The sequence below is a fragment of the Camelina sativa genome, chromosome 9, assembly GCF_030686135.1.
Source record: "Camelina sativa cultivar CO46 ecotype springtype chromosome 9, ASM3068613v1".
NCBI lineage: Eukaryota > Viridiplantae > Streptophyta > Magnoliopsida > Brassicales > Brassicaceae > Camelina > Camelina sativa.
Genome location: NC_141888.1, coordinates 11,495,413 through 11,565,954, shown reverse-complemented (window position 1 = coordinate 11,565,954; position 70,542 = coordinate 11,495,413). Strand labels below are relative to the sequence as shown.

The window sequence follows — 70,542 nt, the reverse complement described above, 5'->3', positions numbered from 1 at the left end:
TTTATTTTCCATTTGCAAGATCACACCAAACACTTTAATGAATGTGAGAGAGATGTTCAATAGGATTGCAAGTCTTTACCAATAGATAGAAGGTGAACTAAAGTGGTGCATTGTGATAAGTTTAGAAAAATATTTGTAAGCACTTTGATTGATCTTAGCACCATTGAATTACATTTAAGGACTGTGGTTTGAATCCTTCGTTGATACTTTTTGGTTTTGAATCCCTTTTTCAAACCTCTCTCTCTCACTTTTTGTTTGGTTCTTGCTTGAGGACTAGCAAGAGATAAGTTTGGGGGAGTTGATATCTTGTGTTTTTGTTGGGTTTTAAGCCTTGTTTTTGCATAGTTTTGTTGCATAATCTTGTCTTTCTAGGTTGTTTTAGGAGCATATACATCTAGTGTGTTATCTCTCAGGTTCTTGGAGTAATCTCATCACATTTGGAGCATTTGGACTTGTTTTGGAGCAAAGAAGCAAAGAATTGTGAAGTTGGAGAAGTGACAAGGAATCAGGAGATATGAGCGGCCAGACCAATCGACCAAACCATGGCCGTGTGATTTCAATCGGCCACCCCCCATCGGCCAAGTGACAACCGATGGAACTAGATATGCACACGATCAGGAGCCATCATCGGCCACCCCAATCGGCCAAGAGCTGCCTGGTTCGCTCGATCGGATGAAGGATCATGAGCCATCATCGGCCATCCCCATCGGCCAAAAGGTGACTGATTGACACCATCAGCCATGTCAATTGGTCAAGCCATCCCCGTAGCCGCCTAAGTCCACACTTGTTTTAGTCTAGATCCGGGTTTGACCCAGTTTGTTTTGGGTTGACCCGGGTTCCCTTCTATTTTCCTATAAATACTCTAACCCTATTAAGGGGAGACTTATCTTTTGTTTAGCAGCTTTTTAGGGTTCTTAAATTTGTTTACTCTTGGTTTGTTGAATGATTGAGTAATTTTAAGTTTTTAATAGCAATTTCTTCTTCAAATCTCTTAATCTATAATCTCTTATTATGATTCCACAAAGATCAAACTCTTATCTTTGTGTGATCATGATGATGGGTGAGTAGATCAATAGAACTTTGGGCTAGGTAGATTAGGGAGATAGATGATTGATCTTTGATGTCTAAGGCTTTATTTATGTGTTTCCTATCTTGTTTAGTGTTAATAATGCTAGATAGCCTTGATCAAGCTTGGATCTAGACATTAGGATTTCCATGCCCAAAAGGTGTTTGATGAAATTCTTGAACCAAACTATTCAAGAGCTTTGCATTCCTAGCAAATGGAAATTGATGATTAGGGTGTTTAGTGGTATATAGACTTGTTTATAATGCATGCTTACCTTGTGATTGCCTTTGGAAAATGTTGATTATCACTTGATTAACATAGGATCTCTATCATGGAAATGGATTGATTTGCATAAGTGTTCTTAGCCATATGATTGTTCTTGATTGTTGCTTAGACATCTAGGATTGGTTAGCTATCTCCCAAGTTAATTACCTTGCCCAAGGTTCACTTGTTTAATCTTGATTTAAAATCTGTTTTTAGTTGTGTCTGAAGATGTATTGAATGGCTGAAGTAGTGTCTGTGTGATTCAAGACGTGATACAAGATTGTTGGTGTTTTATGTGTGTGAGAAGTTTCTAGAAGGTTTGAGAAGACAATATTGAAGGACGGTTTGAGGATATATTGAAGAGGAAAACTAGTATATCTTTGGTTGAGTAAATTGGAGTTTTACAAGGAAAAGTAAAATAGCAAAAAGGAAAAAGTCTTTTTCTTATGAGATTTGGAAATCTTCTCCTATGGTGATTAGGAAGTATTGATGGGTATATAAGGAGGTATTAGGCACGTCCTAGAGAAGGAAGAGAGCTGAAGCATAAAGGTTAGAACCCTAGAGAGCTTTCTGTTGGTGTGTGGCTTAGTTTTTCTGTTTGGTGCTTGTGTTGTTCAAGCGTCTTTGTTCGTCAGTGTGACGTGTGTGTGAAGGTTGCTCAAGAGAGTTGAAGATCTGAAGTCTAGGCTCAGGGGGAGTTTAGCCCAAGGTTAGGTTATCTTCGTTTGAATCTAGGCTTGGTGTTAGTCTAGTTAAGGGTAGAGAATTATCCTTAAGATTTCATGTTATAGAACAGAGCGGTGAATTAAGAGGGTTGTGCTTGATTTACGCGTTTGCGAATCGGTTGTATTGCTTTCTTGTTCTAGTGGAATCAAAATCTAGATGTGGTTCCGGGGAGTAGGAAAAACCGAACCTCGTTAACAAAGTTCTTGTGTTCTTTACTTTCTGCACTTTATTATTGCCTCATCTGCATTTACAGTGTCCTGATTCTTTGAGTTTGCATTGCTTTGAGTTGTCTAGTTTTCTTTCTTTGAATCAGTTTGTTAGTTAAGATTGTTACAAAAGAACCTATTTATGTTTAAGCTTAGATTAAGCATCTTTGTGCATTCTTAGTGAGTTGATTAATACAAATTGTGGATTGATAATTTAATTGAAGTAAAAGTACTACATCAGTTGCATCGATCATTGTACACCCAAAACCGAGACTCCGGTTTACGGAAGTTACAACTTTTCTTGGGGTGCAAATGGATGACTTAGGCTGCAAATGGTTGTACTCATTAACCTAGATGAATGGGTTGAACTTACAATTCAACTTTGGTCAGCAAAAAACTTATCATTTGAGATAAATATGTTTTTAACTCAAATTTATTAGGATCCATCTTAAGGTTTGAGAAAAAACACTTTTTTGCTGAAAATTCTTCAACCTCAAATAGGAGATAAACAGATTAAAAAAAAGATGAAAATTTAATTTTAATTTTAATTTTAATTTTAATTATATATAAAATATATATGTTTAAAAAATTTATAATTTAACAAGCAATCGTGGAAATCTAGCAAATGCATATTATTTTTTTTAACACTTAAAGCTTTATTGATATTTAAATGTAATCACAGTATAGAGCAGAGTTAAGAAAGCTTGGTACATGGTTATAAAATATTGTAGAATCAATCGATGGTCGTTGTCTTTTTGCAAGTGTATATGCACATCTGTTATTTTCTCTCGGTGTCCACCCAAACTTAACCATATCAAATTTGTTGATCCAAAATTGGATGTCTCTCAGCCAGTTGTAGGTCGCAAAATGATGTTGTAACACCCGCAAACCTTTTCTTGGTATTTTGGTGAGGGCGTCGATCGACACCTCCTTGTGGGGCATCGATCGACACCAGTTGTAGCCGGTTTGGTCGGTTTGATTTTAATTGTCCGGTTTGCGTGGTTGGCTTAGGGAATCCCTAAATCGAGTGTAAAAGAGGAGAAACGACTCAAAGTCGTGTTTTTGGTCTACAGTCGCCATTTTTAAGAGAAAAACAAAAGAGAGAGTGTTCTTGAGCTTTTGAGAGAGATTGGTGAGATTTCTTGCTGTTCTTGGGAGATCTAAGGCTGGGAAGGAGCCAGAAGCTTGCTAGGAGTGAGGATTTCGTCTCCTTTGGTCTAAATCTTCCTGGAAAGAGGTGAGTGCTTGACCATGGTTGATCTGAGCATGAGATCTCTTGTATTTGGGTGATTTGTTTGTTGTTATTGTTGTTTGCTTGTTTGGGTGTGTTGTTCTTGAGTTCCTGCAGATTTGTGTATCATCTGGGCGAGTTTGGGGACGAAATTGGAGTGATTAGACTTGGAATTCGTGTTTTCGCGTCGTGAAGTTCGTGGTTGCAGAAGGAGCATCGATCGGCACCTTGTGGCATCGGTCGACACCTTCTAGTGAGGCATCGATCGGCGCCATATCGTGGCATCGATCGGCACCAGGTCAAGGAGCATCGATCGGCACCGATGTAGCATCGGTCGACACTAGCTTATATCCGTGACTTGTTTTCCTGGTTTGTTGTATTGTTGTGTGTTTGCTTGTTGCTTGAATATGAGGGTCTCAAATGCTTGTGTGTATAACCTAGTAGATGGGAGGACGGCCTCACTAAGTATTTGTGATAATACTTACGCATCTCAATTGTTGTTTGTGGTGTGCAGGTAAACGCAAAGTGTGATCGTGGAATCAAAGGCAATGAAGAGGAGGATGTTCTAGGGACTCGATTGGATGATGTCTGGCATTGCTAGGTTGCTAGAGTTGAGTCAGTAGAAACATTGCTAGGTTGCTGGTTCCTTGTTTCTTGTTGTTTGGTATTTGGTTATTGTTATGCTATGATATTGGATTGATGTTGGATTATTATTGATTATTACTGGATATTGGTTGTTATTATTCCGCTGTTGATTGTGAATGTGGTTAGGTGGCTAGTGGGTATGGGACCACTAGTTGTAATTTATATATATATATTATTTATTATTTATTAAAAAAAAAAAAAGGTCGATCGTTTCATTTTGGTATCAGAGCCCTTACGGTTCTAGGTTTGGGTTCACAAGGCTTTGTGCTGTAGATGTTTGGGATTTGCATGCTTGATTGATTATGTGAGTTAGTCAATTGTGTGTGGCATGGAGTCCTAGAACATCCTCTTCGAGCCTACTTGTGATTCCACGGTGAGTTTTTATTTTCTGTGTTAATTAGTAATTGTTTGCTTAGCCTTCTGTTCATGGTAGTGCAGATGGTTAGAGGTGAGGCTGTAGCTGGTTGAGGTCGCGGGCGTGGTCGCGAACGTGGTCGTGGTAGGGGCAGAGCCCCAAGGGTTAGTGAGACCGAGGACCAGAGTGTGACAGCTGAGGGTGTTGACGAGTCGCAGGGTGTTCCGGGGGATTCCGTGAGTGTGGCAGGAGGGGGCGGTGTTGATGCTCCAGTGGCCGGTGATGCTAGGGTCCCGGGTGTGGGGGTCCCAGCGGGTGGAGTCCCTGGTGTTGACGTTGCGGCTTTGCTAGCATAGGTGTTAGAGCGGTTACCACCAGTGGTACCGGCTCAGGCTCAGGTAGTGCCACCAGTGGTGGCGGAGGAGCGGCAGCCAGTGGCTGCGGATGTGGGGGTCCATGCTCGTTATCTCAACATGTTGACAGAGATGGGTCGGTTGCATACTGAGCAGTTTTCATGAGTTGTAGATCCTACTGCTGCGGATGCGTGGAGGACGAGGGTGGAACGTAACTTCCATACTCTGAGATGTCCTGAGGAGTTCTGGGTGGACATAGGGGTCTCCTTTTTGAGTGGTGATGCTGAGTTGTGGTGGAGATCTGTGGCTGCTAGGAGGGTGCAGCGGGAGATGACTTGGGCTGACTTCGTTTTAGAGTTCAACCGCAAGTATTTTCCTAGAGAGGCATTGGATCGTTTGGAGGTGCAGTTCCTTCAGTTGTCTCAGGGGACACGGTCATTGCGGGAGCTGGACTTGGAGTTCAGTCGACTTCTGTGTTATGGGGGTCGGGCTATGGAGCCTGAGGAGGCTCAGGTCAGGAGGTTTATGAGGGCTCTACGTGATGATTTGAGAGTTCATTGTAGAGGGAGGTATTATGCTACGCGTGCAGAGCTGGTTGAGACTGCAGCAGAGATTGAGGAGGATATCCGGGCACAGTCAGTGGCGGTAGCTCCAGCAGTTCAGCCTAGTAAGGCTCAACAGCAGGGTGGTTCGTGCAGGGGCGGTAGGCCTGCACAGGGAACCAAGAGAAAGTGGGAGGCTACATAGAGGCCGAGTGGTGCGAGTTGCTTTGGTTGTGGGAGCAAGGATCACAAGGTTGCTAGTTGTCCCAAGAGGAGTGCTCCGTCGGTAGCGGCCCGTGTATGCTATCATTGTAGGGAGACAGGGCACATCAGGCCTTTTTGTCCCAAGTTGCAGCCGGCAGCAGTGGCAGCGTTGCAGCAGGTGCAGCCTGGAGGTCAGCAGGTGGCATGGATTGAGCAGGGGCCTCGGGTTTACACGACAGTGGAGACTGGTGGAACCAGTGCCGGGGCGATCACAGGTATAATTTCTGGTACTTAATCTTTGTGAATTTTAGTAGGGTCAGATTTTATGTTTCCTGTGATAAAGTGTTAGGTTCTCAACACATGAGGTTTGTGTAGGGACCTTGTTGGTGGGCGGGTTTAAGTCCCATGTTATGTTTGATTCTGGAGCTTAGCATAGCTTCATTACTCCAGAGTGTGCAGAGTGTGCGGGGATCAGCGGGGATCCTGGAGAGCGTGCAGGAGTTGTCAGGGTTACAGGAGGTGAGTTCCTGAGAGTGATTGGACGGGCTAGAGGAATTGATATTCAGATCGTAGGGGAGTCGTGGCCAGCGGATTTGCTTATCAGTCCAGTGGAGCTGTATGATGTTATTCTCGGGATGGATTGGTTGCATCGGCATAGGGTGCATTTGGATTGCCATCGGGATAGAGTGGAGTTTGAGCGTTCAGGAGGGAAGTTGGTTTTTCAGGGTATTAGACCGACTTCGGGGAGTCTCGTGATCTCAGCCATTCAGGCTGGGAAGATGATCGAGAAGGGCCGTGAGGCTTATCTGGTTACCATATCTATGCCAGAGTCAGTGGGGAAGTCTACGGTGAGCAGTATTCCAGTAGTGGAGGAGTTTGAGGATGTGTTTCAGTCTTTGCAGGGATTACCACCATCTCGGTCGGATCCTTTTACCATTGAACTGGAACCGGGGACGACACCGTTATCCAAGGCTCCTTACAGAATGGCTCCAGCGGAGATGGCAGAGCTGAAGAAGCAGCTAGAAGATCTGTTGAGTAAGGGATTCATCCGTCCTAGTGTATCACCGTGGGGAGCGCCGGTGTTGTTTGTGAAGAAGAAGGATGGGAGTTTCAGGTTGTATATCGATTATCGGGGTTTGAACCGGGTCACTGTGAAGAACAAGGATCCTCTTCCTAGGATCGATGAGTTGTTGGATCAGTTGAGGGGTGCTACTTGGTTCTCTAAGGTGGATATGGCGTCGGGTTATCATCAGATGCCGAAAGATGAGGCAGATGTGAGGAAGACTGCTTTCAGGATGAGGTATGGACACTATGAGTTTGTGGTGATGCCTTTCGGATTGACTAACGCACCAGCAGCGTTTATGAGATTGATGAACAGTGTGTTTCAGGAGTTTCTGGATGTATCTGTCATCATTTTCATCGACGATATCCTGGTTTATTCTAAGAGTCCAGAGGAGCATGCAGTGCATTTGAGGGCAGTTATGGAGAAGCTGTGGGAGCAGAAGTTGTTTGCCAAGTTGAGCAAGTGTAGTTTTTGGCAGTGTGAGATGGGCTTTCTGGGTCACATTGTTTCTGCAGAGGGGGTTTCTGTAGATCCACGGAAGATTCAGGCTATCAGAGATTGGCCTAGACCGCAGAATGCCACAAAGATCAGAAGTTTTCTTGGATTGGCAGGTTACTACAGGAGGTTTGTGCAGGGGTTTGCAAGCAGAGCACGTCCTATGACTAAGTTGACAGGGAAGGATGTTCCTTTTGTCTGGTCAGAAGAGTGTGAGGAAGGCTTTGCAAGCCTGAAGGAGATGTTGACTAGTGCGCCAGTGTTGGCTTTGCCTGAGCAGGGAGAACTCTATGTGGTTTATACAGATGCATCTAGAGTTGGTTTGGGGTGTGTTCTGATGCAGCATGGGAAGGTGATTACCTATGGTTTGCGGCAGTTGCGGGTGCATGAAGGCAACTATCCTACTCATGATTTGGAGATGGGTGCTGTAGTTTTTGCCCTGAAGATTTGGAGATCTTATCTTTATGGTGCAAAGGTACAGGTGTTTACAGATCATAAGAGCCTAAAGTATATATTCACTCAGCCTGAGCTGAATTTGAGACAGAGGCGGTGGATGGAGCTTGTGGCGGATTATGATTTGGAGATAGCCTATCATCCTGGTAAGGCTAACACGGTTGCAGATGCTCTGAGTCGGAAGAGGGTAGCTTTGGCTCAGGAGCAGGAGATGGAGTCTCTGGTAGGGGAGATCAGTGCTTTGAGCTTGTGTGCTGTTTCACAGGAACCGTTGGGTTTGGAAGCAGTAGATAGAGCAGATCTTCTGAGTAGGGTGCGGTTGGCTCAGGAGAAGGATTTGGGGCTGGTGAATGCCTCTAAGGATGTGGATTCAAAGTATCAGGTCTCAGATAATGGTACTATCTTGGTGCACGGTCGGGTTTGTGTTCCCAAGGATGAGGAGTTGAGACAAGAGATCCTGAGAGAGGCTCATGCGAGCAAGTTGTCCATTCATCCAGGAGCGACTAAGATGTACCATGATCTCAAGAGGTACTATCATTGGGTCGGGATGAAGAAGGATGTAGCGGGTTGGGTTTCGAGGTGTGATGTGTGTCAGCTAGTGAAGGCTGAGCATCAGGTTCCTGGCGGGTTACTGAAGAGTTTACCCATTCCTGAGTGGAAGTGGGATATGATCACCATGGATTTTGTGGTAGGATTTCCAGTGTCACAGACCTTTGATGCTATTTGGGTCATTGTGGACCGGTTGACTAAGTCAGCACATTTTCTGGCCATTAAGAAGACTGATGGAGCAGCGGTCTTGGCTAAGAAGTATGTGAGAGAGATAGTCAGATTGCATGGGGTGCCAGCGAGCATTGTGTCTGACAGAGATTCTAAGTTCACTTCGGTGTTCTTGAAGGCATTTCAGGCAGAGATGGGCACTAAGGTGCATATGAGTACAGCTTATCATCCCCAGACAGATGGACAGTCTGAGAGGACGATCCAGACGCTGGAGGATTTGCTGAGGATGTGTGTGTTGGATTGGGGTGGCCATTGGGCAGATCACCTGAACCTGGTAGAGTTTGCTTACAACAACAGCTATCAGGCGAGTATTAAGATGGCTCCTTATGAGGCTTTGTATGGGAGACCATGTCGTACACCATTATGCTGGACTCAGGTGGGGGAGCGGAGCATGTTTGGTGCTAGTTTTGTTCAGGAGACCTCAGAGAAGATTCGGGTTCTCAAGCTGAACATGAAGGAGGCTCAGGATAGGCAGAGGAGTTATGCTGATAAGAGGAGGAGAGATCTTGAGTTTCAGGTAGGAGACAGAGTGTACCTCAAGATGGCCATGTTGCGGGGTCCGAACAGGTCATTGTCAGAGACTAAGTTGAGTCCAAGGTATATGGGTCCATTTAGAGTGATTGAGCGGATTGGACCAGTGGCATATAGATTGGAGTTGCCTGAGGTTATGCGTGCATTCCATAAGGTTTTCCATGTGTCTATGTTGCAGAAGTGTCTCCGTGAGGGTGAGCAGGTGTTGGCTAAGATTCCTGAGGATCTTCAGCCTAACATGACTGTGGAAGCGAGACCAGTGACGGTTCTCGAGAGGAGGATCAAGGAACTTCGGAAGAAGAAGATTCCTTTGATGAGAGTCCTGTGGGACTGTGATGGTGTTGAGGAGCAGACTTGGGAGCCTGAGGCAAAGATGAAGGCAAGGTTCAAGAAGTGGTATGAGAAGCAATCCGCGACTTGAGCTTGTTTAGCCTGGTCCCATCTGTAATCCGTGGATGGAGCGGGAATGGAGTATTCCAGCCCATCTCCCTTGTTACTCGGTCGCTTGGGGTGGTTGGTTGTGCGACCCAGTAACAAGATGAGGTGGTGTTTGGGGTACAAAGTTTCCGTGAGGCGGGGTTGTGAAGAGAAGTTTCCAAAAGTGGAAAGCTTCCGAAAATGGAAAGTGCTAAATATGGAAAGTTTTGCGGGAGTCAGAATTTGTCCATTTTAGCGGTGGGAAGCCTTGGAGGGGCTTTTGTGGCCTTTGTGGCGGACTTTCGAGTCAGTGTGCCTGTGTGTGGCGGTCGTTTTAGACATTGTGTGGCCTTTGTGGGGGGCTTTTAGCCAATTGTTGGCCTTTGTGGCGGGCTGTTTCAGGCAAAGTGTCTTTGTGACGGTCCTTTGGGACGGATGGTCTTTGTGACGGTCATTCGGGATGGATGGTCTTTGTGACGGTCTTTCGGGACAGATGGACTTTGTGACGGTCCTTCGGGACAGATGGTCTTTGTGACGGTCCTTCGGGATAGATGGTCTTTGTGACGGTCCTTCGGGACGAGTGGCCTTGGTGGCGGTCCTCTTTAGGACATTTGTTTTGGCCTTGGTGGCGGTCCTCGTTAGGACATTTTGTTGGCCTTTGTGGCGGCCCTTGTGGCGTGTATATGATCCTTGTGTGGTCATGGGGTATCCCGGAGAGGGGATATGTGGCTGGTACGACATTGGGATGTTTTACGCGAGCCACGGGAAGGAAACCTGGATAGGGATAGGACTCAGACGTGTTCAGAATCGTTTGCTTGCGACTCTTGGAGGGCTTAGGTTCTCCTAGTACTGCCATATTCAGAGACTTTGTGGCTTGGGAATATGGTTGGTATATCGACTTCGGATGACGATCCGGGGGTGCGCTGTAGGGTGGCAACCCGAGAGACGAGTTTGATTTTTCCTTATATATTATGGCATGCGGGTTTAGGCCCAATGAGGAGCCAACATTTGGCATGCAGACTTAGGTCTGATGAGGAGCCAATAAAAACTCAAGGTTTAGGCCTATGAGTAAAGGAAAGTCCAAAAGTCGAGAGCAAATGACGCATGGAGCGTGAGTCTATCACCTAGAGGTGACCTTCTGTAGATCAGTCGGAGGGGTGCGGGCCGTGGAGACGGTTGCACGGGAGTCCTTGGCTGATGGTCGTTCGAGATTCGAGGACGAATCAAGATTGGTGGGGGAGAATTGTAACACCCGCAAACCTTTTCTTGGTATTTTGGTGAGGGCGTCGATCGACACCTCCTTGTGGGGCATCGATCGACACCAGTTGTAGCCGGTTTGGTCGGTTCGATTTTAATTGTCTGGTTTGCGTGGTTGGTTTAGGGAATCCCTAAATCTAGTGTAAAAGAGGAGAAACGACTCAAGATCGTGTTTTTGGTCTGTAGTCGCCGTTTTTGAGAGAAAAACAAAAGAGAGAGTGTTCTTGAGCTTTTGATAGAGATTGGTGAGATTTCTTGCTGTTCTTGGGAGATCTAAGGCTGGGAAGGAGCCAGAAGCTTGCTAGGAGTGAGGATTTCGTCTCCTTTGGCCTAAATCTTCCTAGAAAGAGGTGACTGCTTGACCATGGTTGATCTGAGCATGAGATCTCTTGTATTTGGGTGATTTGTTTGTTGTTATTGTTGTTTGCTTGTTTGGGTGTCTTGTTCTTGAGTTCCTGCAGATTTGCGTATCATCTAGGCGAGTTTGGGGACGAAATTGGAGTGATTATACTCGGAATTCGTGTTTTCGCGTCGTGCAGTTCGTGGTTGTAGAAGGAGCATCGATCGGCACCTTGTGGCATCGGTCGACACCTTCTAGTGAGGCATCGATCGGCGCCATATCGTGGCATCGATCGGCACCAGGTCAAGGAGCATCGATCGGCACCGATGTAGCATCGGTCGACACTAGCTGATATCCGTGACTCGTTTTCCTGGTTTGTTGTATTGTTGTGTGTTTGCTTGTTGCTTGAATATGAGGGTCTCAAATGCTTGTGTGTATAACCTAGTAGATGGGAGGACGGCCTCACTAAGTATTTGTGATAAAAATTACGCATCTCAATTGTTGTTTGTGGTGTGCAGGTAAAGGCAATGTGTGATCGTGGAATCAAAGGCAATGAAGAGGAGGATGTTCTAGAGAGTCGATTGGATGTTGTCTGGCATTGCTAGGTTGCTAGAGTTGAGTCAGTAGAAACATTGATAGGTTGCTGGTTCCTTTTTTCTTGTTGTTTGGTATTTGGTTATTGTTATGCTATGATATTGGATTGATGTTGGATTATTATTGATTATTACTGGATATTGGTTGTTATTATTCCGCTATTGATTGTGAATGTGGTTAGGTGGCTAGTGGCTATGGGACCACTAGTTGTAGTTTATTTATATATATATATATATATATATATATATATATATATATATATTATTTATTATTTATTAAAAAAAAAAAGAAAAAAAAAGGTCGGTCGTTTCAGATGTGTCTTTCCCTGTAGAATTGCTGTTACTTCTTTATTGTCTCCTTCCATGTGAATCTTTGTGTAACCTTTTGCTGAAGCATGTTGCAGTGCATATAGGGCTGCTTGGAGTTCACTTTCCAAATATGAGTTAGTGCATTGTCCTTCTGCTTGGCCTGAACCTTCGTAGATACCATTTGTGTTTCGGAATAACCAGCCAGATTGTGCGACCATACACAAAAGAAAAGAAAAAACTTGTTCCATTACTAGATATTGTACAATCGATAAGATTTGGAGACTTAAAATGAACTACTAGATTAACATAATTTTTCCAAAGAACAGCTAAACCACCACTTAATCCATCCGGAGGGACTGTAACCACTTGATGAAATCCTAGTTCTTCAGCTTTTTCAAGGATCACGTCATCCTTTTGCTTTGTTTCTGAAAGGCAAATGATGTCCAGGAGATGTTTGCGATTAATCTCCTTTAGGCATCGAACTGTAGGGACATTGCCTAATCCCTGACAGTTCCAGCAGGCTGTCCTCATGGTGGATGTGGTGGTATAGGGCCCACCGCGCCTCTATTCAAGTCATTAGTGGTTGCAGAGCCACTTCACTCTCCCTGTTCATGGTTCATCAGTCTGTTCCCATGATGGATCTCATTCGATTCCAAGCAATGATCACATTTGTGTTTCCCTTTCTTCTTCGTATCAGCAGCTTCCATTATCTCTGGATATGGATGGATGGAGTTGGATTGCAGCAGGTGCAATGATGTTGCAGAGAGAGTTCCTGCATCAATGTTAGTAGGGCCATAGATGTGAGCCAAGTTTACCATACCTATGGCTTCAGAAAACATGCCATGCTGTGTCTCCGAGTCAGGGAGATCGTCAATGTTTGCAAGACAGTTGTGCTCTGGATTGATGTCAGAGAGCTCTGAATCATTATCCGCTGCTTCATTTATTGGAGGTGGAGCCGGTATCGGGATGTCCATTTCATCTGCGTTCAATTGGTTACCAGGGAGATCCTCATTATGGTCATCCATTTGGTACATATTTTGGTTCCATCATCATCAAGTTCCTGAATGTGAACTCCTGGATTTGGTACATATTTTGGTCCCTCATCATCATCACCATCACTGTCGTCATCATGGACTTCATTACCTCCATTTTGGATTAAGCACCGTCCTGAATCATGAGTCAGCATCCCACATATATCACAAAAACCTCGAAGTCGTTCATTGAAGAAGGACAGGGTAGTGTTGACACCCGTGGTGAATTGATAGTTTCTTTGAAAAAAAGAGGGTTATCGACATCCCAGTTCATCCGAACACGAACAAATTCTACCCAAGCATTGCTTGCTTCATTAAAATCAACTTCCATCCTGTCTCCTAGCGATTGATCAATGCTTTCAATAACCCTAAGGTTCAGATATTGCAGAGGAATTCCACGGATTTGGATCCAGAACGGGATGAAATTCAGCATGTTGGGATCCATATTGGGAGTCCAGCGTTGTAGGACCAGCATACGGTCCGCAAAAGCCCATGGTCCTCGGCGGAGAACCGTCTCCAAAGATTCTTCTGAGGGAAAGATAAATTGGCATCTTCTCTCTTCCACAATTTGACCACGAACAAAACCCACCAGTCCCCAGGAGCGTGGGAGGGCGTTGATGATTTGGCGGATGTCTTGTTTCTGGAGGATGAGAGGGCGGCCAATTAGGCAGAATCTGTTTGCATCCGCTGCTTGTTGGACTACCGCTTGAGGGAGTGCGATGGGATATCGTCTATACCAAGATTGATATTCTGGAGAGCTGAAACAAGGTTTTTCTTATGGTGGTGAATGATGATGAATGTATGCAATGGTGAGATATGAATGAATGGATGGTAGGGTGTTTCAATTCCCCTTATGCAGTTGCAGTATAAGAGGTGTCAATCCTATCTGAGTGTTTGTGAACAAGTAAGACATGCATATGAGACTAAGTCAAACCAAATTGTAAAGGATGTTTGTCACTAACAATCCTATGATGGAAGTGCAAAGTGCAGAAAGTAAAACTACAAGAACTAGATGCTAAATGTAAATGGAACAGAATGCTTATGACTTATATGAAGCTAGAACAGAAATAGAAACTACAATAAATAAACTAATGTAAGACAATAATGAACAGGACAATAAGTAAATGCAACAAAAATGTAAATAGAATGAGACTAGAGATAAGACAGGACAACTACAAATCATAAACCAAAGTTCTGGGGAAGAACTCGAGCAAGCACTCGATCGAGTGTAGATCGAGTGCAGGGTCGAGCTGGACTAAACGCAAAAACAGAGCAACACAATAAAAACAGAGCAACGCAGAAACGAATCAAACAACAAGCAAGCAACAGGATTAAGACTTAAAAATCAATAAACAAAGAAAGTCGTGAGGAGGGATTCATGGGCTGAACTAATCATTGTGGTTATCTAACTTGGTCAACAAATCTCAAGCAAACTTTGAGCTAATCTCTAGACATATAAATCTAAGACAATTTTCATCCACTCTCATGGCAAGAAACAATCAAACCTATGCATCTCTAGACTTGTTCTCACATAGTAAAGAGTCTACACAAGCAGGCATTAAGCAATACATCTCAAACCAAACAAGACCTCTAATCTCTTAGCAAGCCTAATGGTAAGCTCTAGATCTAGCCTTATCTATGCTTCTTAAACATTGGTGTGATGCTAAGATGCTTGAAATCAAACCCTACCTTCTCAGATATAGGATCAGCATTAAGAACATCAAGCATAGAAGAGATTTACAACAATCAAGCTTGACCAAATCAAACAAACCATAAGATCAATCCAGCCTAACCTATCCTCAAGATCCTAGAGAACTACTCACAAGAACACATGATGAACAAAGTCAAAAACCCAGAAAAATACGAAACTTGCATCATTAGAAAGATGAAACAAAGATCTATAATATTGGAGAAAGAATCAAACTCAAATTCTCAATATTAAGAAAGTTATGGAACCAACAATATTGAAGAATTTAGTCTTTTCTCCTTAAAAACAAGTACAAGATCTAAGAAAAATAAAAGTGCAAAAGGAATAATTCCCAAAAGGGTAAAAACTAGGTTTAGAGAATATCTAAAAATCTGGACTCTTTTGGTGGCTGCAGGTACAAGGCTTTATATAGGAGAGGGAGTGGAAGCCCTAAAAATACTAAAAGACAAAATAGTCAACGGCTCGGTCAACTCAACCTGTGCTCGGTCGAGTGGCAGGTCGAGCTGGCTTCTCTTGTGCATCCTCCACTCAGTCGAGTCCTCCTCAGCACACGGTCGAGTGTCTGGTCGAGTGTGCGATCGAGTTGGACTCTGGACCTTGGTTCTTCAGCCTTAACTCTCTTGCTTTCCCTTCATGATTGCTTCACTTCTCCTCAGCATTGCTTCCATGCTCCTTAAGCTCCAAAATCACCTGATTATGCATGAAAAGATGCAAATGCAATGCAACTAAACTCTAATGCATGATTAGTCCTAAAGCTATGCAATAATGGTGAAAATGGCTAGCAAAATATGCAAAAGATGTGAATAAACTAAGGGAAAACATGGTAAAATATATGAACATCAAGAGCATGTCATATATTATCCGCCATTTGAGGTAGAATTTCAGATGACCGAATTGATAAGAGAAGTGAGGGTTTTTGAGATGATTGTAAATATCCATAGATTCCTGAACAATCTTTCTTAAATACTCGATTCCAGGGGTGAGTAATTGTTGCATCGTGCAAAGTGAGAGCGACTTTGCCGGGAGAAACCGCTCGATCGTGGAGCAAAAGAAACCACCCCATATCGGCTTGGGATACCGTTAGAATCTTCCTAAGAAGATGACTAGAAAATAACTGTAAAATCGCCTTCATAATCGCCCAGAGATAGTGTCTTATTTTATTTTTTTTAGGAAATTCATATTATTATGTAAATATTATAGGCAAATCAAATATTATGAGCTTATCTGTTTTTTCAGTTATATTAATAATTTTTTTTTATTTAGAGAATTATATCAACATGTTCAATTTTTTTTACATTAGTTAACAAATCTATAATTATATTATATATATATATATATATATATATATAAATTCAGATATTATTATAGATATATTGTTAATATTAATTTTTTTTGTATTCAGCTATTCAATTTATTGATCACCATTTAGCATACTAATTTATTTTTCTGCAACTTCTTCATCTTATTTAGTTTCTTCAGTTCATTTTAATGGTCAGCTCATTTTTATTCAACCCATTATTATTCATCTTATTCACCTTGTTCAGTTTGTTAATCACCATTTGCAGCTTAAATAGGAGATGAAAGAGTTGAAAAAAATTCTTTATAAATTTCTTCAACTTTTTTGGTTGAATGGGTTGAATAAGTTTTCCAATGGTAACAAATTGGATGAATGCTTATTCCACCTTTTCAACCTATTAATTTAAGTCGATGAATGAATTAAATGCTATTCAACCAATTTTTTCAACTCATTTTTTCAACTCATTCATCCATATGCAGCCATTTCCTCCCATGTTGTATTTTTTTTTGTCATAGTTGTACGTTTTGTTGTAGCTATTTTAATATTAAAATAAATTTGTAATGTTAGTTTAATATTATGAGTTAGAGATTTTGTTTGATAAACGGTTACGGTAACACAGGATTCCGGTCAAAGCGGTTAAGGTTATATACGGTTACAATTATTTAATGATGCGATATGATTATTTGATGATATGATATAACTGATATTATTTATTTTTAATTGATATGTTCTTTAAGTGTATTCATATGTCTATAAATCATATATATGATTCATATTAAATAAATATATTACTCCCTCTGTTTCATATTAAGTGTCATTTTAGGATAATTCACACATATTAAGAAAATCATTAACTTTTCTATTTTACTCCTTATTAATATATTATCTATTTTTTCTATTGGTCAATGCATTAAATTGGTAGGATAAAATTGGAAAATTTACCAAACATCTACATTGGAAATACAAAATGACACTTATTTTGTAACAAAATTTTCAGCCTAAAATGACACTTAATATGAAACAAAGGGAGTAATAAATAATTATTGATATAAAACTTACTGTTTAACTATACGGTTAACTAACAGTTTCGATAAAGTTACAATTAATTAATGGTTATTGTTAATATAATCTAACCATATATTTACAGTTAACATTTACAGTTTTTAACTATTTTTTATGGTTATAATTTAAATATGGCCCAGTTATGGTCCGAAATATAATTACAATCTAGTTCTGATCATGCCTAATATATAACTTTGGTAGAGAAGTTGATCGTAAAAATGAAAATTTATGCAACAATAGTCCAAACTATAATATTTTTTGTTAAATTGGGATCTTTAAAAGATTTGGTGGTATAGACTAAATTTTTATTTATTATAGTCGTTCCAAAAAAATATTTAGTTAAATAAAGAATTAGTGAGATTTCTTGAATTTAAAATGATATATGTTAATGAATGTAACATCCGCGAACCAAATATTGGTTTTTGGGGATGGGTGTCGATCGATACCAAGAGGGTGTCGGTCGACACCACTAATTTTTGGTTCGACCAGTTCGATTTAATTATCGATTTGGACCGGTTTAGTTTAGGAAAAACCATTAAACCAAGATATTTAAGAGTGTGGTCGACCAGAAGGGTTTTGGGAGTTTTCTCTTGTCGCCGTTTAACGTTTTTGAGAGAAAAAGGAAGAGAAAGAGAGTTCTTGAGATTTTGGTGAGATTGGTGAGATTCCTTGGTGTTTCTTGAAAGATCTAAGGCTGGGAAGGTGCTAGGAGCTTGCTAGGAGTGAGAAATTCGTTCTTATTGGTCAGAATCTTTCTGCAGAGAGGTGAGTGCATGACCATGGCTAAGCTAAGCCTTTGATTCCCTTGTTCTTGCTTGTTTGTTGCTTGTTTGTGTGTTTTTCTTGCTGGGATTGGTTGATACAGGTTCCTATGGATGTTTAAGGCTTGGGTTTCGAGTATTGGACGATTTGGAGGAGATTTGGGAGTGAGATTCGACTCTCGGCTTCGCGCGGATCGCAGTTGGAGAGGGAGTGTCGGTCGACACCAGCAAATTGGGCATCGATCGACACTGTGGGGTAGTGTCGGTCGACACCAAGGCCAGTGTCGGTCGACACTTGGCTGGTGTCGGTCGACACCTCCCTTCCAGCGAGACGATGTTTGATTTCCTGGTTTGTGTGTTTTGTTTGATGCTTGTTTGGAACTTTGGAATCATTGTTGCTTGTGTGTATAGCCCAGTAGATGGGAGGATTGCCTCACTGAGTGTTTATCAAATACTCATGCATCTCAATATGTGTTTGTGGTGCAGGTAAAGGCAAAGTGTGATCGTGGAATCAAGGCGATGAAGAGGAGGATGTTCTAGTGGTTCGCTTGGTTGTCTGGCTTCTGTTAGGTTGCTAGAGTTGAGTCCTAGAACATTGTTTAGGATTGCTGGTTATTTGGTTTATGCTGTTTAGATCATTAGTTTGTGATTGGAATTAATACTGGTTACTATTTTATTGGTTATTGGTTTATTGGATATTTATTGGTTTGTTATTCCGTTGTTGATTGTGAATGTGGTTAGGTGGCTAGTGGGTATGAGACCACTAGCTGTAGTTTATTTATATATATATTATTTATTATTTATTATTAAAAAAAGGTCGGTCGTTTCATTTTGGTATCAGAGCCCTTATGGTTCTAGGTTTGGGTTCACTAGGTTTCTATTGTGATGTTTGGGATTGCATGCCTTGATTGATTATGTGAGTTAGTCAATTGTGTGTGGCATGGAGTCCTAGAACATCTTCTTCGAGCCGACTGTGTGATTCCACGGTGAGTTTATGTTTCTGTGTTGTATTGGAAATTGTTGCTTAGCCTTCTGTTCATGGTAGTGCAGATGGTTACAGAGGATGCTATGGCTGGTCGAGGTCGTGGACGCGGACGTGGTCGTGGACGCGGACGGGGTCGTGGTAGGGGCAAAGTCCCAGTGGTTAGTGAGACCGAGGACCAGAGTGTGACAGCTGAGGGTGTTGGCGAGTCGTAGGATATTCCGAGGGATTCCGTGAGTGTGGCAGGAGGGGGCGGTGTTGATGCTCTAGTGGCCGGTGATGCTAGGGTGCCGGGTGTGGGAATCCCAGCGGGTGGAGTCCCTGGTACTGACGTTGCGGCTAAGCTAGCAGAGGTGTTAGCACGGTTACCACCAGTGGTACCGGCTTAGGCTCAGGTAGTGCCACCAGTGGTGGCGGAGGAGCGGCAGCCAGTGGTTGCGGATGTGGGAGCACATGGACGTTATTTGTCTATGCGCAAGGAGATGAAGGGTCTGTTCACTGAGAGGATTTCGGGTGGTACAGATCCTACTGTTGCGGATGCGTGGAGGACGAGTGTGGAACGTAACTTCCATACTCTGAGATGTCCTGAGGAGTTTTGGGTGGACATAGGGGTCTACTATTTGAGTGGTGATGCTGAGTTGTGGTGGAGATCAGTGGCTGCTAGGAGAGTGCAGCGGGAGATGACTTGGGCTGACTTCGTCTTGGAGTTCAACCGCAAGTATTTTCCTAGATAGGCATTGGATCGGTTGGAGGTGCAGTTCCTTCAGTTGTCTCAGGGGACACGGTCAGTGCGGGAGCTGGACTTGGAGTTCAGTCGACTTCTTTGTTATGGGGGTTTAGGGTTTAGGGTTTGGAGTCTGAGGAGGCTTAGATCAGGAGGTTCTTGAGGGCTCTACGTGATGATTTGAGAGTTCACTGTAGAGGGCGGAGTTATGCTACGCGTGCAGAGCTGGTTGAGACTGCAGCAGAGATTGAGGAGGATATCTGGGCACAGTCAGTGGCGGTAGCTCCAGCAGTTCAGCTAGTAAGGCTCAGCAGCAGGGTGGTTCTAGCAGGGGCGGTAGGCCTGCACAGAGAACCAAGAGGAGGTGGGAGGCTACGCAGAAGCCGAGTGGTGCGAGTTGCTTCGGTTGTGGGAGAAAAGATAACAGGGTTGCTAGTTGTCCCAAGAGGAGTGCTCCGACGGCAGGGCCTCGGGTATGTTATCATTGTAGGGAGACAGGGCACATCAGGCCTTTTTGTCCCAAGTTGCAGCCGGCAGCAGTGGCAGTGTTGCAGCAGGTGCAGCCTGGAGGTCAACAGGTGGCACAGATTGAGCAGGCGCCACGGGTTTACACGACAGCTGAGACTGGTGGAACCAGTGCCAGGGCGATCACAGGTATAATTTCTGGTACTTAAGCTTTGTGAATTTTTAGTAGGTTCGGACTTTATGTTTTTCCTGTGATAAAAGTGTTAGGTTCTCAACACATGAGGTTTGTGTAGGGACCTTGTTGGTGGGCGGGTTTAAGTCCCATGTTATGTTTCATTCTGGAGCTTCCCATAGCTTCATTACTCCAGAGTGTGCAGAGTGTGCGGGGATCAGCGGGGATCCTGGAGAGCGTGCAGGAGTTGTTAGAGTTGCGGGAGGCGAGTTCCTGAGAGTTATTGGACGAGCTAGAGGAATTGATATTCAGATCGCAGGAGAGTCGTGGCCAGCGGATTTGCTTATCAGTCCAGTGGAGTTATATGATGTTATTCTCGGGATGGATTGGTTGCATCGGCATAGGGTGCATTTGGATTGCCATCAGGGTAGAGTGGAGTTTCAGCATTCAGAAGGGAAGTTGGTTTTTCAGGGTATTAGACTGACTTCGGGGAGTCTCATGATCTCAGCCATTTAGGCTGGGAATATGATCGAGAAGGGCCGTGAGGCTTATATGGTTACTATATCTATGCCAGAGTCAGTGGGGAAGTCTACAGTTAGCGGTATTCCGGTAGTGGAGGAGTTTGAGGATGTGTTTCAGTCTTTGGAGGGATTACCACCATCTCGGTCGGATCCTTTTACTATTGAACTGGAACCAGGGACGATGCCGTTATCCAAGGCTCCATACAGGATGGCTCCAGCAGAGATGGCAGAGCTGAAGAAGCAGCTAGAGGATTTGTTGAGTAAGGGATTCATCTGTCCTAGTGTATCACCGTGGGGAGCGCCGGTGTTGTTTGTGAAGAAGAAGGATGTGAGTATCAGGTTGTGCATTGATTATCGGGGTATGAACCGGGTCACTGTGAAGAACAAGTACCCTCTTCCTAGGATCGATGAGTTGTTGGATCAGTTGAGGGGTGCTACTTGGTTCTCCAAGGTAGATCTGGCATCGGGTTATCATGAGATACCGATAGACGAGGCAGATGTGAGGAAGACTGCTTTCAGGACGAGGTATGGGCATTATGAGTTTGTGGTGATGCCTTTCGGGTGTACTAACACGCCAGCAGCGTTTATGAGATTGATGAACAACGTGTTTTAGGAGTTTCTGGATGTGTCTGTCATCATTTTCATCGACGATATTCTGGTTTATTCTAAGAGTCCTAAGTAGCATGCAGTGCATTTGAGGACAGTTATGGAGAAGCTGCGGGAGCAGAAGTTGTTTACCAAGGGGGTGTCGGTCGACACCACTAATTTCTGGTTCGACTAGTTCGATTTAATTATCGATTTCGACCGGTTTGGTTTAGGCAAAACCATTAAACCGAGATATTTAAGAGTGTGGTCGACCAGAAGGGTTTTGGGAGTTTTCTCTTATCGCCGTTTAACGTTTTTGAGAGAAAGAGGAAGAGAAAGAGAGTTCTTGAGATTTTGGTGAGATTGGTGAGATTCCTTGCTGTTTCTAGAGAGATCTAAGGCTGGGAAGGTGCTTGTTTGTGTGTTTTTCTTGCTGGGATTGGTTGATACAGGTTCCTACGGATGTTTAAGGCTTGGGTTTTGAGTATTGGACGATTTGGAGGAGATTTGGGAGCGAGATTCGACTCTCGGCTTCACGCAGATCGCAGTTGCAGAGGGAGTGTCGATCGATACCACTTGGTGTTGGTCGACACCAGCAAATTGGGCATCGATCGACACTGTGGGGTAGTGTCGGTCGACCCCAAGGCCAGTGTCGGTCGACACTTGGCTGGTGTCGGTCGACACGTGGCTGGTGTCGGTCGACACCTCCCTTCCAGCGAGACGATGTTTGATTTCCTGGTTTGTGTGTTTTGTTTGATGCTTGTTTGGAACTTTGGAATCATTGTTGCTTGTGTGTATAGCCCACTAGATGGGAGGATTGCCTCACTGAGTGTTTATCAAATACTCATGCATCTCAATATGTGTTTGTGGTGCAGGTAAAGGCAAAGTGTGATCGTGGAATCAAGGCGATGAAGAGGAGGATGTTCTAGTGGTTCGCTTGGTTGTCTGGCTTCTGTTAGGTTGCTAGAGTTGAGTCCTAGAACATTGTTTAGGATTGCTGGTTATTTGATTTATGCTGTTTAGATCATTAGTTTGTGATTGGAATTAATACTGGTTACTATTTTATTGGTTATTGGTTTATTGGATATTTATTGGTTTGTTATTCCGCTGTTGATTGTGAATGTGGTTAGGTGGCTAGTGGATATGAGACCACTAGCTATAGTTTATTTATATATATATATATATATATATATATATATATATTATTTATTATTTATTATTTATTATTAAAAAAAGGTCGGTCGTTTCAATGAATAATTTAAAGAGTAAAAATGACATTGAATATTGAATTTTCAAATTATTTTGATTCATTATAAGACAAAAAATACATATCAATATACAAATTTTAAGAAATTTCTTTAAAGATGGCAAAATATGTAGTCACAACTATTAGTAAAATACACAATTCTTAAATGAACAAACATACTTTTATAAAAAACAAGATCGTTGCGGTAGATTCCGGTTGCTCCATTTTGGTTTGGCGTGATCCATGGTTACCAGATATCCGTCCAAGACCAGCGAATGGTTGGGGAAGTTTGTGGTTGCCGAGTTTGATGGTTAATCATTTCATTAATCCAGTTACGAAGGACTGGCATTTGCCTATTCTTGAGGAGTTTTTTGATCAAGTTGATATCTCTCTTATTCGGAGTATGCCGGTCAGTAAAACTTCTCAACCGGATAGATTATTATCGCATATTACTAAGTCAAGAAAGTACACGGTCAAATCAGGTTATCGGTTGGCCTGAGAACTAATTGCAGATGTTGAGTATGGGCCGACATGTGTGTCCTTACGGGCTCAGTCGTGGAAATTAGATGTACCCTCGAGGATTCAACACTTTCTCTGGCAGATTAGGTCGGGTGCTCTCCCCGTATTAGAAAGGCTTTCGTCTCGGGGTGTCCGGTGTGAGGCTTTGTGTAAGCGGTGTGACTCTGCAGTAGAGACTAAAAACCATGTGCTCTTTGAGTGTCCTCGGTCGCGACGCATTTGGGAAATGTCCCCAGTCGTGCTCGATCCGGGAGGTTTTCCATATAATTTGATCTATGCGAATCTAGATTTCATATTCTGGCGATTCTGGCGGGCGTCTTCCCAATCCGGGGTTTCAGATATAACCCTTCGTCTCCCCTGGATTGTATGGTTAATTTGGAAAGATAGGAACAAAAAGGTTTTCCAAGGTATCGAGGTAGAGCCAACTGAAATCTTGAATCAAGCGGCTAATGATAAATTACTGTGGGAGGAGGCCAAATCATACTCGACGCGTTATCTGGATTTACCGCCTTTATTGGAGGACAGGGGTCTCTTTCCTCGTTGTCAGATTGATGGTTCATGGAAAAGTACGAATCTTTTTCAGGGTCTGGGCTGGTGGTGCTACAGTGGAGAAGATTCAACGCTCCTTTTGGGAGCACGGAGTCACCGAAGAGGTCTTACTCCCTTACACGCGGAATTACAAGCACTGATCTGGGCTATGGAGTCTTTACTGGCGGCTGGAGTTGTTTGTCAGGCTTTTGAGATGGACTGTGCTTAGTTAGTTGCGATGGTGCAGACGCCGGATGATTGGCCTGCTTTCTCGAATTTGCTGGAGGATTTCGCATTATTCCGAACTTCTTACCCTTCCTTGAGCTTAGTCAGGATCTGTAACATCCGCGAACCAGAATTTGGGATTTTGGAAGGAGTGTCGATCGACACCCTAGTGGCATCGATCGACACCACTAATTTCTGGGTTCGACCGGTTTGATTTAATTGCCGAATTGGTTCGGTTTGGTTCAATTTAAATCCCTAAGTCGAGTTATAAGTGTCTTAGGACGAATTTTAGGGTTTCAGAGTCTCATTTTGTCGCCGTTGAGTGAAAAGAAAGAGAGAAAAGAGAGAAAAACGTTTTCTGAGATTTCTGGGCTTGTTCTTGGTGATTTTGGAGAGATCTGAGGCTGTAGGAGGGTTAGCTGTTGCTGGAATCGAAGGGGAAGCTTCTGGAGGTGTTGTTTTCCACGTTTCTCAATCCAAACTTCTTGTTCTTGAGGTGAGTGCTTGACCATGGTTGATCTAAGCATGAGATCTCTCTTGTTTGTGTGTTTTCTTTGTGGTTTGTGTTGTTTTGTTGCTTGGGATCATTGTTTGTGTGATTTCTAGTGAATTCCGAGATGGTTAGACTTGATTGGAGTCGATTTTGGGTTGATTGGAGTCGGAGTTCGTCGCTGGGTTTCGCGCAGATCGTGTCTGCAGAGGAGGCATTGATCGACACTCAGGAGCATCGGTCGACACCAATTTGATGGGCATCGGTCGACACTGTTTGGCATCGGTCGACACCTTGTTGTAGCATCGATCGACACCGTTTGGCATCGGTCGACACTAGTCTTATCCGAGACTTGTTTTTCTGTTTTGATGTATTGTTGTGTGTTGTTTGTTTTGCTTGAACTTGAGGGTCTCATCTGCTTGTGTGTATAACCCAGTAGATGGGAGGATGGCCTCACTAAGTATTTATGATAATACTTACGCATCTCAATTGTTGTTTGTGGTGTGCAGGTAAAGGAAAAGTGTGATCGTGGAATCAAGGGCTATGAGGAGGAGGATGTTCTAGAGACTTGATTGATTGTGGTCTAGCTGTTGTTAGGTTGCTAGATTAAGTCAAAGGAACATTGTAGGATGTTAGTTGTTGGTTATCTCTTTATTTGATTGATGTTATTGGTTATTGGATTTGAATGTTGGAATTCTTTTGGTTTAATGGAATTTGTTTTATTTGATTATCCGCGGTTATTGATTGATGTTAGGATGTTAGTGGGTATGGGACCACTAGTAAATTAAGGTATTAAAAAAAAAAAAAAAACGGGAAGGGTTGTTTCAATTTGGTATCAGAGCCCTTACGGTTCTAGGTCTAGGGTTCATTGTGCTTTTGCTGTTGATGTTTAGGATTACATGCTATAATTGATTGTGTGATTGGCAATTGTGTGTGGCATGAAGTCCTAGAACATCCTCTTCGAGCCTGATTGTGATTCCACGGTGAGTTGTGTTTCTTGTGTATTAGAATTATTGTTTGCTTAGCCTTCTGTTCTTGGATGATACAGATGGTTAGGGGTGAGGATGCTGTTGGTCGCGGTCGTGGTCGTGGGCGTGGTCGTGGTCGGGGTCGGGGACGAGGTCAGGTTCCTGAGGCCAGTGTGAGTGTGACCCAGAGCATGGCCAGTGAGGAGGTGGCGGAGTCACAGGTTCATCCTAGTGTGTCTGGAGACCAGGCTGGTTTGGGTGACGGCAGGGCGGATGGGCCCGGTGTCCGTCACGGTGTTGCCCCGGGTGTGGGGGTTGCAGCGGGAGGTGCTCCAGGCAGGGAGGATGTCTTGATGGACTTGCTAGCTCAGGTAGCTCAGGCTTTGCAGCGACTTCCAGCAGTTGTGCCGCCAGTGGTTGGTGGGCAGGATCCGGTAGTGCCGCCCGTGGGTGGTGGGCAGGGTCCAGCGGTGCAGCCTGTGGCGGGTTTGCAGGCAGGTGTGCAGCCGGGGGCCGAGGTAGTGGATGCTCAGTATGTTCGGATGATGGAGCAGCTGCGGCATGTGGGAGCAGGGTATTTCTCAGGAAGTACCGATCCGAGTGTAGCGGATGAGTGGAGAGAGCGGATGGAGGATATTTTCCTTTCGCTTAGGTGTCCCGACCGGTACAGGGTGGATCTGGCAGTGTTTTACTTGTCAGGAGATGCTCGTGTGTGGTGGAGGTCGGTGACAGCACGGAGGGTGCAGAGGGGTATGTCTTGGGGAGATTTTGTGGGGGAGTTTAACTCCAAGTATTTTCCTCAGGAGGCTCTTGATCGTATGGAGGCACGGTTCTTGGGTCTGACTCAGGGGAACCGTACAGTGCGGGAGCTGGATGCAGAGTTCAGTCGGCTTGTAGGGTATGCAGGTAGGGCATGGGAGCCAGAGGCGGCTCAGGTGCAGAGGTTTTTGTTGGCTCTGCGGGATGATTTGAGGACTCGGTGTAGAGTGAGGAGTTATGCTACGAGAGCGGAGTTGGTTGAGGTTGCAGCTGGGATAGAGGATGACTTGAGGTCACAGGTGGTTGTGGTCGGTTCTTCAGTGCAGCCACAGCAGTCTCAGCAGTCTCAGCCGTCTTCTGTTCCTAGCAAGGGCGGCAAGCCTGCGCAAGGGCAGAAGCGGAAGTTTGATGCTATGCAGAGGTCGAGGCACGGGGGTGCGAGATGCTTTGGGTGTGGTAGTAGGGACCACAAGGTGACTAGCTGTCCACAGAGAGGTGAGCAGCGGGCAGTGACAGAGCAGCAGGCGGTGACGGAGCCGCGGACCGATACTCGAGTGTGTTACTACTGCAGAGAGACGGGGCATATCAAGCCTCGTTGTCCCAAGTTGCAGCAGAGGGCAGTAGCAGTGTTGCAGGCTGGAGCTCAGCCAGGGGTGCAGCAGGGTGTGCAGCCGGTGGGTTGGATTGAGCCGACGACTCAGGTGTACTCGACCCAGGAGCCCGGTGGCACTAGTGCAGGAGCGATCACAGGTATAACTTCTGAGATTCGAACTTAGTCAATTCAATAGTTCAGATTATATTTGTTTTTGCTTGTGGTCAAGTGTTAGGTTCTCAACACATGAGATTTGTGTAGGGACCTTGTTGGTGGGCGGGTTTAAGTCCCATGTTATGTTTGATTCTGGAGCTTCTCATAGCTTCATTACTCCGGAGTGTGCCGTGAGTGCGGGGATCAGAGGGGATTCTGGAGAGCGTTCAGGAGTTGTCAGAGTTGCTGGAGGCAAGTTTCTGAGGGTTATTGGACGAGCTGGAGGAGTTGATATTCAGATCGCAGGAGAGTCGTGGCCAGCAGATTTGCTTATCAGTCCAGTGGAGTTGTATGACGTCATTCTTGGTATGGATTGGTTGCATCGGTATAAGGTGCATTTGGATTGTTATCGGGGTAGAGTGGAGTTTGAGCGTCCAGGAGGGAAGTTGGTTTTTCAGGGTATTAGACCGACTTCGGGGAGTCTCGTGATCTCAGCCGTTCAGGCAGGGAAGATGATCGAGAAGGGCCGTGAGGCCTATCTGGTTACTATATCTATGCCAGAGTCAGTGGGGAAGTCTACGGTTAGCGGTATTCCGGTTGTGGAGGACTTTGAGGATGTGTTCCAGTCATTGCAGGGATTACCACCATCTCGGTCGGATCCTTTTACTATTGAGCTGGAACCGGGGACGATGCCGTTACCCAAGGCTCCTTACAGGATGGCTCCAGCAGAGATGGCAGAGCTGAAGAAGCAGCTGGAGGATTTGTTGGGCAAGGGTTTTATCCGTCCTAGTTGTTCACCGTGGGGAGCTCCGGTGTTGTTTGTTAAGAAGAAGGATGGGAGTTTTCGGTTGTGTATTGACTACCGGGGTTTGAACCGAGTTACTGTGAAGAACAAGTACCCTCTCCCGAGGATTGATGAGTTGTTGGATCAGTTGAGGGGTGCTACTTGGTTCTCCAAGATCGACTTGGCTTCAGGTTATCATCAGATCCCTATTCATGAGACAGATGTGAGGAAGACAGCCTTCAGGACGAGATATGGGCACTATGAGTTTGTGGTGATGCCGTTTGGGTTGACAAACGCGCCAGCTGCGTTTATGAGATTGATGAACAGCGTGTTACAGGAGTTTCTGGACGTGTCAGTCATCATTTTCATCGACGACATCCTGGTATATTCTAAGAGTCCTGAGGAGCATGCAGTACATCTGAGAGCAGTGTTGGAGAAGCTGCGGGAGCAGAAGTTGTTTGCTAAGCTGAGTAAGTGCAGTTTCTGGCAGCGTGAGATGGGGTTCTTGGGTCATATTGTTTCAGCTGAGGGAGTTTCAGTGGATCCAGAGAAGATTCAGTCCATCAGGGAGTGGCCGAGGCCGCAGAGTGCCACTGAGATTCGGAGTTTCCTGGGGTTAGCAGGTTACTACAGGAGGTTTGTTCGGGGTTTTGCGAGTATGGCTCAGCCGATGACTAAGCTTACAGGGAAGGATGTCCCGTTTGTGTGGTCACCAGAGTGTGAGGCAAGTTTTGCAAGTCTTAAGCAGATGTTGACTACCACGCCGGTGTTAGCATTGCCTGAGCAGGACGAGCCTTATGTTGTGTATACAGATGCTTCTAGAGTGGGGTTGGGTTGTGTACTTATGCAGCAGGGGAAGGTTATATCTTATGCTTCGCGGTAGTTGCGGAAGCATGAAGCTAATTACCCTACTCATGATTTGGAGATGGCAGCAATGATCTTTGCTCTTAAGATTTGGAGATCCTATCTGTATGGTGGGAAGGTACAGGTATTTACAGATCACAAGAGTCTGAAGTATATTTTTACTCAGCCTGAGCTGAATTTGAGGCAGAGGCGTTGGATGGAGTTAGTAGCAGATTATGATTTGGACATAGCTTACCATCCTGGTAAAGCTAATCTGGTTGCAAATGCCTTGAGTCGGAAGCGGGTGGCTTCGGCTCAGGAGCAGGATATGGAGGTGTTGGTAGGTGAGATTAGTGCATTGAGTTTGTGTGCTATCTCACAAGAACCTTTGGGTTTGGAGGCAGTTGATAGAGCAGATTTGTTGAGCAGAGTGAGGTTAGCTCAGGAGAGTGATGAGGGGCTGGTGAATGCCTCTAAGGCTGCGGGTGCAGAGTATCAGGTTTCTGCTAATGGTACTATCCTTGTACATGGTCGGATCTGTGTGCCCAAGGGTGAGGATTTGAGGCAGGAGATACTGAGAGAGGCCCATTCGAGCAAGTTCTCTATTCATCCAGGGGCGACCAAGATGTACCGTGATCTCAAGCGGTATTATCACTGGGTCGGGATGAAGAAGGACGTAGCTGACTGGGTGGCGAAGTGTGATACTTGCCAGCTGGTGAAGGCGGAGCATCAGGTTCCTGGTGGTTTGTTACAGAGTTTACCCATTCCAGAGTGGAAGTGGGATTTGATCACGATGGACTTCGTGGTAGGTTTACCTGTGTCGAGGACGTTTGATGCTATTTGGGTCATTGTGGACCGTTTGACTAAGTCTGCACATTTTCTGGCCATCAAGAAAACTGATGGAGCAGCGGTTTTGGCCAAGAAGTATGTGAGGGAGATAGTCAGATTGCATGGTGTACCTGCTAGTATTGTGTCTGATAGAGATTCCAAGTTCACTTCTGTGTTCTGGAGGGCGTTTCAGGCAGAGATGGGCACGAAAGTGCATATGAGTACAGCCTACCATCCTCAGACGGACGGTCAGTCAGAGAAGACGATCCAGATTTTGGAGGATTTATTGAGGATGTGTGTGCTGGATTGGGGTGGTCATTGGGCAGATTTGAGTTTGGTGGAGTTTGCTTATAACAACAGCTACCAGGCTAGTATTGGGATGGCTCCTTATGAGGCCTTGTATGGGAGGCCGTGTCGTACACCATTATGTTGGACTCAGGTGGGGGAGAGGAGCATATTTGGTGCAGATTTTGTTCAGGAGACCTCGGAGAAGATTCGGGTTTTGAGGCTGAACATGAAGGAGGCTCAGGATCGGCAGAAGAGTTATGCTGATAAGAGGAGAAAGGATCTTGAGTTTCAGGTTGGTGATAGAGTGTACCTCAAGATGGCCATGTTGCAGGGTCCGAACAGGTCTTTGACAGAGACTAAGTTGAGTCCGAGGTACATGGGTCCGTTCAGAGTGGTTGAGCGGGTGGGACCAATGGCATATAGGCTGGAGTTGCCTGAGGTTATGCGTGCGTTCCAAAAGGTATTTCATGTGTCGATGCTGAGGAAGTGTCTTCACGAGGGTGATCAGTTGTTGGCTAAGATTCCTGAGGATCTTCAGCCTAACATGACTTTGGAGGCGAGACCAGTGAGGGTGCTCGAGAGGAGAGTCAAGGAACTTCGGAAGAAGAAGATTCCTTTGATGAGAGTCCTGTGGGACTGTGACGGAGTAGAGGAGCAGACTTGGGAGCCCGAGGCGAGGATGAAGGCAAGGTTTAAGAAGTGGTTCGAGAAGCAGACCGCGACTTGAGCTTGTCTAGCCGGGTCCGAGTTGTAGTCCGTGGCTGGAGCGGGTACGGAGTATTCCAGCCCATCTCTCTTGATATTTGGTCGCTTAGGGATGGTTGGTTGTGCGACTAAGTATCAAGATGAGGTGGTGCTCGGGATGCGGGTTGTTGGCTCCGGTTGTTGTATTTTTGGTTTTTCTGATGTAATTTCGTTGAGATTGTAACGATTATGACATTTTGAGATTAATAAGATGAGTATTTTTCTTTATGTTTGACTGTTGTTGTCATGGGAAAAAGAGAAATAGCTCGGGTTTCTATTTTTGGAAAGTTTCCATAAATAGAAAGTTTCCACAAAAGGAAGGTTTCCATAAATAGGAAGTTTCTAAAATGGGAATGTTTTGTGGAAATGTGAGGTAGATCTAGCCGGGAGATACTCGTTAGCATCAGTATTTGTTTTGCTCTAGGCCGTGTGGGCCCAACTCACGTGATACCGATAGCTCGATGGACTTTGTGGCCAGAGAGTGGGAGTGGTATGTTGCTTCGGATGACGATCCGAGAGCGCGCTTGAGGGTGACGACCCAAGAGCGGGATATGTGAGGCTCCCTGGATACCGTAGCTGTGAGCCGAGGCTCGGCAGTGAGCCGGTATGTCTCGAGGGTTGCGACCCGAGAGCGGGGGGAGTGTGTGTGTGTGACTTCCTGGATGCCGTAGCTTAAGGCGGTTGGCCTGATAGCGAGCCGGCATGATTCGTTGGTTGCGACCACGGACGGGGGAAGCACTGAGTTGTGAGCAGATAGTGTTATGATGCGAGTATATTGGCTAGAGGGAGACCTCGAGGGTCAGTCGGAGGTGTGCGGGCTGTTGCGACAGTGGCACGGGAAACCTTGACTGATGGTGTTTAGTCCGGTCTGGGGACGTGCGGGCCGTGATGATGGTGGCACGGAGGTCCTTGGCTGATGGACGGTATTGCGGGATTCGGGGACGAATCCGTATTGGTGGGGGAGAATTGTAACATCCGCGAACCAGAATTTGGGATTTTGGAAGGAGTGTCGATCGACACCCTAGTGGCATCGATCGACACCACTAATTTCTGGGTTCGACCGGTTTGATTTAATTGCCGAATTGGTTCGGTTTGGTTCAATTTAAATCCCTAAGTCGAGTTATAAGTGTCTTAGGACGAATTTTAGGGTTTCAGAGTCTCATTTTGTCGCCGTTGAGTGAAAAGAAAGAGAGAAAAGAGAGAAAAACGTTTTCTGAGATTTCTGGGCTTGTTCTTGGTGATTTTGGAGAGATCTGAGGCTGTAGGAGGGTTAGCTGTTGCTGGAATCGAAGGGGAAGCTTCTGGAGGTGTTGTTTTCCACGTTTCTCAATCCAAGCTTCTTGTTCTTGAGGTGAGTGCTTGACCATGGTTGATCTAAGCATGAGATCTCTCTTGTTTGTGTGTTTTCTTTGTGGTTTGTGTTGTTTTGTTGCTTGGGATCGTTGTTTGTGTGATTTCTAGTGAATTCCGAGATGGTTAGACTTGATTGGAGTCGATTTTGGGTTGATTGGAGTCGGAGTTCGTCGCTGGGTTTCGCGCAGATCGTGTCTGCAGAGGAGGCATCGATCGACACTCAGGAGCATCGGTCGACACCAATTTGATGGGCATCGGTCGACACTGTTTGGCATCGGTCGACACCTTGTTGTAGCATCGATCGACACCGTTTGGCATCGGTCGACACTAGTCTTATCCGAGACTTGTTTTTCTGGTTTGATGTATTGTTGTGTGTTGTTTGTTTTGCTTGAACTTGAGGGTCTCATCTGCTTGTGTGTATAACCCAGTAGATGGGAGGATGGCCTCACTAAGTATTTATGATAATACTTACGCATCTCAATTGTTGTTTGTGGTGTGCAGGTAAAGGAAAAGTGTGATCGTGGAATCAAGGGCTATGAGGAGGAGGATGTTCTAGAGACTTGATTGATTGTGGTCTAGCTGTTGTTAGGTTGCTAGATTAAGTCAAAAGAACATTGTAGGATGTTAGTTGTTGGTTATCTCTTTATTTGATTGATGTTATTGGTTATTGGATTTGAATGTTGGAATTCTTTTGGTTTAATGGAATTTGTTTTATTTGATTATCTGCGGTTATTGATTGATGTTAGGATGTTAGTGGGTATGGGACCACTAGTAAATTAAGGTATTAAAAAAAAAAAAAACGGGAAGGGTTGTTTCAGGATCCCACGAGACGTCAACGTTAGGGCGGATTGTCTGGCTCGGTCTTCAAGATGTTTAACTTCTGAATCTACTTTTATAAACTCTTATCCTCCTGTTTGGGCAACCAATCTTGGAGTTCTCTTTTAATTTATTAATGTTTGGTTGAAAAAAAAAAACAAGACCGTTCTTTTTTCTCACCCTCCTTGTCCTATTACACTTCTGTCTCCTGATCAAGAATTCTCACTGGACAACTTGATTAAAGAATAAGGCAATGTTGGGTATGCGATACATCAAAAAATTCATCAACAATTACCCACGATGATGGTGAACTATTAAAAAAGATCCATCTCTCCCATGACGGAACAATAGGATAAACTTATTTGGAACTATACTTTTTTCCGGTGGACTACACCGTAAAGTCTGGTTATTGGTTCTTAACACATGATCCCCATGTTATCATTCTGAATTCTATAACTCTCCATTGTTCGATAGATCTCAAATAAAAGATATGGCGACTTCAGTTGATGCCAAAAATAAAACATTTTTTTTTGTCCATACTCTCTCATGCACTTCCAACTATTACTCGTCTGAGAACAAGAGGTATGAGCATTGAGGCTTTGTATCCCCGATGTAGACAAGAAGATGAAAATATTCTTCATGCACTTTTCACATGTCCTTTCGCAAAAATGGTATGGCGTCTCTCAAATACCCTCTATTAAATGTCAACCAACTAGAACAAGATGCTGAAAGCAATCTATCAAACATAATCAACCAAACAATTCAACAAGTAGGCACTACATTTGATTCCCTACTTCCCTTTTGAAAACTATGTCATATTTGGAAGGCTAGAAATAACTCTGTTTTTAATGCTTATCGAGAGAGTGCTTCAAAAATGGTATTACTTCCAAGCACATAAACAAAGGAGTGAATAAATATTTCACTAAATCAAGAATCTCATGAAAGCAGACAGCCACCAACAACACCGTTTACTTAGATCCCACCCCCTTTTCCTATGAATAAATGCAATTTTGATACAGATTTTGAATTTGTCAACCATAAAGTTACGGGAGGATGGATCATAAGAGATCATCAAGGTCAAGAACTAGTATGCGGTGCAAAGATATTAACCGATGCAGAAAATCCATTGAAAGCTGAGTCAAAAGCATTATTATTGGTGCTTGAACAAACATGGATACAAGGATATGATTCAGTCATCTTTGGGGGAGATAGTGAATTATTTTGCAAACTAGTCAATGGTACTTTAAGAAATGCATCTCTGTCCAACCTAGTGCAGGATATCAAGTTTTGGACTTTAAAGTTCAGTTTGATTTATTTCAAATTCATAAAACGAAAATATAATCATTTAAGTCACACTTAAGCAAAGTTTGGATATAAAGATCAAAAGTTCTATATTGAATCTAAAATAGTATATGAATGGCTATATACTGCCCTTTGTAATGACATTTTCTAAATCAATATATGTCACAACACAACCGTTGATTTATTCTTTACATATGATTGTTATGATTTTTTTTTTTTTTTTTGTAATTTCTGCATTTTTGTAAGTTATTGTATTAATATTTAGTATATTTACATTTCCAAGTTCGAACTACGTTTTTCGAAGACAAAAGAAAGTGAAAAAAAAAAAGAAAAAAAAAAAAAAACCCCGCGCCTCCCATGGTGAGACTGGCGCCAAAATCGAGGTTAAGAGAGAAAATTGCCGAAATCGCAATCAGATAGAAATTGAAAAAAAAAAAAAAACCCTAGAACCAACCAAGAATCGACATCTCCGATGAAATCACGATCCTTAAAGTTCCGGGAAGCTCATAAAGTCGGCGGAAGCGCCGCCTTCTGCTCTATCCTGTGGGACCACAAAGCGGAACATTTCGTGACCTCATCTTCTTCGGATCCCTCAATTTCCGTCCACGACGGACTCTCGCCCTCAACTTTACCTCCGACGATTCTCCGACATCACCAAGACGGCGTCACCGCATTGGCTCTGAGCCACGACTCTACTTTCCTCGCCTCTGGATCTATCGATCATTGTGTGAAGCTCTACAAGTTCCCAAGTATTATTCAGATCATTTTCTTCTCTTTCTCATCAGTTACATTTCAGTTTGTGTTGATAAGTTTTTCTGTGTAAAATCTTCTTAGTGACGTTTTGTTGCTTTAATTTTATTAGTTCCTTTGTTTTTTTTTTTGCCGCCTTTAGGTGGGGAATTTCAGACGAACATAACCAGGTTTACGCTTCCGATTCGCGTGCTTGCATTTAATGGCTCAGGGAGTCTATTGGCAGCTGCTGGAGATGATGAAGGCATCAAACTTATCAACACATTTGATGGTTCTATTGTTAGAGTTTTAAAAGGGCATAAAGGACCTGTGACTGGCTTAGATTTCCACCTTAATGGTGAGCTCTTGGCTTCGATTGACTCAACTGGTACTGTGTTATGCTGGGAACTCCAAAACGGAATCGTTTCGTTTACCCTTAAGGGTGTTGCGCCCGACACAGGTTTCAGCACTTCCATTGTGAATATTCTTAGATGGAGCCCCGATGGAAGAACCCTTGCCGTTCCTGGTTTGAGAAACGATGTGGTTATGTATGATAGATTCACTGGGGAGAAGCTATTTGCCTTAAGAGGTGATCATCTCGAGGCTATCTGCTATCTAACCTGGGCTCCTAATGGCAAGTATATAGCTACATCTGGTCTTGATAAGCAAGTGCTTCTCTGGGATGTTGATAAGAAGCAAGACATAGACAGACACAAATTCGAGGAGAGAATATCTTGTATGGCATGGAAACCCAACTGTAATGCTTTGTCTGTCATTGATGCCAGGGGAAAATATGGAATTTGGGAATCTTTAGTTCCATCATCCATGATATCTCCTACTGTGGGTATTCCAGACATACTACCAAAGAAGAGGAATGAAATTCATAATTTTGATGACGAAATTGAGGAAGAACTTCATGGTGCATCTGAAAGTTTAAATGATTCTTTGGTAGATAGTGATGATGGAGAATCTCATCATACTAGCAGGAAAAGACTGAGGAAGAAAACTTGTATTGACGATGATGGTGATGCATATGAGGAACTTAATGATGGGAGTAGCTTACCTTCGGCATCTGAATTCAGGAAAAAGTCACATCGAGTACATAGAGAAAAGCAGTATGCAGGAAGTGGGGCTTTTAAAAGCACTGCAGCATCAACCAAGTACAAAATGCAAAGTTCCTTTCAACCTGGTACTACACCACTGGAACCAGGAAAACGGACATTCTTGTGTTACAATATGTTGGGATGCATAACTACAATTGAACATGAGGGGAACTCCCGTATTGAGGTACTTGAGGCGTACATTTCTTACGTTTCTAACTTGATATTTTCCTTTTAAAAGTTTTTCAAAAAGATAGAGTCATACACTTGTATCTTTTGTGTAATTTTTAGTTTTTCTTTTGCTTGCACTTGAAATGCAGACAGATTTTCATGATACTGGAAGAGGTCCACGAGTTTCATCAATGATTGACATTTACGGCTTCACCATGGCATCAATAAATGAAAGTGGATGCGTCTTTGCAAATCCCTGCAAGGGAGAAAAGAACATGAGTGTTCTGATGTATCGACCATTTAGAAGCTGGGCCAGTAATAGTGAGGTTAGACGATCATTACGTACACAGTATTGAGCAAAAATAACGGACCAGGATAGGAAAATATATGACCTGGTTACTTGTTGATTGTTTCATCCAGTGGACGATGAGGTTTGAAGGTGAAGAGGTGAAGGTTGTTGCTAATGGTGCTGGTTGGGTTGCTGCAGTTACAAGCCTCAATTTGCTTCGCATATTTAGCGAGGGTGGTTTACAGGTTTCTTCTTTTGCACTTCTTTATCTTGTGTTATAGTTCATGCAAGATAGGCTAAACAGCCGACTGCTCATAGTTTGCCATTAAGTGTTGTAATGGTTTTTTGTTTAACTTGCTCTTGTGAGGTTTGCCTCTGTTTTGCTCTCCTTGGAGTATCCACAGATGAAAAGTTTCTATTGGCGCAACTATGTAGTTAGCATGAGAATCTACAGCTCTTGTAAAACACTGAACTAATTGAAACAAAACGCTTGTAAAAAACAGAATTTAACAGCAAACGGGAATATCGGATATAATCGGTGTATTTTGACATGAACAGATTTCAATTTTAAACAGAACGCTAGTGTGTAATATGTTCTGTAGTATTGAAATACTTTGTTTATTTGATCTGATAATTTATGGTCATTTCTTGCAGAAACACATTCTTTCCCTTGATGGGCCTGTAGTCACTGCTGTAGGACGCAAGGATCATCTTGCTGTGATAACTCATGTTTCAGATTGTCTTCCTTCCAATGAACAGGTAGGTACCATTTCTCACTGGTTCGTCGCTTAGATTAAACTTGGAGTCACTTGGCCTTTCCTAGATAGTAAATAGTGGAAAAGGGGACATCATCTAGACGTGTTGATACCGATACAAAGCTTCTTAAACTCCATCACATGGCTCCAACAAGGAAAAATGATTCATGACATTGAGAGAAAGAGGCATTGAATCCTCATGGACTAACAGTGAACAGTGATCTTTATCTTAAACCAAGTAATAATCTAATATAGGTTTATCATTGGGATAGGCTTTTTTGGTTTTTGCTGTGGTTTCACTCTACAAAAATTCAGTTAATACTATATGTATAAAATACTTGAGGAAAGTTTCATACAAGCACATGTTAGTATCATCCTGTCATATAACATATTTCAAGATGATCGCACTAGATCCAAACGGCAACAAATATTCAGTCAGGTTATTATCTACCATACATTCTCGCCTCATCCTTGTTTCAACAATTTCCAGGTGATGGAATTTAGAGTCTTAAACATATCAAAAATGACTGAGGAGTTGAAAGGCCGTGTTGCGTTAACCCCTGGCTCACGTTTAACATGGATAGGATTCAGTGACGAAGGTTCTTTGAGCTCATATGATTCCAAGGTGCGCTTTCTTGCATCTCTGCTCACTCATGTGCTATTGCTTTGGGGCTCATTGCATACAACACGCACTACAACAAAAAAAATGTTTCATACAGGGCGTGTTGAGAGTTTTTACAAGTCAATATGGTGGCTCATGGATCCCAGTCTTCAGGTTTCTTGCCTTAGCTATCTACAATTTCCAAGAAGGTTCCTTATGTTTATTCAAGATGTTTGTTCTTACTGAACTCATTGTAATTGCACTACCAGTAAAGAGAAGAAACAAGAAGAAAACTATTGGGTCGTTGGCTTGAATACAACCAGTGTGTACTGTATAGCTTGTAAACACCCTGAGATTTTCCCACAGGTAGTATATTATTGTTCTCGATGCTAAGGTGTTTAATATTTTCAGAAAAAATAGGCTGCCTCACTACTATTCTTCCTGCTGTTTCATTTTCAGGTGACACCAAAACCAATCTTGACCATACTAGACCTTTCTCTCCCGCTTGCATCCTCAGATTTAGGAGCAGCATCTCTAGAAAATGAGTTAATGCTAAAGCAGCTGCGTTTATACGAGGTTTTCCTCTCTACGTGTTACACCATTTTTATCTGCTGTTATTTCTCCTTTTTCTGGTCAAGTTTTGTTAAGCAGTATGATCTGTGTCCCCGAAGTTTTAGCTACCGAAATGTGTGGGAATTAGTTAGTTGTTTTGGGTAAGCAACATGGATATGTATATCAGGAGAATCTCTGTTGTTGTGCAACCTTTGTTTCCATACGTTAATGTGTGGCCAAACTAGAGACAGAACATCACAAAATCTACTGAAACTAGTATCAATATCGATGTATTTGACCAATACCAATACCTTCCTAATCTCAGACTCAACAAAGAGTGGACGATATGGCTTCGACCGGGGTGGATACCACAGCACTTGAAGATGAAGCTTTCGACATGGAAGTTTCTCAAGATAAATGCATACTAAGGCTCATCAGCTCGTGCTGTAGTAGTAAGTTAACTATTTATGTGTCACACATGCGTGTGAACTCAGATTCTAAGACCATTATTATCCAGTTTTTAACAACAAGATTCTTTACATTCTTTCAGGTGATAGTTTTGTAAGGGCCAGTGAACTTATGAGGCTTTTAACTCTAGAAAAATCAATGAGAGCAGCAATTACACTGGTTACAAAACTCAAGCTTCCTTTTTTGGCAGAAAAGTTTTGCAGCATACTTGAGGTACTCTAGAAGAACTTTCATTTCCTGTATATTGCACAAAGTAGAAGAAGATCAGATACATATACAGACCACCATTTCTTTTCTTATGTAGTGCTAACTTCTGGTTCTTAACTAACAGGAAAGGTTGCTTGAAGAAGCTAACGAGGCGATAACAAATCCTTCGCAGAATCCAAACAAAGAAGTAGTTACAAGAGTTGAATCCAAGGTTCAGAATCCTCCAGCTTCGGTCCAGACTAGTGAAAACACAGAGGCAGTTATGAAATCTTCTGCAACTAAGCTGTCTGCTACTACACTTGTAAGGAAAGCAAAAGTTTCAGAAGGTCTTAAGCTAGGGAAAGAACAAACGAAGAAAGACGAAACTGAAGATGCGAAGATAAAAGAGATCAAGAAATTGAATTTAATAAAGATTCCGGTGAACAATGTTAACAAAGAAGACAAGGGACTGAGAAAGGAAGTGAATCAAGAAGAAGCTCGACGTTCTTCAAACCCGTTCCTGAAATCAACTGTTTGATGATCTTATTTGGAGGTTGTTTTGATTAAAAAGAGTATGATGAATACATCTGTTTCACTTTTTTTTTTATTATGATCCTACAACTGAATAATTACAAAAACTTATGATACAGGATTAGTTAAAGAATCATTATCAAAGGTATGGTGAAACAGACTTGAACTGTAGAAATTCTGCAATCAGCCACCTGTTGAAGCTTTCTTATTCTTCATGATCATATGGAAGGATTTGGCTTTGTCTTCCTCCACGATTTCTCTATGAACATTGTCCTCAATCTTCTCAGCTTCCTCCACACATTCTTTCCATGTCGTCTTCCTGTATTTGTCTTCCTAAGTGTTCCTTTGGACAAGAGCTGCTTAACGTACACCACTCACAAAGGATCTGTGGAAACTTCCCATTGCTTCATCCACGCTCAAGATACCGTATCACATACCACCGTCGAGGTGCCCAAATCCAATCCTAGTCTTAAAGAGTTTCTAATTAGGTTTTTGGTGCTTTTCCTTTTTACATTCGGATGTATCGTGGCCTATATAACGGTTTAATAGTACGCTTTACCAAATATATTGATACGTTTAGGATGAAGAACTTAGAGTAAAGCCAAGGACAAAGACAAATACTCTTTTATTATAAGACAAAAGTGTAACAAGTTGAGAGAAATGTTTGGAGTCTATCCCCTCCCCTTACAAAAGTGATATGATATTGGATAACATCCCTCTTGCCCAACTTGCCATTTAAGTACTACTACTGAACCCTACTGATCCCTTGTGATGTGATCGTGGGAACGGAGCCTGGCTAAGACAACCGAGACGCAAGAGGCAGCCCCGAGACGCCGGACCAAGAAGCACCAGACACGGACAAATCGCCTACTTCGAACGCGGCCAAGGCATCGATAGCTTTCCCCGGAGTCATAGCGAGCTCAAGGAGCCCCGACCAAGACGGCCAAGACGACCAAGAGACACCAAACAAATTCTAAATTATGTATAAAATTTATTTTTGGGTTTCAATCTTATAAATGATTCATGGGTAAGAAACGATTCTAGGTTATGTTAGATTGTGGGATTTTTATGTGTTCTCAAAATTCTCTTATCAGTTCATAAATTTTTGGCTCAAAGTTTCAATTTTGGGTTTCCATTTCTACTTAGTTTCTGACCTTTAATCTTATATAATCTAATGGTAGGATGTTTTCCGTAAGTAATTTGATAATTACTTCTTCATTTATTCCTCATTAGATCTTACCAATTCTTTTTCCTTCAAAGTAGAATTCATTCCGTTTTCCGTAAAATTAGAATTCAATCCCTAATTACTTTCACAAATTTTCAGTCATTATTATTTAATTTAAGTCATTAGGTTCCTATGAAAAATTATATTATTTTTATATATCTTTCCAAATTTAAATAGGTATTCTTGAATAACTTTTAGATTTTTATTCAGATTATCATGTTTATTGTTCGCATTAATACTACAAAGAAAAAAATTATGTGAAAATGTTTGACAAATTTATTTATTCATTAGAGTGTTTATGTATGACTTTTCTACTCTCTATGGGCCGGTCTGACAATTTTCAATGCCATACGCCAATGTTTTTTTTTAAAACCCTTTTCATTATTGTAAGTAAAATTATTAAAATAGTAATATAAAAAAGTATTTTCATTCTTTCCATATTGTAGTTCGTTTTGGTTGCTGGCATTTTTCTTTGTCTTTTTAATGTTTTCAGGTTCATTTAAACATTTATACGAAAATAAATATTATATTTCCTAATAACTCATTATTGTTTTAAAACTTTTCGAATATGTAAACTTTTTTATAAGAGTTTCCAATTTGTTTTCCTAAATTAACATTTACAATACATCTCAGTAACAACAAGTTTAATTAACATTAATCCAATGCTCATTCACCAACAATTCAAAAGATGAAATATGTTTTTACATAAACCTAATAAAATTTCATCCGTAAATTGGATATCTACATGAATAATATATTGTTTTCTTGTATAAAACTTGAACTTCTAATTTTTTTTGAACTTATAAAAATAATCTAATAATAACTGAACTTATAATTTTTTTTTCTTACATAAAAGACCTAAACTTTTGGCCTAAAATATACCCAAGAAAAATTGATGTCATTATCCTTGGTTTCACTTGCTTGGCCTATGGGTCGGGCCTTGAACCATGTTTTATTTTTACTTCAGGTTGTTGTGTTTGTTGGTTGTGTTAATATTACAACATATGAAAAAAAAGAACATTTATTTTTATAGAGATTATTTCTTTTTATAGAGATTACATGCGGAACTAGTGGAAAAGTACAAACAAAAGAAAACTCTCTCAGACCCGAATATCGAGGCACTCCCACCACCTTCCTTTTCCGGCGCCAGCGGTGCTTTAGCTCGCCGGCGTCGGGAGATCCTTCAACTCTACCACTCCCGATTCTGTTTTTTCTTGTATAATTTTCTTTGCATGTCTTTTTCCCCCACTTTTTTTAAGCTTTTATCAAGTCTATATAACCCTCTTGAAAACCCAACAACTGGATCGCTCAGCACTCACTACATGGAGATGGTTTCCGGCAAGCCTCATCATCTTTCATATGTGTCCAGATTCCATGGCATCAAGATTGAAAATCCACGGTTGCATACAAATCTCGATGCGGATCTCCATGCTCCCTTGAGAACTCTTTCCCGGTTTCGTTGAAGGCAGAAGAGATCATTCCTGGACCTTCAGATGCGCCTTGCCGAGAAGAGACGCCGATGGCACACGGCAACTCCAGGGTCAAGATTTTCCGTTCAAGCTGGATATCTGCTCTAACCAAACACCACCATCGGAGCTTGTCAACAAACCCGCTGCATCCGGAGACTCACCACTCATCGCAAATCCTATCGATCTCTCCGACCAGCCGCCGCAGCGCTCTAACCAGGTTTTGGCCAACGACAGAAACCCTAGGTTTTCTCTTGATGGACCCAAAAATTGTCATCGGCCCATTAACAATGTCCAAGCCCATTAAACCCAGGTCCAAAATTTCTGAACTCTTACTAAACCAAATATCAAAGATGTTTCGGTATTATGTTTGTAAGGGCTGTGAGATACCTTTCTCAACTGTTATCGACATCCATGATTGGGTCTTGGTTTATCCGTGTCAAAACCTGGGTAAAAGCAATTCCTCGACGAATTCTTCTCATCTCAGCTCAAGGCTTTTGGGAATCTTGTTACTAGCTTCTAGCCTCACCAAGGGGTTGAGGAAGAACGGCATTATGACTCCGGTTCCAAGGAACGGTGGTTACCGACACTTCTTCAATCTCCTATCCCCATACCCCATGATCAACGAACCATATCATGTTCAATCTATCAATTTCAGGGACAAATTAGTTGTTGCTCCATCTCTAAACCCATGTAAAACCATGTACGCTACATTTTTCCAGTTATTGACGCCAAATTTTAGCCAATGGTGTGATCAAGATTACAAACTCTATGGATTCCATCTGAGAAGTAATTCACCATTGTTGCTTTGGCTTTGCTTTAACTCCCTGAGAACCCTGGAATTAGTATCCATGTTGGCTTCGATTTATGAACACTCCTGCTCAATCTTCAAGCATCAAGCCATATTCAGCCTCGCTCCAAACCTTGTCAATCTACTACTTCGTGTAGATCTTCTCAAGCCGGCGAGAAGCACATATTTGACCTTTTTGTTAAAGCCAAATCGTCTCATGAAAATGGTTATCCCATCATCCATTGACTTGTTCATGGAAGAAGGATCGACAATTCTTGATCTCTCATGTACCGAAACTCTCCCAATATTTTGGTTCAAAGCTCTGAAGAAGTTATTGCTGATCAACTTTATCTACTTATGTTTCTATATTGTTTTGGCATTGGGGAATGCTCTATCTTTATGTATTCTACACTATGCTTGTATGAACCGTTTATCTTCTGATTAATGAATGAATACAAGTGTTTGACAAAAAAAAAAAATGAAAAAAAGAACTATCATAATTTAATATGTTGAACATGTTAGGTTTTGTTCCTTTCTTATATTTTAGAATCTCTATTTTTTCTTTTTTTCTTTTGGGCATTCATGTGGTAAAGTAGGCTAAAACTTCTTCTTATTGGATGATGTATATGAGTCTCTCCATTGTAAATATAGTTTCTTATTAGTCTTCATCTTTAAGAAAAAAACGTATTTTAAATTATTATAAGAAACGAAAATTGTATGTTACTATGATATGCTTAAAAACCATGTTGTTAAGCTTGTGATGTCTTTTTATCTCATGATACGATATGAGTTGCATTTTTCTATATTATATATGGTTAATTTGACTTCTATATTTTTGAGTAGCATATGTTAATTGTATATTGGTATCATATTTTTTCCTACATAAAAGACCTAAACTTTTGGCCTAAAGTATGCCCAAGAAAAATTGATGCCATAATCCTTGGCTTCACTTCCTTGGCCTACGGGTCAAGCGTTGAACCATGTTTTATTTTTACTCAGGTTGTTGTGTTTGTTGGTTGTGTTGATATTACAACATATGAAAAAAATGAACTATCATAATTTAATATGTTGAACATGTTAGGTTTTGTTCCTTTCTTATATTTTAGAATCTCTATTTTCTCTTTTTTCTTTTGGGCATTCATGTGGTAAAGCAGACTAAAACTTCTTCTTATTGGACAATGCATATGAGTCTCTCCATTATAAATTTAGTTTCTTATTAGTCTTCATCTTTAAGAAAAAAAACGTATTTTAAACTATTATAAGAAAACGAAAATTGTATGTTACTATCATATGATGAAAAACCATGTTGTTAAGCTTGTGATGTCTTTTTATCTCATGATACGATATGAGTAGTATATGCTAATTGTATATTGGTATCATATATTTTTAGGAATCTTAGTATCAAATTACGCATTTTCAAAAATACCCCTTTTCCTATGTCACTTTTTAATAATACTCTTTCATGTTGTTCATTTTCAAAAATACTCATTTTCTATGAATAAAATGACTAAATTCTAAATTTAAAACTCCAAATACTAAACCCTACCCCATCAAAACTATATCCTAAATGTAAAATTGAGAACCCATACCAAAAAAAATTCTTAAAATTAATTTAACATGTTGTAATTTGTGTAAAAGAGGACAAAAATGAAAATGTTCGAAAAGGAGTATTTCAAGAAAAATATTTCTAACAAATTCTCATTTTAGAAAGAGGTCCCTAAATTTTTCTACATTAAAAATAATATTATATTATGAGAAATTCAATGGGTCTCTCACCAATGCACATGCTCTAATATGTATTGAAAATCTAAAGGGAGAAAAACCATAAACACTCTACTATGCAATCAAAATTTTTTACATCAGTTAAAATACTCTAATACTATATATAAAAAGATAACTCAAGTAACATTAAACAAATGAACAGAAAAAAAAAATATGATCAGTATATTTTTAAAATCACAAAAATAACCATTGGTAGGTAAACAAATAAAAACTAATAATCTCCAAATTACTAAAATTGAACAACAATGTAAGCTAAACCCGTGCACGGGATGACTTCTAATATATATATATATATATATATATATCTAGCTTTACCCAATAGCAAATGAAAGCGAAATAGCAAGCCCAAAATTCTTTCAATTGTCAAAGTCTCAAAGACCTTAAAAGGGTGCAGCTTTTTGCAACTCTTCACACTTAGCTTGCCATATTTTTCATTTTAAAGATTGCTTGATACATACATACTCATAGATAAAATACATGCATCTTTGTACAGCAAATAATATTTTCTATTTAACCAAGACATAAAATATAACTTTGAATACCCCGGAAACAATTAACACAAAAAGTGGACTCATACATGAGTCTTCTCTTCCAATTCCATTGTTTTAACATTCGCTTCTTCAACGGTTGTGTTACAGTTTCTTGTTAAAGAACCTTCATTTTGACTCTCCGTATCTAACCCTTCCAACTCTCTAACCCAGTAACAATGCACCACACAAGCCAAAACCAGAACCATCATCTGCAACGGAATCATCACCATGAAAACCCCACATTCTATCCTAACCAAAGCTTTAGCCTCTCTAGGGTCCCGTGGCGATATCAGAAAGGAAAGACTCTGTTTCTCTCTGCTAAACATCATAAAAACTGCCATCAACTGACCCGTCAAAGAAGAAACATGAAGTGTGACTCGCCCGATGAAACATGATCTAGATTGGTGCGAAGAGGCACCCGCAAAGGAAGATATAAGAGAGACGAGAGAGACAGCGAGGAGGGCTAAACTGAGTTAAGTTGGAGGGTTTCTAAGAATAATGATCGGTACGAAAGAACAGAGGGAGAGGATGAGGAGTGTGAGATTCAGACACGATACGAGAATGTTTTGGAACAAACATAACTTTCTCTGAAAAGAAGAAGCCATTGATTTTGTATTTGTGGAGTGTGAAATTAAAGTTTATTTTCAAGTTTTATACTGAGAAAGTAATAACTAAGCGCCCGTTGGGGAGAAGTTGTAACGGCTATGAATCATAGCCTATGATGATAAGCCTCAACCTCAACGGTTCTATTGACATAGGACTTCTCAAGAATTTTTAGTAGTTTTTTTACCTTTGTCTCATGAAAATGACGGTCATATGTATTCCGAATTACTAACAATATTTCATCATTATTGCTTTTGTAAATGTCTGAAAATAACTTGTTTACTCGCGCGAACAGAAATTTGGAAGACATTCTTTTTTTATATATGATTCATGCTATCTATAAATCCATTTGTATAATTTCTTTATCTTTTTTTTTTGGTTAATTGTATGTTTAGCTTATAAAATATTTTCATTAACTTGACAATAACTGGATACAATTATAGGAAAAATTACACAATATTACCTTTTTTTGTTTAATCAGTAGTACTTACTATCTTTTGTAAACCTTATTATTTGTTAAGCTTTAAAGAAAAAATAAAGTAATCTGATTACACTTTTAATCTACCTATTTTAGCTTTGAAAATAGAGCTACGAAAAAAATATAGAAAATTAGATAAGACAAGGTAAATAAATAAATAAATTTGGGCGGTTTACAAAGAAATACACATTTGCTGTAGATCGATTATCTTGAGACTAAGCAAAGAAACTGTTGGGATACCAACCAACTTCCTACATTGGAAGATATATCATATTAATAGGGGAAAGATCCTAATAAGAAATTTGTGAGGGCTAGATCACTTATGTCCAAAACAGATAATATCATATTAATAAGAGAGTTGGTTTGGATTTGGAAATCCTAAAAATTAGTATAAGAGCTTAGTCAGAAATTGGACCTAGGAAAGTGGGTGCGGGCTCTGTGTTCGATATAGGAGGATCTCTCAAAAAGATGACACGATTAAGAGTGCCCTCAAGAATACTTCAGGAATAAAGGGTGCCAAAGCCTAGTGATAACACTATTTTTGTAACATCCCGGTTTTATCTTTGGGAATTGGGCCAATTTGTTTCTTTTCAAGCCCATTAAAAAGTGTCCATGTTGTTAAACGACAAAGGGCATGTCGTTTGTGTAATCGTGGATGTATTCACTTCTTCAGCCGTAAAGTAGAAACGCAAACCAAAATCCTAAGTTGATAAGATGATAAGATTGTGTTGCAGTCGCCGTTGCTAAGGTATCAAACCGTGGTCCTCGCTGTTGTTGTAATGAGCCTCGTGGAGGAGAAGCGTGCGGACTCGTCGTTCTCGCTTGTCACCGTCAATCATCACCATTGGTCATTCAAGCACCATGTTTCATCGGGGATGTCAGCCGCTGTCATCGGAGCAGCTGTAGTCATCGTCGAGGCCGTTATGGGTAAGGAAACCCTAGATTGCTTTGTAACTTGCGCGTAAAGTTTCTAGCTTTATCTTATTATTGGTTGTTGTTGTTGTTTCATTGTTGATCCATGAGGACTGAAAGCCACCGTGAACTTGAGCCACTTCACATCTTATGTTACCGAGCCTTGTATGTTACTTGAATAGTGGAGCAGATCCGTCCGAGTGTAAACGCTAAGAAAGGTAAACGGTGAAGTTCACTATTGTCGATGTGTTGCTTAGCTATTAAGGCGATTGATTAAACCAAGCTTGTCTTTGTGGGAAGTGGGACCGTGAGGTTTATTGGAGTTGTTTATTAAACTGAATTATAAAATGGATTGTGGTGCTTAGTGGTTATCGTGAAGAAGAATTGGGATTATGGTGTTGTGCGATTTGGGATTATCGGACCGGAAAGTAATACGTGGTCACGTGAATTGGTTTGTGAGTTGATTAATGTGGCTGGTTTAGGAATTGATATTAAACCGGGAGCATGTGATTGTGGGCTGACTTGTGGTGTTATGAATTATTAGATTTAGTTTGATTAATTATTAAGCTAGATCTTGTTAATTTATTTGGAGACATTGGGTTGGGTTGGTTCGATGAATTAAATCATGGATATTGATTTTGTCTATTATTGGATAATAATATTTGACCGATCTAAACCATTGCAGACTGAGGTTGTTATTACAACAGAATTTATTGTTGCAAGTGCTAAACCAAGGAGTAAATCTAATGGCTAAGGTGAGGGTGGTATTTGCGGATAACAGTAACCTCCTTCCTTATGTACTCTTCGATAGTTGCTAAGTATAGACTTAAGAATTGTTTGTTGATTGAAACTGTTTGTGAGGGTTTGTGTGTAAGGTAAAATAGGTATTGTAAAACACTGGAATGGACTTCTATAACCGGCCTCCTATGAGTCCTATACTTTACGGTCCATTGTACCAAGACTCATTGGCCATATCTTTAGCTTATGTCGGTTTAACTTAGTCTTTGTGTTTACTATATATATGTAACCTCGGACACCTTATGAGTAATAAGAACAAGAGATTTCATTCCCTAAACTCTCTAGTTTACAACACGTTATCAGTACAAGTTGCTCTAACGACCAGCTGAATAAAAACCCTAAAACCCTAACCACCGCCGATCATCTTTCTTCTTCCACAAAACCCTAAAACCCGAAAACCGCCGCATCCTTCTTTTGTTCGTGGTTACCTTCAGCGATCGGTCTTTACTCGAAGTAACGTCCGAGTTTGGTCCTGGGTGAGTCTTGTTCGAGATTTATCCGAGGTTCGTGGTTCACGGTTCCGGGAAGTATCTGAGAGCGGTACGAGAGCGATATGAGGATCTGTCTGAGAGCAATCCGAGAGCAGTTCGAGAGCGGTATGAGGATCGGGTCGATAGCAGTACGTGGATCGAGGTTCGTGGTTCGTGATCAAGGGATATCTGAGATCTTTGGCTCCCAGATCAAAGCCGGTCAGACCCCTATTGGTGTTAAGGTAAAATCGAAACCCTGTGGAACCATATAATCGAACCTGATCTTAAAACTATTAAACCCGAAACATACAAGTACACAATCAACAAAGATTAAATTCCCTATATCCTATAAAACTTTAAAAATCGGTTGTATAGGGTTGTTAGATTGTTTGTAAAATTGCACCAAACTTTGTCAAGCTTAAAACCGGATTGATTGATTATTGTTGCTTGATTGTTTGCTGCATAAGAACCTAGAACTAAAACTATTAAATTTGAGATTCATAAGAGAGATATTGATCTAATTGTTCTGGGATTTTTAAAACTTGGTTGTTCATGCATCATAAGGAAATCAGATCATGTATAGGATGTTATAAAATTGATTATAGCATAACTTGTTCTTGTAAAAACTCGGCTGCATGAATCCTAAAAACTCGAACAGATAGATTTGTTCTTAGGATGTTAAAACTTCCAAATCCAATCATAGTAATTATAATAAAATTATTAGCATTATTGTTCTAGGGATTGAATCCAATTAAACTTAAAAAAACTTTTGTTAAAATCTTAAGAAATTAAAAACATGAAATCGAAATTAAAATATTGGTTAGGATAAACTCCTAATTAATTATAGTAATTATCTAAAAGCCTAGAACAAAAATTTACTAAAATCCTAGATTGAAAAGGAAAACTTAAGAAAAGGAAATCCTATCTAGAAATAAGGAAATTGTTGCATGCATTATATATTTGTTTTTGTTGTCTTTGCAAGCATGAACTTAAACCACAAAATTTGTAAGAGGCAAGGCATGTTTCGGTCTCAAATACCGCATGGCCTAAGGCATGTTTCGGTCTCGACCTGAATTAATATTGATTGCATGGTACGATCTCAAACACCGCATGCTAATGATCGGTTGTCTATTTCTGTTTTATGCAGATGGCAAGGCTCAAGAACCTAGAATATGGTATCTTGAATGTTTCTGGAGACAACTACTTTCAATGGGCAATGGACTCTAAGATCCATCTGAAGTCAAAGGACTTGTTCAAATGCTTCGAAGAGAATAATAATTGTTCTGACAAACAAAAGTATAAGACCATTCAACACATACACCATCACCTTTCTGAGAGTCTCAAGAATCAGTACCTCACTATAGAGGATCCTCTCGGCCTTTGGACAGCGCTTAAACGCAGATACGGACACCAAAAGACGGTGCTCCTACCAAAGGCCGAGTTTAATTGGAAAAACCTAAGGATCCAGGACTACAAATCCGTGGATGAGTATAACTCTGAGCTTTTTAGGATTGTCTCACTCCTTAGGTTGTGTGGTACTGAAGTAATAGAGAAGGAGCTGATAGAGATGACATTGTCTACCTTTAGCGCTAATAACATACTCCTTCAGCAACAATACTGACAAAAAGGTTTTGATGACTATGGGGAACTTAACGAATGTTTGCTGCTAGCTGAGTAGAACAATGAGCTGTTAATGATGAATAGTGCTATGAGACCTCCTGGTACAGCCCCATTACCAGAAGCACACAAGGTTGATTTGGGAAAGAAAAATGCTGTAGAGCCTAAAGAGCTTAAGGAGCCTAAGAAGACCAACTCTGTCCACAGAGAAAGACACTATGGCCGTGGCCGTGGTGGCAGAGGACGTGGTGGTCGAGGAGGCCAAGCTAGCCAGTTTGATGGTTACGGCCGTGGAGGTCATGGCCGTGGTAGTAGGGGCCGTGGGTCCTTTAAGCCACAAACCAAGGCTAAATCGGTTTGTCACCGATGTTGTATGTCTAACCACTGGGCCAAGAACTGCAGAACACCCAAACATCTCATTGATGCATATCAAGAGGTCTTCAAGAAGAATCCAGAAGCCAATTATGTGCATCTTGATGGTGAAGGAGACTTCAACTATGAGAATGATGACTCAGTAGCCTATGAGACTTCCGATTGCCTTAAGAATGATGATTGAATTTCGTATTTTATTTTGGTTTAATTTCTATGCTTTTATGCTTTAATTTCTTACTTTGTATTGGATAATTATTTTGGTTTAAATTCAAAGATTTTATTTTATAATTAATTGCCTTATTAAATCAAAACACAAAATGTTGTTTTATATACAAATGGCTGAGGATATGAGTGAACTAGTGGTGGACAGTGGATCCAGCTACACAATATTGAAGAATAAAATATATTTCATAAACCTCATAATGAAAAGTGCCAATGTTAGTACAATTGCGGGTATAGCAAGTTTAATAAAAGGCTACGGCCAGGCTCACATATTATTGCCTAATGGCACACATATTGAATTAAGTGATGCCTTGTACTCACCCAGCTCTAAGAGAAGCTTATTGAGCTTTAAAGATATTAGATTGAATGGTTATCATATTGAAACCAAGGGTGAATGAAATAAAGAATTCCTATACATTACAGAAATTGTGAAAGGACATAAGAAGGTCCTAGAGACTATACGTGCACTAGCCACTGGTTTATACCATGCTAAGATTAACATGATAGAAGCTAACTTGGCAAAGCACAAAATGTTCAATGAACAGTTCACTCTATGGCATGACCGGCTAGGCCACCCGGGTTCAAACATGATGCGTAAATTGATTAAGAATTCGAATGGGCACAATCTTAAAGAGAGAAAAGTTATCCCTAAACATCTCACTTGTGTAGCATGTGCACAAGGGAAACTTATCATAAGGCCATCACCAGTAAAAGTCACTAAAGAGACTTTAAACTTTCTGAAAAGGATACAAGGTGATATATGTAGAACAATACACCCATCTTGTGGGACATTTAGATATTTTATGGTTATGATCGATGCATCAACCAGATGGTCACACGTTTGCTTGTTATCCACAAGGAACCTAGCATTTGCTAGGATGTTGGCTCAAATTATAAGGCTGAGAGCACATTTTCCAGATTTCTCACTTAAGACTATACGTCTAGATAATGCTGGTGAATTCACATCCCAAGCGTTTAATGATTACTGTATGTCCATGGGGGTGAGTGTGGAACATCCTGTGTCACATGTCCATACACAAAACGGATTAGCTGAATCTTTCATTAAACGAATACAATTGATAGCTCGGCCATTGCTAATGAGGTCGAAGCTCCCTGTGTCGGCTTGGGGACACGCAGTCTTACATGCAGCAGAAATTATACGCATCAGGCCATCTAGTGAACACAAATATTCACCATCCCAACTATTATCGGGTCAAGAGCCAGACATATCCCATCTCAAAATATTTGGTTGTGCCTTTTATGTACCTATTGCTCCACCACAGAGAACTAAGATGGGACCTCAAAGGAGGATGGGAATATATGTTGGATATGAGTCTCCCACCATTATAAAGTATCTTGAGCCATTAACAAGAGATTTATTTAAGGCCAGATACGCGGACTATAACTTTGTTGAGTCCGAATTCCCTTTGTTAGGTGGTGAGATTAGCAAGCTGGTTAAGGAATTAACATGAAATCAAACATCCCTAAATTGGCAAGATCCTCAAACTCTAGCATGTGATGCAGAGGTTCAAAAGATTATTCATTTACAGAAGCTAGCTAATCAATTGCCAGATTCCTTTGTTGACCCAAAGAGAGTAACAAAATCGTACATACCAGCTTTTAATGCACCAGTACGTATTGATGATCAGAAGGAACACAATAATCAAGTTGCTACAGAGTCTAAGACACGATTGAAACGAGGTAGACCATTAGGTTCCAAAGATAAGAACCCTCGGAAGTCTAAAGGTGCAAAACTGACCGAGGTTAAGGGAATTACAGAAAATACAGACATAGCCGCGGAAAAGCCTAAGGAACCAAGTGCGGTTTGGGACGCTGAACCTCAAGGTCCTGAAGGTATTGATAATAATGAGATCTCAATAAACTATATCATGTCTTGAATTCAATGGAATCGTAAAGATGTCGACATAGATGAAATATTTTCATACAAGGTAGCACTTGAGATAAATGAGGATCATGAACCCACATCTATATTAGAGTGCACTCAAAGCAAAGATTGGCTAAAATGGAAAGAAGCTATTGTTAAACTCTTTGAAGAAGAGAAGTGTGTTTGGTCTGATCATAAGGACAACACCTGAAATTAAACCAGTTGGACATAAGTGGGTCTTTGTAAGGAAGAGAAATGAGAATAATGAAATTGTGAGATATAAAGCACGGCTTGTAGCACAAGGATTCTCTCAAAGACCAGGAATAGATTATGAGGAGACATTCTCCCCTGTGATGGATGCAACGACTTTTAGATATCTAATAAGTCTGGCTATAAGAGAAAAACTGGATTTGCGGTTAATGGATGTTGTAACTGCATACTTCTATGGTCCACTGGATAATGAAATTTATATGAGATTACCATAGGGTATAGAGCTCAAAGATAAGAGTGGTTCTCGAGAAAAGTACAGCATAAGGCTGGACAAATCGCTTTATGGACTAAAACAGAGTGGTCAAATGTGGTATAACCGATTAAGTGAGTATTTAGCTAGAGAGGGCTATAAGAATGACCCAATCAGTCCATGTATATTCATAAAGAAGTTTGCAAACAAAGGATTTGTGATAATAGCAGTTTATGTGGATGATTGAAACATCCTTGGAACCTCTGTTGAAATTGCCCAAACAGTAGAATATCTTAAGAAAGAGTTTAAAATGAAAGACATAGGCAAGACAAAATTTTGTTTGGGATTGAAGCTTGAGTACAGAAACAATGGGATCCTTGTGCATCAAAGGGAATATACAGAAAAGGTACTCAAGAGGCTTAATATGGACCAAGCTCACTCATTGACTAGCCCAATGGCTGTGAGAAGTATTGAAGTGAATAAAGATCCATTTGCTCCAAAGAAGGACAATAAGGAAGTTCTTGGTCCTGAAGTGCCTTACCTCAGTGCTATAGGAGCGTTAATGTTCTTGGCTAGCCACACTAGACCAGACATATGTTTTGCCGTGAACCTCCTAGCAAGATATAGTTCTTGTCCGGCTATAAGGCACTGGAATGGTATTAAACATGTTATGCGTTACCTACAAGGAACGACATACTTTGGTTTATTTTATACTAACTATAACAAAGAAGGTTTAGTTGGTTTTGCTGATGCAGGTTATCTATCCGATCCACACAATGGTAAGTCACAAACAGGTTATGTGTTTACACACGGTGGTACTGCGATCTCATGGCGTTCTATGAAGCAAACTCTTGTGGCCACATCATCAAATCATGCGGATATCCTAGCAATTCATGAAGCCAGCCGTGAGTGTGTTTGGTTGAGGTCCATGACTTAACATATTCGGATTGATAGTGGCATGGATGACAATAAGGAAGCAACCGTAATCTATGAAGACAATTTGGATGCATCGCACAGCTGAAGGAAGGTTACATCAAGGGAGATCGGACAAAGCACATCTTACCAAAGTTCTTCTTCACACATGAACTACAAAAAGCCGGAGAAGTTCAAGTGGTACAAGTTCAACCCTGCGACAACTCAGCCGATCTCTTCACCAAATCACTACCAACTACTACATTCAAGAAGCTCACGTATCAGATCGGAATGCGGAGGCTTAAGGACTTAGAGTGATGCTTGGAACAGGGGGAACAATGTGTGCTGTACTCTTTTTCCTTCACCAAGGTTTTAATGAGGCAGCATCCCCAAGCACATTGTATAGATCCCTTCCAGCATAGGCACGGTTATATCATCCAAGGGAGAGTGTTGTAAAACACTGGAATGGACTTCTATAACCGGCCCCCTATGAGTCCTATACTTTACGGTCCATTGTACCAAGGCCCATCGGCCATGTCTTTACCTTATGTCGGTTTAACTTAGTCTTTGTGTCTACTATATTTATGTAACCTCGGACACCTTATGAGTAATAAGAACAAGAGATTTCATTCCGTAAACACTCTAGTTTACAACAATAGGTTGTTAGTAACATGATATATGTGAAGCACATTAGCTACATGATATGATGTTATGAATTAACTTATATATTATATTATAAATATAATCATGAACATACATGAGAATGAGAATGAGAAAAGAAAAGATACTTGAGGATGTTGGACTGTAATGGACCGATGGGTTCATTGCAGGTCATAAACTGCTGACGAGCAGTACGGGAAGAATCGAGCTATGGGCCGTGGTCTTCCAGGAATGGGGTTTGTGAGCCAGAAAAAGTGATAATGGCCACAAAAGTGCATAAGATAAGATGAAAGTTATTAAGTAATGTAAAGAAACATAAATATTTGAATGTGGTAATTGCCACAAAAGTGCATAAAATAAGATGAAAGTTATTGAGGAGAAATAAGATGGTTGCTTGTTTTATTTGATTGTTAAACATTCTGAATCTATGCTAAGTAATAGTTGTTGATTATATTTGGAACATTATTATTGTATGTCCAGTGGGCAGAGTTTGATCTCCTCATTGAGTAAACTTGTTTTACTCACCCCCTTTCTTTCCCTTTTCCCCCAGGTTAGTAAGTTTCAAGAGTTGGAGTTTGAAGTTTGTTCGTTGGTGAATTTTAAAGAAAGAAACGTTTTTGGCCAGACTCGATGGATTACATGTTGTTCCGTCTTTTGTGACGGTACGGATGTTACAGTTGGTATCAGAGCCAGGTTAAGGCCACTCCGGTGCTGACCCGGAGGGTCAAGATTTCAAAAATGATTTTTTTTTTTTTTTTTTTTAAAATGTTTTCAAAGAAAGTTTCTGGAGACGTGTTTTGTCTTGTATAAAGATTTTGAATTCACCAACATCAAACTTGTTCTTGACTTTCAATTTGTGAAAGTTAGTAGGATTGTAATCTTAAGCTTGATTTTGTGGCGAGTGGAAACCAATCCTCAAAAGCAGTGTAAGAACCTGAACCGCAGTTGAATGTTTTTTTTAGAGGAAGGGTGAGGAGTCAATACCGTGCGAGAGTACTAGGGCTAATTCCTCTAGTGGGGAAGGTTGGTGATGAAGAAGACGAAGACTTGAACCGTGCTTTATATTTGTGTGCTTTGTTTGCTTTGATTGAAATTGAGTGTTGCATTATTTCTTTGAGTGAATTATCTATTGCGTGTGGATCTATTATTTTAGGGAATCTTGATTGCATCTTCTTGTTTTTGTAAATAAAAGTTGAGGCCCTTGTCTGTAAGCTTAAAGGAGTTGGTAAGAAGTTTCAAGTGAAGATCAGTTCGACAGGATAGTCAGGAAAGTATAGTAAAGTTTTTTTAAGAGGGACGGAACACCCTAAGATATGTGTGGTGACATTAGAGTGACGTGGGAAGGAGCCCTATAAACTGAAGAGGAAAAAAAAAAGGGGAAATAAATGGGAAGGAATCTCATATGGATGATAACACCATTTAAGTCGATATGGTGTTGGCAAGAATGTATACTTGTGCGACATGCAGTAAGGTTAAACAAACTACTCAACTAATTGGAGCCGGAATGGACGAAAGAGTGTGGGAATTGTTTCTATAAGTTGGAATGTAAGTTGACTTGGAGAAGTTAACGTTGACGATGCTATTAAGGTCGGTAGTTTTCGGTATTCTTCTTAGAGTAGTAGATCACAAAAGGAAGTTTGGTAGATGATATGCTAGTATGGCTAAACCAATTACTCGACTCACATGGAAGGACGTGTTGTTCGAGTGGACGAAGGTGTGGGATACTAGCTTATAAAAGTCAAATGGACATTTGACAAAATATTGGTGTTATATTGTGGAAGGATATTTTTGAGGTGGACAACAAAGTTAAAAGATGAGATATTGTATAAAGATCACTAGTCGAGGTTATTCTATTGCTTGGAGGGCACAAAAAGGAATTGCACCGGGGGAAGTGGAAAAGAGCAGTGTGGGAGGACACCACACATTAATGTAGATTATGGACTTCTACAGAGTATTGTATGTAAGCGTTACATATGATTAAAAAAAAAATGTGTCGTGACAGTGGAGATAGGCTGTTTATAATTTGAAGTTTTCTTAACCCGAATAGAAAGGGTATGGTGAAAATGGAGATTGTTGGTAGGTTGTTGCGGACGACTAGCAGTAAGGAGGCAACTTGGGTAGTTGTAGAGCAGGATGAGTTATAGACGAAAAATGTTGGGAAAAAAATAAAAAGTGGTTGATTATAATATTGGGGGTTTGGAGAGAGTTTTAGGAAATGATTGTTATTCTAAAAAAAATGATTTGAAGAAGAGAAAAACGCTAAGTCTACAACGTATGAAGTTTGATAGGTGGTATAGAAATCCACTAAGGATAGCGAAATGGAGATCACTAAGAACTATGAGGAGGCAACATTATTTTTATTTGGTGTTTGAGTAATGTAGAATGGTCAATATGTGGTGAATGAGGATTATATGGAAAGTACTACTTTGACACGGAAAAAAAAATGCATGGATGTGTGAAACCGAAAGAGAACCAAAACCATAAGAGAGTGTTAGGAAAACACTATACTAAATTTAACATTTGGAAACTTTCAAAGGGATGTCAACTTTACAAGGTGAGCGCAACGGAAGCTTGATGGATCATTTAGCTCCGTGTTGCACAAAACCGTAATGGTCATGGTGGATGTGTTCACTTCGGAACACTGTTAGACCAGGTCGTAGGTCGTATGTTGGTGCACTGGTTATTTTCACAAGTCAAGATATAGAAACACCTTTTGTTGGAAATTGGAGTATTTTATTCAAGTTGGAGAACTATTTGAAAGATGTTTGTATAATGACTAAGCGATAGAAAGTTGAAAGTAACTATGACATTTGACACCCCATGTTGCGGTGAACTAAATCAAAGTAATGGAAGAGTTAGATTTTCACCTAATCAAAAGTTGAGAATGAGGAGCATGGAGAAATTGTTTCTAGTGTAAAAAAAACTAGGGTATTGTATCAAACCAAGTGGAAAGTTGTGATTTGTTGTTGAACAGAGCATCTCGAAGAAAGATACTCTAATGTGGACGGAAACTAAATGGGGGGAGAAAGATACTCTAATGTGGACGGAAACTAAATGGGGGAGAAACTGATTTCATAAATTCGAGAACAAATTTATTCTAAGTGGGGAAGAATTGTAACATCCCGATTTTATCATTGGGAATGGGGCCAATTTGTTTCTTTTCAAGCCCATTAAAGTGTCCATGTTGTTAAACGACAAAGGCCATGTCGTTTGTGTAATCGTGGATGTATTCACTTCTTCAGCCGTAAAATAGAAACGCAAACCAAAACCCTAAGTTGATAAGATGATAAGATTGTGTTGCAGTCGCCGTTGCTAAGGTATCAAACCGTGGTCCTCGCTGTTGTTGTAATGAGCCTCGTGGAGGAGAAGCGTGCGGACTCGTCGTTCTCGCTTGTCACTGTCAATCATCACCATTGGTCATTCAAGCACCATGTTTCATCGGGGATGTCAGCCGCTGTCCTCGGAGCAGCTGTAGTCATCGTCGAGGCCGTTATGGGTAAGGAAACCCTAGATTGCTTTGTAACTTGCGCGGAAAGTTTCTAGCTTTATCTTATTATTTGTTGTTGTTGCTGTTTCATTGTTCATCCATGAGGACTGAAAGCCACCGTGAACTTGAGCCACTTCACATCTTATGTTACCGAGCCTTCTACGTTACTTGAATAGTGGAGCAGATCCGTCCGAGTGTAAACGCTAAGAAAGGTAAACGGTGAAGTTCACTATTGTCGATGTGTTGTTTAGCTATGAAGGCGATTGATTAAACCAAGCTTGTCTTTGTGGGAAGTGGGAACATGAGGTTTATTGGAGTTGTTTATTAAACTGAATTATAAAATGGATTGTGGTGCTTAGTGGTTATCGTGAAGAAGTTGGGATTATGGTGTTGTGCGATTTGGGATTATCGGACCGGAAAGTAATACGTGGTCATGTGAATTGATTTGTGAGTTGATTAATGTGGCTGGTTTAGGAATTGGTATTAAACCGGGAGCATGTGATTGTGGGCTGACTTGTGGTGTTATGAATTATTAGATTTTAGTTTGATTAACTAGGGAGGTACCCGCGCTTAAAGAGCAGTATTAAGATTTTAATAATAATTGTTTTGTTACTTTATAATATGTTATTTTTCTGAACTAATTTTCTTAAAGTTTATAATGTTTTATTGGATTATAAATACATTTTTGTATTTGCATATATAGTAAAAGACTTATATCACTGATTCAATAAGTAATACCAAAATTTTGTAAGAGCGTAAGCAATTTTCAAAAGTTCGATATTAGAATGTATTATCTAAATTACAAAATAAAGTTTAGAGTAACGGAAAGTTGGATTTGAGTAGCGGTTAATATAAAAACTAAAATATAGAGTCCTTCAAATAGAAGAAAAGAGACAGCCAACATCCCATTCTTTACATTTGAGTTGCTGAGCTTTAACCTTGTTGGTTCATCACATGTTTTATATAATAACGCCCAGCAAATTCAGTCCTGCAAATATACAAATTGTTTTAAGAAATTTGACTTTAACATCATACAGAACTTAATTTCATAAAAATAATTACATCTTACATAGCCTGATGATGTTCCAGTCTTTCGTACTCTGGTTTTATGAAGATCTTCGAAGAGTTCAAGGTATTTTCAAGACATGGTGAACCTATGGACATTTAGAATTTTAGGTAATTTTATTGATTACCTTATGATAATTAAAACTTATGTTACATACCTTCATATTCTCCAACCCTCATAAACCGCATTACACAGAATACATGTTCGGATTTGTATATGAGATGGCACCCGCTTGATTGGCAGATGGTCCTGAATTCAGTAGCGTAGTTGTCTTTGAGACGACACTTCACAGTCTCACACCTACATGTTTATCAACTCAATTAAAATGTTGACAGAAACTACTTTGAATTGTAACAATCATAAAGGCAAAGTAAATATCTTGTACCTGCCATTCAACAATGTGAGAACAACTTCATTAATATCAATGATACTCCCAGGCCTTCTTCTATCTTCCACATCCATTATACACGCACAAACATCTAATTTGGGAAAATAGAGAATATAGGTTTTCAAAGTGTTGCTAATCTATTATTGGTAAAGTGTTATTATTCCTTTTTTATGTGAAGAACCAATACAAAAAGTTTCATAAATCCTAAAATTAAGAATCTACTTTTCAAACACAAAGATACCAATTAACTATATAGACGGATTGTTTCAAACTAATATAATCAATTTAAGAAATACTTACCGAAAGTTATGGGATGATCTATTCTTCCATGTTTTATGTCATCCAAATCCTCGAACCTAAAGTAATTCTTAGGACTCAATGATTCGAGCAGCGTCATTGTGGTTTGACCCATAAATTTAATCTGATAGGGGTGATGAGTATTCCTTTCCTCCAGGGTTGGATAGATCACTTTGAAATCTCTAATATTGTACCACTCACCATCGTATATATATTTCGGGAGGTTAGCGAGTGTATCGTTCAAATAAGGATCTTCAATTGTGTCACCCTTCACAGTTTAACAAAATTTTTGTAAGAAGTCTTATATACAACAACTGTTAGAACTCCAAATTAAAGTAAAAATCATTCAGATAATGACTCTAACCTTTTGATCCACAAGGAGCAGAACTCGTTGTTTGAAGAACTTTCTGACTGTCCAAGAGTGTAATACCTTGACGTTGATACACCAATTAGTTCTTTCGCGAACTAGATCAGCAATACAATCGAATTTCATGATTTTCTGAAATTAGGTTTTGCTTGATTCTTCTATGTTATCGAAAACAAAAAGGAGATTTTTGATTTGTAAGAATACAAAGAGTCACGACTAACCGTTGCGTCTCAATCTTTTTAGTTTCTCACTTTAGTCTGATTATTTTTAATTATAATATTTTATAAATAAACACAGTTTTAAATAAGGTTTATCAGATTTGTATGTAGAAAATATAATTTATGTTAACGTGTTTAAGATGTTTATACGTACTCAATTTTCAAAACTTAACACTTGGATATTAAGATGTTTTTACGTACTGATTTTTAAAAACTTAACACTTGTATATCGATATTTTAAAAGGTAATATCATTAAGGGGAAAAAACTGAGAATCAGATGACAATATTATGGAATGGAACGTTATAGTAGATATTAGATGCTTAAAAGAAAATCATATATTTTCAAAGACTTCTTTAAAAACCACATTAAGGGTTTTGTTCTCACATTTCCCTTCTTCATCTTTAATCAAAATCTTCAATCCTTTTCTGCTTGTTACTCTGGAAAATGCAACGTATAGTTGTCCATGTGTAAATACGGGCTTGGGTAGATACAATCCAACAAGTTCCAACGTCTGTCCTTGGCTTTTGTTTCTAGTGATCGCAAATGCAAGAGCAACGGGAAACTGACGACGCCTCATACGAAAGGGAAACTTTGCATCCGGTGGCGACACAAACATCCTAAGGATAAGAACTTTTTTGTTGACGTTTCTTTTACCTGTTACAATCCTTGTTTCAATAACATGATTCGCCATTTGTGTAACAATCAATCTCGTACCATTGCATAAACCTCCCTTAGGATCAATATTCCTAAGCAACATGATAGGTGCTCCCTTTTTTAGCGTCAGAACATGGTTAGGTAATCCAGAAACGTGAATGCTGTTTAAGAATTCTTGAGTGTAGATCATATCGTCGTATGCACTTGTATCGGAAGACTCGATGCTGTCTGAACTCAAATACTGTCTTTCTTCCACTGGATATAATAAAATTCAAATAAGTAAGTGTTTATATTGAATTTTGTTTGCAAAAAAAATATTTTTAAAAAAGTTGCACTCTTAATTTACCTAGAAGTTGAGAGAGCATATATTGATTTATTTTATCGACATCATCATTTCTTGGACTAAGAATAGCGCTTTCGTAAAAGAATTTTGCATCGGTCCTTGTTGCAAATGATGGACCGTATATCTGTTTAACAATTGCTTCTATAGGACTATCACATGCAACAATCAATAAATCCTCGGGTATTTCTATTTCTACCTCACCATTGTTAGGCTCGTTGATCTTGCCATCCCCAATATCGAGTAGCCATTTGGAAAACGTAGAGAGAGCATCTGCATCCTGACTATTTTTCGCCTTGCGAAGCCTCATGTTTTGTGTAAGCCGAAGTACTTTACAACTATCCCAAAGCAATGATGAGTTTATAGAGGCTAAAACTGTTCCAACTCTCCCAGCCTCTGGCACAACCGGTAAAATTTGTCTAAAATCACCCCCTAAAACAAAAACTTTACCTCCAAAAATCCGATCACACTTCATAATATCTCGCATACTCCTATCCAAAGGTTTCGAAACAAAATTTGTTCATCATTGGAGCCTCATGCCATGTAATGAGCTTTGCTTCTCTAATCAACTCGGCAACATGTGATTTACCATCTATCGAACATATTGTAAATTCATCCACATGGATGGGTATACCAAATCTAGAATGAGATGTCCTACCACCTTCCATAAGTAAAGCAGCTATACCACTCGATGCAACATTAAGAACAATATCATCCCTAGATCGAATATCAGCGCCAAGAATACTTCACAAGAATGTTTTTCCGGTACCACCAAATCCATGAACAAAAAACATACCTCCCTTGTTACAATTCACAGCTTCAATAATTTCTAGGTAGACACTTCGTTGCTCATCGGTCGACATACGTAACCACTTGTCTAAATTCTCTCTTTGTTCATCACGACTGTAGTTTCTCTCATCTATTAGAAGCCTATTGTCATTATTATCAATCACAGATTGATCTGTTTAGGCATATTCACAATAGTTGTCAGAGAGCTTCCGTTGGACCGCATAATTATTTCAATCTCAGATAAGCATAAGTTTGTTATCTGTTCCTGACTTAACATTAGACCTGCATTAGGGATAATTTTTTTTTAGTTGACATATTTATGATCAGAATAATAATTGCATACGTTAGTGTAGATCAGTAAATTTTAGAAATATTATTATATTTATTTATTTTTTTAAAACTAAATACTTATTGTGGTTGTTCGTACGGTTCCTTTGCAAATACAAAATATCTTCGCACAATATGTCTTTTGTAGCGAGCCAGAGATCGAGAGGCACTGAAAGACTTTTCGAAAGCAATAGTATGACAAACAACTTCCTTAGAAACGGCCCAAAACACCACACACTTGCCTCTTTTATAGCTAGAATATATTCTTTGTCGTCATCCAATAATCCCAATGCAAAGCATGCATCTTTAAATTCTTTGTACAGTTTACCTTTTACCGTTTTTAAAAAATCAAAACTTGTGGCCCCTCGAACTGTATTAAGTAAAACTCTCAAGTAGTACGCCGGGCCTATCGAAGGTGGTACATATGTAATTCTACCTATTGCAAAACTTTTTCTTCTTTCAGATCTTCGTTGCCAGATTTTTTTACTATTAATCCACACAAACATATTTGGAAATTCAGCATAAGTGAGACTTCTACCTTCCGGATGTTTTTTATTGCATTCCATCCAGGCCAACAGTTTAGATCTTCTGGCTGAACGCTTCATTACATCTGCAATAGGATCATCTTCATTGTAAACTACCAATTCCTGTCCAGGAAGATGAAACGGAAGTATCTCAACAGGAGTAGTACGATAGCAAATCGGAAAAGCCAATATTGGCCAAGCTGCTTCACATGCGGAGACATATCTAATAAAGAATAATACTACTAATAAATATTAAATTATTAGGGTTTACACATATTTTCAATTAGACATATGTGTTAAATAAATAGGCATACCTGCAGTTATAGTATTTCTTGATTTCATTATGATCGTCTTCCTCTCCTACGTTAGCTCTAATATAATCTGGCCCTTTGGTAATGTACTTGAAAAGATATTTCACTGAACGTGACTGATTACACCACTCAACATTAATATGAGCACGATAACGGATAGACAGTTCCCGGTTATACAGAATAACAAAGCTGTTATCACAACAAAACCTTTTTTATGCACGAATCTCCCGTTTTTCCTCCGTTTGTATATTGGATAACCAGCATCGTCAACGATAGTATTTTCTATGAATGGTTTTGGAAAAAATTTAGTGCACGTACCATTTCTCATGCAAACACTTCCTCTGTTATGAATACCACAAGGTCCATGAATCATAACATCAGAGACAACTTCATATAAGTACTTGTCCAGTTCTTTGTCAGGAATCTCAGCGCTTATGAATTTATCAATGTCTTCTGGTGTACGCATTTTATAGTCTCGATGCAAGAATAAAATAATGTGTGCATGAGGCAGTCCTCTCTTCTGGAATTCTATTGTATACATAGCTGCACACACACACCAGAAAGCCATTGTTAATAAATTTGGGTTTTAATACTAAAACGTATATAAAGTCGATTGATTAATAATATGAAACATACCAGAGTTTATAACACCAAAAGTTTTTTCTTTAGTCACTTGTTCCATTAGTCTATCAAGCTTCATCTTAAAGATCCGGCAGCAAATATCTGGTCTATCTTCTTGCTTAAGATTATGCCTTGTTAGATATCGAACAACTTCAGGCCATCTGGGATTGCAAGTAATTGTTATGAAAATATTGGGGAAACCATAGAACTTGCAAGTAGCCATCGCGTCTAAATAATATTGCATCATATAACGTTTTCCACCTGTAAACGATGAAGGAATGTAGATCCTTTTACCGTGTTCTGCAAGATCTTCGTTTCCTTGATTAACAGCTTCAACTATCTTATCGATTCTTTCCGTCCGTAGTTTGCTCTGGTTAATGGAAATATATTTCAGTCTGTTGGATTCTATAGTTGTGAGCGCATCTACCAAAAATTGCTGATATAATTTTCCGGACATCACAATCGCTGAAGATTCTTGATATCTCTCAAATATACGGAAAGCATAAAATTCTCTCATCGAAACTGTTTTCCTTTTTCGTCCAGCCGTATCTACAAAACCAATGTCAATACCTAACCTGTAACCATCCTCTCCATATGGAAACAATAATAGATATTGAAGTGGCAAGTAAGCTGGATGGAGTTCACTAATTCTCTGGAGGCCGCCGGAACGACTTTCTATAACAATGTTGCGCTTAAATACTCCAGTACTGAAATCACCTGGTATTAATCCAGCTACCTCATTGCATGTAGGTAGATTATGAGTTCTTGCATCAGCAGTCCTTTCTGCAGGAATTCTTAACCTCAAATTTGTCACGGTATTTGTTAAATCAAATCTTTCTCGAGCCGACCTAAATGCCTGTACATGCGGATTATGATTATCAAGTATCCTTTTTAGAAGTTCTACAGTTGTTTGTCTTATTTTCTCGGTAGATCCAGATGTTCTTGCAAGGGCAAATAAAATTTCAAAACATTAGCAACACACATCAATATAATCTTATATTTATAAGCTATGAAACTGACCCAAATGCGTTTATCCTGTTAGGTACTTCATTCTCTACGTCATGTATATAAAGTTGTAAGAACGTCAGTTTTTCTCCAGGTTCAGGTAAAATATCTCCGATACGGTGATAGTTTTCTCCACACATCTGGAACACATACGGCCCTCTACCATTATTAATAGAATGGTTTATTTTCCCACCTAATGACGTGAAGGAAAACATCATATTGTATGCTCTTATATTTTCACGGAAGTTGTCACTTCTATCATCGCGATTGTATAACAACGCCGATAATCTATTCGGTGGAGTTTTCAGCTTGGGAAGTTGGACTCTCCCTTTTTTACAGCACATTGAAAAAATTGGTTTCGCCTTCTTTACTCGCTTGTTTAACCGTTCTCCGAACCATAAATATGCTCCACAATTTTCACATAAATACGAAGGATCTCCTTCATCATAATAACCTGATAACATTAGTAATACAAAATTAATTAACCTAGATATATATATTTTAAATTATTTCAAAAATTATGATTAGCTTTTTAAAATACCATTTATTTGTAATCCAGATGTTACGGGTGTGAATTCATTTGTTACACTATGGGTAGTACGATACTCAGTATTAGATTCATCATTTGTGCTATCAGAATCACTATCGTTAGTTGACTCAGAGTCAGAAACAATAAAACATGCAAAATCTTCATGCATCAGAGGCAACATCGTAGGAACTACATATTTGAACACAAAAATATGTTTTAATAAAAATATTTAGTATATACTATAACATATGGATAGAAACGACCTTCATTGCATCGTGGAACTTTTTTTGATTTAAGAATTTTCGTTCTTTTCACCCTTGCATGTTTTGAGTTCACTTCTGAAAATAAGTTCATACGTTTGAACATTAATTTAAAATCAAAACCTATTTTTATATACCAGAAACTGAATATTATTTACCTTGTGCATTCACGACATGAATCGGATCCTTCTTTCTCCGTATTGGTAATTTTGCAGGTCTCATCGTATGCATACAGTCGAAACGTTCTGCGTTCTTTAGAAATATGTAAGATTAGGTCTATAATATTCTTTATTTATATGATTATCAGAAGGTATAATCTTCGCATTACTATAATTTCTGTAAATATTTCCACAAACGGATAATAGTATCACATAATATCAATATCTCAAAAAATCACATAATATCAATATATCAAAAATGTCAAATTAGCATTTATTCAATTATCTTTACATAAATTCACATAATAATAAAATGACATCATATTTTTCCTTTTTATTTCGTTCTATAATATTTTTTATTATATTATGATCAGTAGGTATAATCTTCTAACTACTATAATTTTATTAAATATTTTAACAAACGGATAACAATATCACATAATAATATCAATACCACAAAAATGAAAGATTAGCATTTATTCAATTATCTAAACATATATTCACATAATAAAAAATTTAATCTATGAGAAAATATCACCAAATTTCCGATTTTATTAGATTATGTCGTATCTATGCAAAATGATATTTATTGGAACATGATTAATATTCATTATCATATTTTAATTTATTAAATGGTATGATTCAGAAGCAACAGTGTCTCGTTTATATTAGTGACTCACAAAAATTTAGAGTTTCTATAATTTCAAAATTTATAAATAATAAAAAATCATACACTTATCAACGTAAAAAAGGCCTGTAGTTTATTTTTTTGAAAAAATTCCAAATCATATATTGTTTTTAAAATAATCATAACATAATCATAATACTAAGATTGCTTTTCAATCTTGATCCTCTTCCTAGTAGTCATGCTATGACCTTGTACGACTTCTTCATTGATTCCAGACAGCTCCCTCTTTGACGAAAGACATGTTGATTCCTCCGACGTAAGTTCTAGAATTTGTTCATCTGATTCTAGTTCTTGATAATTATCATTAGCCTTTCTGTAAGTTTCCTACAAAAATTTTTAAAGAATAAGGATATAATGAATTACAAAAATTAATCTAATAATCTTTTAGAATACACAATTAATTTAATATGTTACCTTGACAAACTGGTTGACCATATCTTCTTTTTCCCAAAACTTTTCAACAACATAAGAAGCCTTGTCACTCTTCAAGTTAGCATTTGTGACATAAATTTTAAAGAGCATTGTCTTCCCGATTAGAGCATAAAGACAAACGGGCATAATGTTTTGATCGTCCTGAGCATTGTTCCAAATTTGCAAGAAAAGTGCGTGTTACTATAGATTCTTTGAAATTTATATTCTGATAAAAGTACAATGTTTATCCTGTTAGAACGTACCTCGGCAATTTGAGAAACTAATTCATCAGCCTTTTTACCTACGAATAGTTGGGCTAGACCATAAAAAAAAAAAGCAGCTTAATCTTTGGAGAATTTCCATACAAAACGTGTAGTATGAGTTTATACCTGAAAATACATAAAAGAAATCAAATGATCAACATATTCACATGAATTAAATTATAAATATATTAAGTAACACATACTTGTAATCAACTTCTTTGACATCGTCATCGCAAACACCACAACTATATAGACGTTTTTTCCCCTTGTCAGATTCTAGTGGATATGGTTGAATCTTCTTTCTACATTCTTTGCATGCAATGTAATACCACTTAGGCACTGTCCCAACCGAACAGATCGTTCCAATTGTCACACATGTACGAACCTAAATATACACAATCATGATTAATATTTTGTAATTTTCATTATTCTGAACACTGTATTTAGATTAACAATACCTCTAATGAATATAGGATGTCGTCGATAGTCATCTTTTCATTTTTCATGAAAAACTCCTCATACAAAGTTACCTTTGGCTGTATATTCTCCTCATTGTGAACCAACTAAACAACGCTAGTGTTTGGCATCCTTTAAAAAATGAAAGATAAAAATGAGAATACGTTTAGTTATGTATAGCGCATAACTGATCTCGAAAACTAATTACATTTGTCGGAATTTTTTGACTGCGGGAATTGATGGATTTAAGTGAATATATGGGGTGTTGAATGCATTTGATACACTGTAATTGCCTGCGAAATAATTTTAAAATTTATTAAGAAGATGATAATTAAACAAATTAAATCACAGGACACTAAAGGACTAAATAACATTAACAATACCTTTCCACTCTTTCAAACATGCAAATCTAATCACACACACTACAACCGAGTCTTTGTGTTCTTTTATAGAAGCTTCAAAAGTTCTAGCAAGATCACCCCATATTGTACAACTTTATCGGTCACCACTGTAACTCGTGCTGGAAGATCATCACATGGTTTAACTATGGTGGTTCTATAGAACACCATCTTAAATCCCAAAGCACTTGTCCTATAGTCACCGTCATAATCGACCAAACTGAAAGTATCGATTATTTTCGAGTCACCAATATTGATCTGGTTATGAAATTTCTTCACCAATGCATCCTCAATAGACGCGTGAATTCTTGTTCCCTAAAATTTAAAGCAGTCGTTAATATTGAATAAAAATCAAGATTAAGGTGTAGAAAAGCTTTATAAACTATTTACGTATTTGTTAACAAAGTTTTTAAGTATATCAGAAGTGAAATTATAAAACCGAAACAAACCTCATCATCGACTAAAACCATCTGCAGGGATTTGAATGCTTTCCAAAGTCTTATCACACGAACCCTGATCTTGTAGTGATCCAGAGCAGGATTGATCTCGTTAATGTTAACATAGGGAGAAATAATGGTTTGTTTGGAGGCCATAATGAATAATTTGTTTTTAAAAAGAATCGCTGAAGTTTACACAATGTTTCAATGTGTATCACTATATATAGAGCACGCAATTAATGATTTTTACATTTTTAATTAATAGGATAATATTGAAATTTTAATTTATCTTCCTTTTCAGAATCATTTTAATAATTATTGTATTTAAATTTTGTTAATATAACACTTTTAGATGATAAGAATATAAATATGAGGATAGTTTACTTTAAGATAATGGTAATAATATTTAATTAACAATTTTGTAACTATATCATGATAATAATGAAAGAATCAGTCTCGAATCATTATGATTATAGAAATTTAAATATAAGTGATAATCAAACTCTTCAAAATTACCTTTACAGTATCCTTTAATAATCGTGTAAATATATTATAACTAAATTCGATCAAAGAATATTTAAAATATTTTACAAATTTAATAAATACATATTCTCTAGCTATATAATAGACTTATTGTCATTCTTGCGTTATAATAAAATTATTCGAATATATATTTAAGAATATTATAATAACTATTTACGAATAATATAATTTTAATATATATAATACAAATTGTAAATAAAGAACTTATATGTATAAAAAAATATGTGATCTTAAAATGTATAATTAATATTAGTAAATCTTATTTCAAACTGAAAACCATAAAGCTCAAATTATTGAATGATTGCATATCAAATCCAAAAAGAAAAAAACTTTAAATTATATAAATTCAAGATTCCACGTCAATTAAAAGCTCTTCAACTTCAAAACTATAAAAATCAAGATTCCATGTCATCAAAGGCATCTCTCATCTGCGTAACCTGCAGACATGGTGGATTTATCATCACTCTTGTACAATTATGCGCCGTTGTCACCATGATTGAATCTATAAGAAGCAAAATGTAATTTTTTATATTAAACTATTAAAACTGATTAAACTATAACTAAATATATATAGCTATAAAATGATTATAAACCTTGATTTCTCTCAATTCTTGCAAAGTGTACAACACATATGATATCACCAACACAATGTATCCAATCATTAAAGAAATCGTTCGCATAAGGTTTTGGTAATCGGCATGACAATCGATCACCCCTACATTAAAATTTTTAAAATTTAGTCAAAGTGTGACAACATAATCTAAGTTTAATATATTAAATTTTAATAACATACTCGATATTTTCCCAAAACAAAGAACAACTCATTCCATTCTTTGTCGGGAGGACCTTCCTCGAAGCGATTTCCAACCCGCAATACTCTTCCGATGATATCTACAAAATGTATAAAGTTACAATTAATTATTGTTTTAAAATTATAAATATATATAAAGTTATCGTTTCCCTTACCAACACAATAAGCACATTCTAAATAACCACTCTTAATATCATTAAATGATACAAAAGAGAAGAATTGATCTGAAGACAAAGCAGTAATCTTTCTAAACCATGTTATGGTTCTCCAATGTATCATAAAACGATGATCAGTTGGTCTAAAATTCCCGGTAACTTTGCATAGTGAGAAACTTGCCAACATGATCCAATCTCCTTCGTTCAAATCGTTTAAAAAAATGTCACGAAATCTAGGACCCATCAAAGCGTGTATTTTTTGGCCCTGCGAAAATTATTGATTAATTAATATATGTAAAGAATATGTTAATTTAGGGAAATATAACGTAGAAAATACCTTTTCATCAACCAAAATCAGATCAGACGAATTGTAGAAAGGATGAATACACTTAAATTTTCTTAGAATCTTTACTCTAATTTTCCACTCATGAATGAAAGGGTTTAAGTTGTTCAATTCAAAAAAATGGTCTTTTTCCCGATTCTATTCTTTATAGCATTCGAAAGTAGATTAGCCATGATAGCATAAACTGGTTTGAGACGAAACGTAAAAATCTATGTTATTAAAGTAATTATTATTTATGTATAGAGCTTAGCATGTATTTTAAGGTCTATAAATATAAAAATATAGATTTATTTTTTATTTGTTTTTGGAAATTTTCATCATAAGATAATGTCAATAAGCATGAAAATTATATCATCGATAATACTTTAATGGTATTTTTACCATTTTTTGGGGATTCGATTATTATATCTCTCCGTTTATTCCTGCATTGATATTTTTTATGTTATCAATAAACATATTCTTCTATTTATTCCTTACTTTTTTTTTTCTGTTAAAATTTACAATTCTATTATCACCGTATATATTTTGAATCAAAGCTAATATTTTATATATGTCCA

At 39.5% G+C, this 70,542-nt stretch overlaps 5 protein-coding genes, 1 long non-coding RNA gene and 1 pseudogene across 7 annotated transcripts; 3 read left to right on the top strand and 4 right to left on the bottom strand.

Moving 5' to 3' along the window:
* The first annotated feature begins 22,547 nt into the window (after positions 1 to 22,547).
* Positions 22,548 to 23,657, top strand: LOC147938090 (uncharacterized). The gene is made up of 2 exons (XM_087465463.1): positions 22,548 to 22,790; positions 22,983 to 23,657. The coding sequence occupies exons 1-2, from the start codon at positions 22,548 to 22,550 to the stop codon at positions 23,655 to 23,657; spliced, it is 918 nt and encodes a 305-aa protein (XP_087321589.1).
* Positions 23,658 to 33,859: 10,202 nt separating this feature from the next.
* LOC104710833 (protein ENHANCER OF LHP1 1) lies at positions 33,860 to 39,138 on the top strand. The gene is made up of 13 exons (XM_087466381.1): positions 33,860 to 34,322; positions 34,466 to 35,589; positions 35,723 to 35,899; positions 35,994 to 36,107; positions 36,517 to 36,621; positions 37,108 to 37,242; positions 37,337 to 37,392; positions 37,488 to 37,584; positions 37,678 to 37,794; positions 38,096 to 38,222; positions 38,321 to 38,451; positions 38,570 to 38,977; positions 39,075 to 39,138. The coding sequence occupies exons 1-12, from the start codon at positions 34,046 to 34,048 to the stop codon at positions 38,960 to 38,962; spliced, it is 2,853 nt and encodes a 950-aa protein (XP_087322507.1). The 5' UTR covers positions 33,860 to 34,045; the 3' UTR covers positions 38,963 to 38,977; positions 39,075 to 39,138.
* Positions 39,139 to 44,660: 5,522 nt separating this feature from the next.
* Positions 44,661 to 45,355, bottom strand: LOC104714845 (uncharacterized; annotated as a pseudogene).
* A 1,125-nt stretch (positions 45,356 to 46,480) lies between these two features.
* LOC109126653 (uncharacterized) lies at positions 46,481 to 50,286 on the top strand. Of its 2 annotated transcripts, none has more exons than XR_015565754.1 (3): positions 46,481 to 46,756; positions 46,853 to 46,959; positions 47,427 to 47,816. XR_015565754.1 is itself a non-coding variant. In XM_087464316.1 (3 exons), the coding sequence occupies exons 2-3, from the start codon at positions 48,093 to 48,095 to the stop codon at positions 49,628 to 49,630; spliced, it is 633 nt and encodes a 210-aa protein (XP_087320442.1). In that variant the 5' UTR covers positions 46,481 to 46,959; positions 47,427 to 48,092; the 3' UTR covers positions 49,631 to 50,286. The 2 variants fall into 2 exon arrangements, 1 of the variants encoding a protein (XP_087320442.1); XM_087464316.1 differs by adding an exon at positions 49,157 to 50,286 and having other exon boundaries at positions 46,481 to 46,959; positions 47,427 to 48,251.
* An 8,271-nt stretch (positions 50,287 to 58,557) lies between these two features.
* LOC147938089 (uncharacterized) lies at positions 58,558 to 59,868 on the bottom strand. The gene is made up of 6 exons (XM_087465461.1): positions 59,740 to 59,868; positions 59,379 to 59,643; positions 59,076 to 59,169; positions 58,848 to 58,990; positions 58,694 to 58,778; positions 58,558 to 58,612 (listed from the first exon to the last, which is right to left on the bottom strand). The coding sequence occupies exons 1-6, from the start codon at positions 59,866 to 59,868 to the stop codon at positions 58,558 to 58,560; spliced, it is 771 nt and encodes a 256-aa protein (XP_087321587.1).
* A 425-nt stretch (positions 59,869 to 60,293) lies between these two features.
* Positions 60,294 to 65,544, bottom strand: LOC147938088 (uncharacterized). The gene is made up of 10 exons (XM_087465460.1): positions 65,481 to 65,544; positions 65,075 to 65,251; positions 64,549 to 64,987; positions 63,544 to 64,469; positions 63,226 to 63,450; positions 62,911 to 63,013; positions 62,611 to 62,819; positions 61,753 to 61,917; positions 60,963 to 61,388; positions 60,294 to 60,871 (listed from the first exon to the last, which is right to left on the bottom strand). Exons 1-10 carry the CDS (start codon positions 65,542 to 65,544, stop codon positions 60,294 to 60,296), a joined length of 3,312 nt encoding a protein of 1,103 aa, XP_087321586.1.
* Positions 65,545 to 66,224: 680 nt separating this feature from the next.
* On the bottom strand, positions 66,225 to 68,294 carry LOC147938087 (uncharacterized). The gene is made up of 8 exons (XR_015565335.1): positions 68,146 to 68,294; positions 67,682 to 68,011; positions 67,507 to 67,591; positions 67,301 to 67,430; positions 67,046 to 67,227; positions 66,843 to 66,968; positions 66,583 to 66,741; positions 66,225 to 66,492 (listed from the first exon to the last, which is right to left on the bottom strand). It is a non-coding gene; the product is annotated as an uncharacterized LOC147938087 (long non-coding RNA).
* Positions 68,295 to 70,542: the final 2,248 nt, after the last annotated feature.

Bases quoted from the DNA above. Each gene is read 5' to 3' on its own strand.
- LOC104710833 (XM_087466381.1), top strand. From the start codon at position 34,046: ATGAAATCACGATCCTTAAAGTTCCGGGAAGCTCATAAAGTCGGCGGA. The intron at 37,795-38,095 runs GTTTTCCTCTCT...TCCTAATCTCAG, and splicing joins AGCAGCTGCGTTTATACGAG to ACTCAACAAAGAGTGGACGA. The intron at 38,452-38,569 runs GTACTCTAGAAG...CTTAACTAACAG, and splicing joins AGTTTTGCAGCATACTTGAG to GAAAGGTTGCTTGAAGAAGC.
- LOC147938088 (XM_087465460.1), bottom strand. From the start codon at position 65,544: ATGAGACCTGCAAAATTACCAATACGGAGAAAGAAGGATCCGATTCAT. The intron at 64,470-64,548 runs GTCAGTTTCATA...TGCCCTTGCAAG, and splicing joins AACAGGATAAACGCATTTGG to AACATCTGGATCTACCGAGA. The intron at 63,451-63,543 runs GTATGTTTCATA...GTGTGTGTGCAG, and splicing joins TTTTGGTGTTATAAACTCTG to CTATGTATACAATAGAATTC.
- LOC109126653 (XM_087464316.1), top strand. From the start codon at position 48,093: ATGAGGATCTGTCTGAGAGCAATCCGAGAGCAGTTCGAGAGCGGTATG. The intron at 48,252-49,156 runs GTAAAATCGAAA...TGTTTTATGCAG, and splicing joins AGACCCCTATTGGTGTTAAG to ATGGCAAGGCTCAAGAACCT.
- LOC147938089 (XM_087465461.1), bottom strand. From the start codon at position 59,868: ATGAAATTCGATTGTATTGCTGATCTAGTTCGCGAAAGAACTAATTGG. The intron at 58,991-59,075 runs GTACAAGATATT...ATAAACATGTAG, and splicing joins CTCACATTGTTGAATGGCAG to GTGTGAGACTGTGAAGTGTC. The intron at 58,779-58,847 runs GTATGTAACATA...AAATGTCCATAG, and splicing joins GAGGGTTGGAGAATATGAAG to GTTCACCATGTCTTGAAAAT.
- LOC147938090 (XM_087465463.1), top strand. From the start codon at position 22,548: ATGAACAAACATACTTTTATAAAAAACAAGATCGTTGCGGTAGATTCC. The intron at 22,791-22,982 runs GTCAGTAAAACT...TTTCTCTGGCAG, and splicing joins CTCTTATTCGGAGTATGCCG to ATTAGGTCGGGTGCTCTCCC.